We start from the raw sequence: 72,089 nt of genomic DNA, 5'->3' as shown, positions 1-72,089 counted from the left end.
GGCGACTGAAAGCTTCGTACAAAAAACAAAAACTCAGTGATGGTAAAGGGTTGGATGGGAAGGGAAGGTTAACTGACAGTGTAATTGACAAAATACAGAACTATTATGAAATGGCTATTAGGCAAAATACACAAAGTGTCGACGAAATGAAGAAGGCTGTTTGGGCTCTTTTTTTTCATACTTCTTCAACCGATGAAAATCCCCAACATAGCTTGTGTCCCAAAGAAGAAGACAGTTGGTGTAAATATAACAAAGGATTGCTAACTGGTGAAGTGTACACTCATAAGCATAGTCTGCCTCATGCAATAATGGGGGTGATAAAACCTATTTTCAGAGACTTAGCAGCACCCGAACTGTTGAAAAAGTGTATTCACGGAAAAACTCAAAACCCCAATGAAAGTGTAAATAGTGTTATATGGTCGAGAATCCCCAAGACTATATTTGTTGGAATAGAAACACTTCACTTTGGTGTGTATGATGCTGTTGCGACTTTCAATGATGGCAACATTGTAAGGTGCAAGGTATTTAGAAATATGGGAATGAAGATAGGTTCTAACATGGTACAAGCGATGCTTGCTTTAGACAAGGAACGCCTTCGGGCTGCAGACAGGGCTGTAAAGAGTCTAGAAATACAAGCAAGAGTAAACAGGAGGAGGAACAAGAGGAAGCTGGAGGAGGAGTTTGCAGAGGATGAAGATAATCCATCCTATGGACCTGGAATGCACTAAAAAGTTAATCCAATCTTTGTCGCTCGATTCCCAAAACTTTTATTTTCTCATACTAATTACATGTTTTCTAAGGATCTTCCAAACATATTTGTTTCAAACTTTCAGTAAATGTTACACAGTACCTTCTGCATAATTTAACACAGCCTTTTTCCAAAAAACTGTATATTTTTGAATATATAAATAAAAAATTGCAAAAAATGTTGTGAATTTCCATTACAATTGAAAAAAATCATCTTTAATAACTGAACTAACATTTTGTAAAATCCCTGTGTTAAGTTGTAGCCCATATTCCAATAAATAATCTGTAAAAAGTTCAACTTCCTACCTCAAATACTTTGTGAGGAAAGATGTAATTTATAAGCATTATTTTAACATTGCAAGTATAGGGCGTTCCGGAGCCCCTTAAATTCAGATTGTCTTGTTTGAAGGCTTGCATTATCCCTAACCAACTGCTTCGGGATTCTGGAATATGTTTAGCTTAGATAAAATACATAAGCACCCATATGGCGACCGAAACAGAAGTATTTTCGAATTTGCTCTATGTTCTCCACAGCAACTTAGTCAAATGTGAAGACAGTGTTCGGCGTTGCTTTCCCAGGTGGGAGGATATCACAGCTTTCACTGAATGTCATATAGGTCACACCTTGTACATCGCGCAGTATCTCCTGTAATAGCTGATACTTGGGCTAAAACAGTGTTTTTGAGAATACACAAACATGTTCGAATCGGATTCCATCTACATTTGTCAGTAGCGTCTTGAAGATAATAGTCTTGCCACAATTGGATTGACCTAAGACAATTGCTCGTATATTATCAGGAAGGAGTATTCCATTCTTCTTTTTCTTCAGGTCTTTTTTTACGTCATCACAGCACCAGTCACTGACAACAAAGTCCTTCGGATGAGGATGTTTTACCCAACCTTGCATGATACTGACTACATCAGGTACTGCCAAATAGTTGGCGTATATGGAAAGATGCACTTAAAGGATGGTAATAGTGTCTGTAGCCACCATAGCTCCACCACTTAACCAACTGAGCTATATTGGCTTCACAGAGGATACAGCTATATATTTTACCTGTGAAGAGTAACTTCAACACTCATTTTGTCAGTGACTGGTGAGGAGATGTTTGACGCAATTGTCTGCTGCTGCATGATTACAGGTGCAGCATCAAAAATAGTAACATTAATAAGTATAATACTAGAGCTATAATGAAAGAGGTATGAAATAAAACACAAAAACAGCTTGAGATTATAAATACATTATTTATTTAATTATCATACATTGGATGCAGTACTTCCAAAAAAAATCATTGACTCTTTCTTTATCTTCTTTGCACACGTACAGTATTTCCCAAACAAAGCTTTTTGATATGCAATAAATTCCGCGCACATCTCCTTCAAACCGATGGGTGCATCACAACCTGTGCATCTAACCTGTTTATCTTTTGGTTCTGCATTCATATGCAAACAAAGGTACTGCTCCAAATCATCGACATGTATACTACCCACATGTAGGAAGTTTACAACACCACTGTATGTGGGGTCTATGCTCGGCACCAACGACTCAGTCTTTCCAATGCAAGGTGTGGTTCAATATACACATCTTATACACTGAAGAGCCAAAGAAAATGGTACATCTGCCTAATGTCATGTAGGACCCCATGAGCACACAGAAGCGCCAGACTCAACTAATGTCTGAAGTAGTGCTGAAGGGAACTGATAACATGAATCCTGCAGGGGGTGGAGATCTCTTCTATTCAGCACATTGCAAGGCATCCCAGATATACTCAATAACGTTCATGTCTGGGGAGTTCGGTGGCCATTGGAAGTATTTAAACTCATAATAGTGTTCCTAGAGCCATTCTTTAGCAATTCTGGACGTATGGGGTGTCGCATTGTCCTGCTGGAATTGCCCAAGTCCGTCGGAATGCACAATGTGCATGAATGGATCAAGTGATCAGACAGGATGCCTATGTACATATCACCTGTCAGAGTCGTATCCAGATGTATCAGGGATCCCATATCACTCCAACTGCACATGATGCCCCACACCATTGCAGAGCCTCTACCAGCTTGAACAGTCCCCTGCTGACATGCAGGGACCATGGATTCATGAGGTTGTCTCCATACCCGTACACATCCATCTGCTCAATACAATTTGAAACGAGATTCGTCCGACCAGGCAACATGTTTCCAGTCATCACCAGTTCAATGTCGGTGTTGATGGGCCCAGGAGAGGTGCAAAGCTTTGTGTCGTACAGAGTACAGTAATGGGCCTTTGGCTCTGAAAGCCCATGTCGATGATATTCCTTTGAATGGTTCATGTGCTGACAGTTGTTGATGGCCCAACATTGAAATCTGCAATTTGTGGAAGGGTAGCACTTTTGTCACGTTGAACGATTCTCTTCTGTCGTCATTGGTTCCGTTCTTGCAGGATCTTTTTCTGGCTGCAGAAATGTCAGGGATTTGATGTTTTACTGGATTCCTTATAGTCACGGTACACTCGTGAAATAATTGTATGGAAAAATCCCCACTTCATCACTGCCTCGGTAATGCTGTGTCCCATTGCTTGGGCTCCGACTATAACACCACAGTCATACTCACTTAAATCTTCCTAACCTTTCACTGCAGCAGCAGTAACTGATATAACAAGTGCGCCGTATTCTGACTGTTTACATCTCTGTACATGAATACACATGTCGATACCAGTTTTTTTGGAAATCTGTGGTAAGGCCTTATGGGACCAAATTGCTGAGGTCATCGATCCCTAAGCCTACATACTACTTAAAATAACTTACACTATGGATAACACACACACACCCACGCCCGAGGGAGAACTCGAACATTGTGACAAAGCACCTCAGACTGCATGGCTATACCAGTTTCTTTGCCACTTCAGTGTCTGTTCATAACTGAGGTGTGCCGTAGACAAACACTCTTTTCACACGTAGTGCAGAGTCATCATACAGCGTTTTAGTAGTGCCACACCAGCAGGACGAATAGCCAGGGGGTTACGAGTTGGATGGTACTCTTTAGTCATTTGCTGATTGATGTAGATCTATGCACGACGTATTTCATCCCAATCGATCTCAGAAATAGGCACTTTAACATCCCTTGATGCGTTTTCAATTTCTATTCTCACATGCAAGCTCCAATCATGATGTGGTTCTGTACTCACATTTACACATATCGTTCCACTAGGAGTTAAATTGTATGTAGAACTGAAAAGTATGAGTACACTTGACACCTTCTTATCCACAGCATCTGCACTTTATGGCTGCACTAGAGTGGGCGTCATGTAATTTGGTGGGTGAGACTGGATATGCAGTAGCACGGAAGTCACGTGACCTTCCGACCAATGGGAGTCAGTCAGCCGTAGCGAGCGCCCGATTTAATGTTGTTCTATGTGGAGCAAGTTTACTGGTTTTAGCATTGTGTGCGGTGCTTTTACGGAAGTTATTGCAAGGCATTGTGGTAATATGAGTGGCAACAGCAAATCTCACCCTTTATTACACAGGCAGGCGAAGGAAATAACATTTGGCGTGTATCAGTTCTTTAGATGGGAGCTGGAAGTGGCAGCCACAACTGACAAAAAAACGTCACCCAGTGTTGCCAAATGCCAAGAACGAACAGCTGAGGCCTGTGGTATCGGTGTGAGAACTGTACAACGGATCGCCAGTGAAGCCAAAGCATCTACTGAAGAGAACGAATCATCTATTTTTAAGTCACCTGGTAAGTGCCGAAATCGAAAGAAATTCGTAAGTGAGCTCAATGATCTCAACAAGAATGTGTTATGGCGCAAAATATTCGACATGTGTAGCCAAGGTGAATATCCTAAGACAGATAAATTATGTTTCTACATGGAAGAAGCCGAAAGTATCAACGGCAGCAAATCTACCATGCTCAGAAAATTAAGAGAGATGGGATTTAAATGCAGAAAGAGCGATGATGGAAGAAAACTGCTCTTAGAGAGAAGTGACATTGTAGCAGCAAGAACTGTGTTCTTGAGAGAAATGCACCAGATAAAACAAGCCAGAAAATCATGTATTTATTATCTCAATGAAACACATATTCACCAGAATCATTCATGACCAAGGTGCTGGAAGACAAGTGATGATGTCAGTGGCCTGAAGGTTCCTGTGGGAAAAGGAAGACGCCTTATTGTGCTTCACGCTAGTTATGCAGAGACAGGCTTCATACCAGAGAGTAAATTAATATTTAAAGCATCTAAGACGAAGGAATCGGATGACCACCACTCTGAAATGACCTATGCTATCTTCAAGAGGTGGTTTGTGCAACATCTACTTCCGTCCATGGCAGAGAGTTCTGTTTTTGTCATGGACAGCATAAGCGTGCAATCTGTACAAGTGAATAAGGCTCCTGCTTCAAATACCAGGAAGGATGCAATTATTTCACGGTTGTCTAATGGAATTCCTCACACAGCGTTACAGACCAGGGCAGAGTTACTCATGCTCATAAATACATACAATCCTAAATACCACACTTACGAGATAGATGAACTAGCAGGACAGCATGGACAAACTGCATCAGACATTCGGAAACACTTCAGGGAGAAGATTTTAAAAAGGAAATCGACAGAGAGTCGGTGATGGAGCCATTCATAATTAATCTTCACGATTCGGATTCGTCTTTATCAGACACCGAGGATGAAGACGATTGTGATACCTGTGACAGTACTACAATTCTGCGGTAAGCATTTAATCATACATCGTAAATGATAATCCTATATTATGTAACTTTAGTCTAGGGAGAAGAGAAGTTTGTGGCACAACTTGACTAGAAGAAGGTATCGGTTAATAGGACATGTTCTGAGGCATCAAGGGATCAACAATTTAGTATTGGAGGGCAGTGTGGAGGGTAAAAATCGTATAGGGAGACCAAGAGATGGATACACTAAGCAGATTCAGAAGGATGTAGGTTGCGGTAGGTGCTGGGAGATGGAGAGGCTTGCACAGGATAGAGTATCATGGAGAGCTGCATCAAACCAGTCTCAGGACTGAAGACCACAACAACAACAGTCTAGGTTTGCCTGGATGGTAAAGTAATTATAAAAAGATTTTAGTTTCTTATGCAATTTCGTTGTGGACTTTGTTAAAAGCTTGTCTACAGTTATTACACTCATCGATTTTCTTATTGAATTATCCATCAAAATACGTAAAATTTCGTTTGTATTTATGCTAGTCGGACTGCTGTCTTCATTTTTCAAAAAGTAATTGTTCTTGCTTTCCCGAAAATTAGGCCCAACAAACAGCACGTGGAAACTTGTTTTGTATTATGTATGATAATAACTATGTACAATAGACACAATATCAACAACTATAAATTATTTGTTGTAAGTGAGATGTCTAGAAACAGAAAGTGCCTTTGGTTCTTTTATTAACGATTTTTAATGTATGACAGGCTGTTTTTATATTTTCTGAAATATGATTCTTTCAGATATGTGCTGAAAAGATGCTCTATATGTAGACTGCTCAGACGTTAACATATTTTTTTGAGTGGGGTCCACCTTTAGCAAAACATTATTTTGATTTTTCTTAGACATGTTTCAGTAGAGTTACAGCATCATCAGTGGTTTTTTTTTCTTATGGCTGCTAAAAATAAGCAATGTTCTTTACTGTTTAAATACATACAAATATTAGTTTCTAAATCGTAATTACAAGTTTTTGAGGAGCAAAACTGTTTACGATTGCTTCTTGTTCATTATTTCTGTTGTGTGCATGTGATAGCTGTTTTAAATACTAAAAATTACAATGCTTACATGAATAACGTAGTGTCAGAAGGGAAATTTCGGACGTCGTTCTTGAATGGGTATTTGCTTTAGTAATACAACACATTTGACCTAGTTAATGTAACTTGTTTTTTGTTGATATATATCGACTAAGTGAGAAGAGAAGGAAGTGATGGAAAAAGCATGCTTTTGTAATGCATTTAATTCCGTTTTTAATATATTTGGGGATTACCGAAGAATGGAATACAACCTGTTGGCCTTAACCAATGACGTCAGAAGTTACAAGAGATGATGTATTGCACAGAGTTAACCATAGACCATATATAACATAGACCACACATCTTCCTATCTCTACCATGTTAATGCTTCAAACCAACATCTAAGTCATGTGACTTGGGACAGAAAGCTGAGTTTCTGTCATTACGCACTTTATGAAGTGGAACTGTCAGTTACAGTTTCTCTCATTTATAGCTGAAATCAAGCATTAATTTTGACAATTCAACGAAATGTAGTACTACTCTTACACATGTAATAGTGCAGTTAACCTATTTCTCCGAAATTACTGATAATAAAGCGGTGGTTATCGTTTTTACATGTGGTCAAGTTGAAACGTATTGACAATTACTTTAACAAGCATGGAAGAGAGGAGTGGAAGACAAAATAACAATTTCGAATGCAGCATTGATTTTCTAACTATTCCACAAGAATATGTGTGAAATGTTTTAGTAAACTTTTGTAAGATAGTAAATTCGTTTATGTGCGTAATCTCAGGTATTTACACAAAATAAGCGCATATGTTTTTTGACTTTTATTTGATCCATTACAGACACCGAAACGATATCAAGATAGGAACTGTAATATATTCCAAAATGTTGATTATACTGATGTAGTGAGCTAGATATTAACGATATATCGTCTCAAAATCTTAGTCATTCAGCAAGTTTTACTTCCAAGGGCCAACATCCATCCTAACTTTCAGCTTATGGAAATACCTCTGCAAGTATGTTAAAGTAATTCACTTACACAACTGAGATTTGCGTCACTTTACCTACTCTGTAGAACACTAAACAAGACTAATCTGGGCATATGTGAAAGTCTTTACTTTTGCATCTAGTAAAAAGCACATTTGATCTGTTGCAAAAATGTCATAAATTGTGCGCTATAATTGCGTAATGACATGCACGGCTTCATGCCCTGAGTTACGTGACGTAGATGCTGGTTAAAGTAAAATAACATCATGCACAGTTTATGTTACCTATGGTCTATGGATTTAACAGCAAAGACGAATGTTGAGAATAAAAGGAATACAGGATAGAGAAAACAGATGGTAGACGTATATGGTGTACTTCCATATTTCGAACAAAATGTTAGATAGATCGCTTCTTTGAGTCCTGGTATCCTATTCTTCAGTTGACCTATGTAGCTCAGCTGACAAAACCGATATTAGAGCAAAAAAGGAATAGAAGTAACGTTAGCATGGACTACCTCAGTTGATATATGAGTTGTACCCAGAAGATGAGTTGATATGTGTAGGTTAACTGCAGTAGGGGATACAAATTTTACAGTTGTTGCTATTTTCGTCTCCACTGCTACTAACATCCTATTTTCAGCTGAAACCAGTACTAGCGAAGACGAAGAGACTGATATGCGTAAAATTTGTATCCCATATATCAGTTGACCTATATAGGTCGATTTTTCCGCCGTCGCTCCTACTACTATGATACTTTTCAATCGATACTATTACTACCATAGGAGAAAAAAATATTGTATCCCATACTCCAGTTGATCTATATAGGTAGTCTGAAGTATGGGATACAAATTTTTTCGCCTTAGATAGTAATAGTATCAACTGAAAAGAATCGTAGTAGTACTAGCGAAGGCAAAAAAACAACAGTAAAATTTGTTTCCTGTACCTCAGTTGACCTATGTAGGTCAAATGAGGAATAGGATACCAGTGCTAGCGAAGACGAAAAACTCGATATATGTAAAATTTGTACCCCATACTTTAGTTAACCTATGTAGGCAAATTGAAAAATATGATACTGCCGCTAGTGAAGACGAAAAAATCTTATGTAAAATTTGCATATTGTAGATCAGCTGAACTACAAAGGTAGTATCTTATTCTTTGGTTGGCCTATATTGGTCAACTGAAGAATAGGATACTAGAGCTAGCGAAGACGGAAAATAGCGCTATACATACCATTTGCATCATATACTTCAGCTGACCTATATAAATCAACTGAGGAACAGGATACTACTACCTTCATAGTTCAATGGAGGCAGACGATGTCAGTGTTACGTATGTCGCTTTTTTCGTGTTTGCTAGCACTAGTATCCTATTCTTCACTTGACCTATAAAGGTCAACGGAAGTACAGTATACAAGTTTTTCGTATGTCGGTCTTTTCGCCTTCGATAGTTCTAGTATCAACTGTAAAATATAGCAGTAAGTCTAGTACTAGTGAAGACGAAAAAAAGCGACAACTGTACAATTTGTACCCTGCACTGCAGTTAAGATAGATGAATCCATACCCATAAACGAACATCAAAGAGTGAAAATTATCCAGAATGAAAAATGATTCTTCCAAAATATCTTAAACCAAGAATGAAAATAAGAACTGAATGCATTGGAGTGAACAAACAAATGAAATTAATACAGGCGACAAAAATCCTACATGATGTCTAGCTCTGTCTTTTAAAAACACATTCATTTATTTCAATTTACGATGATGAGGCCTCGCCACAGTTTTTTTTTTTTTTTTGTCATCAGTCTACTGACTGGGTTGATGCGGTCCACCACGAATTCCTTTCCTGTGCTAACCTCTTCATCTCAGAGTAGCACTTGCAACCTATGTCCTCAATTATTTGCTTGACGTATTCCAATCTCTGTCTTCCTCTACAGTTTTTGCCCTCTACAGCTCCCTCTAGTACCATGGAAGTCATTCCCTCATGTCTTACCAGATGTCCTATCATCCTGTCCCTTCTCCTTATCAGTGTTTTCCACATATTCCTTTCCTCTCCGATTCTGCGTAGAACCTCCTCATTCCTTACCTTATCAGTCCACCTAATTTTCAACATTCGTCTATAGCACCACATCTCAAATGCTTCGATTCTCTTCTGTTCCGGTTTTCCCACAGTCCACGCTTCACTACCATACAATGCTGTACTCCAGACGTACATCCTCAGAAATTTCTACCTCAAATTAAGGCCGGTATTTGATATTAGTAGACTTCTCTTGGCCAGAAATGCCTTTTTTGCCATAGCGAGTCTGCTTTTGATGTCCTCCTTGCTCCGTCCGTCATTGGTTATTTTACAGCCTAGGTAGCAGAATTCCTTAACTTCATTGACTTCGTGACCATCAGTCCTGATGTTAAGTTTCTCGTTGTTCTCATTTCTACTACTTCTCATTACCTTCGTCTTTCTACGATTTACTCTCAAACCATACTGTGTACTCATTAGACTGTTCATTCCGTTCAGCAGGTCATTTAATTCTTCTTCACTTTCACTCAGGATAGCAATGTCATCAGTGAATCGTATCATTGATATCCTTTCACCTTGTATTTTAATTCCACTCCTGAACCTTTCTTTTATTTCCATAATTGCTTCCTCGATGTACAGATTGAAGAGTAGGGACGAAAGGCTACAGTCTTGTCTTACACCCTTCTATATACAAGCACTTCGTTCTTGATCGTCCACTCTTATTATTCCCTCTTGGTTGTTGTACATATTGTATATGACCCGTCTCTCCCTATAGCTTACCCCTATTTTTTTCAGAATCTCGAACAGCTTGCACCATTTTATATTGTCGAACGCTTTTTCCAGGTCGACAAATCCTATGCAAGTGTCCTGATTTTTCTTTAGCCTTGCTTCCATTATTAGCCGTAACGTCAGAATTGCCTCTCTCGTCCCTTTACTTTTCCTAAAGCCAAACTGATCGTCACCTAGCGCATTCTCAATTTTCTTTTCCATTCTTCTGTATATTATTCTTGTAAGCAGCTTCGATGCATGAGCTGTTAAGCTGATTGTGCGATAATTCTCGCACTTGTCAGCTCTTGCCATCTTCGGAATTGTGTGGATGATGCTTCTCCGAAAGTCAGATGGTATGTCACCAGACTCATATATTCTACACCCCAACGTGAATAGTCGTTTTGTTGCCACTTCCCCCAATGATTTTAGAAATTCTGATGGAATGTTATCTATCCATTCTGCCTTATTTGACCGTAAGTCCTCCAAAGCTCTCTTAAATTCCGATTCTAATACTGGATCCCCTATCTCTTCTAAATCGACTCCTGTTTCTTCTTCTATCACATCAGACAAATCTTCACCCTCATAGAGGCTTTCAATGTATCCTTTCCACCTATCTGCTCTCTCTTCTGCATTTAACAGTGGAATTCCCGTTGCACTCATAATGTTACCTCCGTTGCTTTTAATGTCATCAAAGGTTGTTTTGACTTTCCTGTATGCTGAGTCTGTCCTTCCGACAATCATATCTTTTTCGATGTCTTCACATTTTTCCCGCAGCCATTTCGTCTTAGCTTCCCCGCACTTCTTATTTATTTCATTCCTCAGCGACTTGTATTTCTGTATTCCAGATTTTCCCGGAACATGTTTGTACTTCCTCCTTTCATCAATCAAATGAAGTATTTCTTCTGTTACCCATGGTTTCTTCGCAGCTACCTTCTTTGTACCTATGTTTTCCTTCCCAACTTCTGTGATGGCGCTTTTTAGAGATGTCCATTCCTCTTCAACTGTACTGCCTACTGCGCTATTCCTTATTGTTGTATCTATAGCGTTAGAGAACTTCAAACGTACCTCGTCATTCCTTAGTACTTCCGTATCCCACTACTTTGCGTATTGAATCTTCCTGACTAATGTCTTGAACTTCAGCCTACTCTTCATCACTACTATATTGTGATCTGAGTCTATATCTGCTTCTGGGTACGCCTTACAATCCAGTATCTGATTTCGGAATCTCTGTCTGACCATGATGTAATCTAATTGAAATCTTCCCGTATCTCCCGGCCTTTTCCAAGTATACCTCCTCCTCTTGTGATTCTTGAACAGGGTATTCGCTATTACTAGCTGAAACTTGTTACAGAACTCAATTAGTCTTTCTCCTCTTTCATTCCTTGTCCCAAGCCTATATTCTCCTGTAACCTTTTCTTCTACTCCTTCCCCTACAACTGCATTCCAGTCGCCCATGACTATTAGATTTTCGTCCCCCTTTATATACTGCATTACCCTTTCAATATCCTCATACACTTTTTCTATCTGTTCATCTTCAGCTTGCGACGTCGGCATGTATACCTGAACTATCGTTGTCGGTGTTGGTCTGCTGTCGATTCTGATTAGACCAACCCTGTCACTGAACTGTTCGCAGTAACACACCCTCTGCCCTACCTTCCTATTCATAACGAATCCTACACCTGTTATACCATTTTCAGCTGCTGTTGATATTACCCGATACTCATCTGACCAGAAATCCTTGTCTTCCTTCCACTTCACTTCACTGACCCCTACTATATCTAGATTGAGCCTTTGCATTTCCCTTTTCAGATTTTCTAGTTTCCCTACCACGTTCAAGCTTCTGACATTCCACGCCCCGACTCGTAGAACGTTATCCTTTCGTAGATTATTCAATCTTTTTCTCATGGTAACCTCCCCCTTGGCAGTCCCCTCCTGGAGATCCGAATGGGGGACTATTCCGGAATCTTTTGCCAATGGAGAGATCATCATGACACAGTAGATAACCGATTTATTATCTATGACTCGAAAATAAAAGCATTAATACCTATGAGTAAACTACGACACATTGAACAATGCCGACTGTTGTATCCCATTCTTCATTTGACATTGTATTTGTAGTGATAGCAAATGAAATTGGAACTCCGAAACCAATGCTTGTTTGCTAACTGGTACTGCTTACTGTTCGTTACATTTTCAGCTTTCAACACACATCTCAACATTTTTAATATTCACATTTGAAAAACATTTTTACATTTTCTTTGCTAGCCCATAAACGTGTGACAATGGGGGAAGACGCAAGGCATGCTATCGTATCTTATGCATATCAACAAACTGAACGATTACTGAAATGTCAGAGATAGATACCTCCACATAGAATAGAGTTCTTGTTTTATTACATGGTCAGTACGTTAGTTTCACTGTAGTTTAATCATCTTCTAATTTTGAAGTCTTACTTATGATGCATCATTCAGTTCAGTGTATGACCAACAATAGCAACTTACAGGGTAAAAAAACTACATAATTTTTTAAACATGTTCCACCGTTGTGCAATACTATACACGTGATTAAGGGAACGATCTCAAACGCTTAGGCCCCATAAAATGGATACATGTATGTAACATGGATACATGCACTTGTAACATTTAGGCCTACCTTTCCAACAGTAGCATGTTTACTTTTTTCTGGAATATTTTTCGTCATTAATTCTGTCAGTTTTTCAGGGATAACCAAACATATCACAACTGGAATGTGTGAATACTTTGATCATCTGCTTCGTTTTACCTCTGAATTTCATTATGAGGTTTTCAAAGTATAGAAGTCTGTACCATGATTTGCGATATACAAATAGTTTCTTAGTTTCATGTTCCAAGTATCATTTTGACTATAAATTTTAATGATGTGGAGTGAGTAATTTTACATTATCATAAATTTTTTGTGAATATGCCTCCATGCTGATCATTTTTTAGGTTTTTTGCTTTGTTTTTTAATTAAAGCCAGACATATTTAAGTCACTAATTCATAGTCTTCACCATTTACACATTAAGATAATACATAGTCTTTTCGCCAAATTTCACGAGAGAATAACTGTATTGTGAAGTGGTTAGATTGCTACCACCCGCCGAGCAGCAGGCACGCATGACGAAAAGAGTGTTCGGCCAAAGCCATCTTCAGAAAGGAAAATAGGAAACACAGCACACACACACACACACACACACACACACACACAATCATACACACAAAACTCACGAGCACGTCTATCTCTGTTTGTTCTAGCCAGAATATTTTTTAAAGACGAAGGAAATGTGAACAATGAGTAATTATCGGCGGGAGGTATTTAGGACATGAAATGCTGCAACAACAATCTGCGCTGTTACGTAGGTGTATGTTGTGCGGGAACGAGACCGTTGATACAGAGTGGCTCCGATGTCGGAGGAATTGCGGTTTGAAAGGCAATGAAAACCACAAGAAAAAATGAAAGTAAACAGCGCAATCAAAATTCATGTGTACCAAAAACGATTGCTTGAACGGCTCCACTTACGAATGAAATGTGATTCCCTTAAACTTGACATTAAGATCGGATAGACTGGCAAATCCGCAAACGACGCAAGCTGACATTTTTGATAAAACAACTACGTCTCCACGCAATTAAAGCACGAAATGGTATTTGGGCTACGAAAATCGATAGTTATTCCCAACTGTCGAACCTGGACATGGACATATCAGAGAGTGACGTCACGGGGATATGCAGTGCAGTCAAACATAGTGCTATAAAAGCGGCGAACCTAACGTTTTGGGCTTCGGCGGTACACCGCAAGGTTGCCGCCCTTCGATAGTGCGATTTCAGCGCTCATCGAAGTGCTAGGTGTTACAGGTGCCAGCCAGCCAGCCAGCCAGCCCAGCCGCGGTCCAGCAGCAGCAGCAGCAGCAGCAGCAGTTCTCGGTCCCAGCCAGCCAGCCAGCCAGCCAGCCAGCCCGCCAGCCCGCCAGCCCGCCAGCCCTTCAGCCCTCCTGTGGCAGCAGCAGCAGCAGCAGCAGCAGCAGCAGTAGCGGTCCAGCCAGCAGCAGCAGCAGCAGCAGCAGCAGCCGCCGCCGCCGCCGCCGCCCCGGGCCCCGTCCGTGGCAGCAGCGTTCCTGCCGTCGCCGTCCCCGTCGCCGTCGCCGTCGCCGTCGCCGTCCGTCTTCGCCGTTTCCCAGTTTGTTTCCCGTCCTTTTTCGTGCTGTACATTTTCTTCCTGTCGTCATGTCCGCCCCCACCACCACCGTCACTACTACCACCACCGTCATTGTCTATACATCCCCCTCCGCCGCCTCCACCACTATAACTTGGTGTGCCCAGTCACACCCCCCTCCTTCCATCCCACCTCTCCTCACCCTCCCTTCGCCCTCGCTCTTTGTCGCCCCCTCTCCCGCTTCTTCCTCTCGTTCTGATCCTTTCCCCCCACTCCCCCAGCCTGTCACTGCAGCTCCGGCTAGGGTCGTGGCCCGTCGGGCCACTGCCCACGCCCAGCTCTCCCCGTCACCTTCGCCATCAACGCCACCACCGCCATCACCGTCATCATCGTCACCATCACCGTCACCCTCGCCTGCACCGTCACCGTTACCATCTCCGGCGCCGACTTCTGCGTCTACACCGGGACCTGTCCCTTCCCACCACCTCCCCGTCGCTCCCGTCCCTCATGTCACCACCCGCCCTTCTGCCGCCATCAAACGCCCTAGTGGCACCCCCACTTCCTCCGCCCCCAAAAAGGCCCCACCCCGACCTCCATCCCCACCCCAGGGTGCCATGGATGTCTCCCCACCAGACCCCGCTCCCCCCTCCTCCTTCTCCTCCTCCTCCTCCTCCTCCCCACCCGGTTTATACAAATATCTCCTGTCCCGCCCCGATCCTTCCTTTCTCGAGGCCCGGAATCTCTCCCTCCTCCTCCGCCAACATTTCCCTGGTGCCCCCATCTCTCTCCTTACCCCCAGACGGGACTCTGTTCTCATCTCCTCCCCCAGCCCAACCCTCCATTCTGACATCCTCTCCCGCCTCCCCATCACCTGTTTTGGTCCTAACGCCTCCCTTACCCCTGCTCCTTCTCCATCTCCTACCCGCCAACCCCAACCCCCGCGTCGCCCGCCGACCCTCACCGCCGTGATCACTCGGCTCAGCCCGTCGATCACGGAGGAGGAGGTGTTGGCGGAGCTCAAGGCCCATCCCACGCTGGAGGTGCGGGCGGTCCGCCGCATTTTCAACGCGGCCGGCCCCACCCGACTTATGCGGGTTTTCTCTGAGGACGCCCCCTCCATTGACCGACTCCTGAAGGAGGGTGCCCTCCTCTTCAATCAGCGGTACAAGGTCGACCCCTCCCGTTCCCCTCCTCAATCCCTGCGCTGCCAGAGATGTCTGCGCTATAATGCGCATCCAACAGCTGAATGCCGCGAGGCCCCCACCTGCCCGCATTGTCGGCAAGCGCACTTCCTCCGGCAGTGCCCTAACCTCCAATCCCCTCCCTCCTGCAATACCTGCAACCTCCCCCATCCCACGTACTCCCAAAAATGTAAAGCCCGACCCCCTCCCACCACTCCTGAACTCACCGTCCCTGTCCGTCCCCTGGACGCCCCCACCCCTCCTGGCAATTCCCTTCGTCCCCCCCCCCCCACTGCTGAGGACATCATCAGGTTCCTCACCATGGTCCTCCAGAATGTCCATCCCTTTCAGCGCCCCCACACCCTACAACAGATCTCCCTCGCCGCCCGTTCCATATTCCACCTTAAAATGTTCGCCACCTATTCCAATAACCAGGCCCATTTCACCTTCTCCCGCCTTGACACCCTCGTCTAAATCCTTGTCATGGCGCGACAGCATCGTATCCTTTTCAACAACATCCGCTCCCTCCCCGCCAACAAGAACCTCTTTCTCCATACCCTTGCCTCCCACCGCGTGGACGCCTTCATCCTTAATGAAACCTTCCTCCAACCCCACCACACCGTCCACACTTCGCCCTACCTCCTCCACCGCTCCGACAATCCCCTCCCAATTGCACGTGGCGGAGTTGCCATTGGGCACCATCGCCAGATCCCCGTTCGGCTCCAACCTCTCCTTCCCGACCCCACCGAACACCTGATCCTTAGTCTCTTCTTCCCTGGCCTTACCGTTACCTGCGCCACCATCTATGTCCTCCCTAACGCCCCTATTCCCTTCGACTTCCTCTCCCACATTGACCGTACCTTCTCCTCCTACGTGATCGCCGCCGACCTCAACATCCATAGTCGTTCCGCCGCCCAGTTACGGCGGTGGCATCGGTTCCTCTCCTCCCTTCAAGGCGACCTCATTCCCATCCCCCAGCACACCCGTCCCGAATCCAACTCCACTCCTGATGTTATCCTCTCCTCCCCCAACCTCCTTGGCCGCATAACGGTGGATGTCCTGGAGCCTATTGGTAGCGACCATCTCCCTGTCCTCCTCACCGTTTCAGACGGTCGTCGCCCTCGCCCCGACCCTCGTACTGACCCTCCCCCTAAGTATGTCCACGACTATTCCCGCGCCGACTGGAATGCCTACCGGGATACCCTTTCCACCCAGGTCGATAGCCACCCTCTCACCTACCACCACCCGGACGATGTCACCCGAGCCGCCTCCTTTCTCCAGCAGACCTTGTCTGAGGCCGTGGAGGCCCACGTCCCTACTGTCGCCATCCACCCCCACCGTCCTACCTTGCCCCCGCAGGCCGTTCTCCTCCTCCGTGAATCCCGTCGTCTCTACCGTGCCTTCCTCCGCACGCGTGACCCGGACACACTACGACGCCACCGGCAACTCCAGCGACACATTCGTAATTTGCTCGCGGCTAAGAAACGCCAGGACTGGCGGCAGACATGCACCCGTTTAAATGCTACCCTACCAATCAACTCGTCCAAGTTCTGGTCGGCCTTCCGTCGCCTTACCGGAACTAAACCCTCCCCCTATTATCCTCTTCTCCATGATGATCACCCTTTCCCTGACTCCCTTAGTAAGGCCAATCACTTTGCCTCCTACCTCTCCGATGTATTTTCCATCCCCGATGATCCCCAGTTCGATTACTCCCTCTTCCCGGTTATCCGCGATCGAACTGACACCTCTTCCCCTCCCCTCGCTCCTGGTTTCCAGTACTTGGACAACATTGCACACACGGAACTCAATGCCCCTATCACTACTCAGGATCTCATTGCTACACTCCGCACGAAACGCAACACCGCTCCTGGTCACGATCGTGTCACCTACCGCCACCTTCGTGAAGCTCCTGTCTCTTTCCTCTCCACCCTGGCCAGGCTCTACAATGTAGTCCTGTCCACCGGTTACTACCCCGACCTGTGGAAAACCTCCCGTATCCTCATGTTCCTTAAACCCGGCAAACCACCGTCCGCCGTCTCCTCCTACCGCCCCATCAGCCTTACCTCGGTCTTCAGCAAGGTCCTGGAATCTATCCTCACCCGCCGCATCCACCAGCATCTCCGCCAGCACCGCCTTCTTCCCGTTACCCAGTGTGGCTTTCGGCCGTCCTTCTCTTCCAACGACCTTCTCCTTCACCTCACTCATCTCCTTTCCGAACAGCTTAATTCCCGTCGCTCCGCAATCTTCCTCTCCCTGGACCTCGAACGTGCCTATGACCGCGTCTGGCATTCCGGTCTCCTCTTCAAGCTCCAAACTTTCGCCCTTCCCATTAACTACGTCCGTCTGATCGGCTCCTTTCTCTCCCGCCGTCCTTCCTATGTCACCATCCATAACGCAGATTCCTACACCTTTTTCCCCTCTGCCGGTGTGCCCCAAGGCTCCGTCCTCTCCCCCCTTCTGTACCTTTTGTACACGGCGGACATGCCGCCGCCGCCAGCCCCCGTCCACCTTCTCCAGTTTGCCGATGACACCGCCTTCCTTGCCCTTGCCCCCACCCTGCAGCGCTCCCAACACCTTCTCCAATCCCATCTTGACCGGTTCACCGCTTGGTGCAACCAGTGGTTGCTCAAGGTCAATCCCTCCAAAACCCAGGCGATCATTGTAGGCAACACCACCCCTTCCTTCCGCCTCCTTGATTTCTACATCACCATCTATGGCCGTCCTATCGCCCTCACTCCCACCCTTAAGTACCTTGGCGTCACCCTCGACCGTCGCCTCTCCTGGACTCCCCACCTCCGGACAATCCAAGCCAAGGCACGCTCCCGCCTCAGTCTCCTCAAGCTCCTCTCCGGCCGTACGTGGGGTCTGGACCCCTCCACCATCCTCCACACCTATAAATCCCTCATCCGCCCTATCCTTTGTTATGCCCATCCGGCTTGGATCTCCGCCCCCCCCTCCCTTTTATAAATCCCTCCAAATCCTTGAACGCCATGCTCTCCGCGTCGCCTATCGCATCCGTCTCCCCTCCCCCACGCGGATCCTGTATGATCTCATCCCCTTCCCCCACCTCCTCCTTTTCCTTGAAAGGATACGTATCCTGTACACCTCCCGTAAACTCGACCCTCCTCACCCGCTCGTCTCCCCGCTCCTCTCCCACCCCCGCCCGCTGCCGCGCCTGTATTCCCACGTCCCGCCCGGTCTCCATCTGTCCACCCTCCTTCCCCTCTCCCAAGGTGGCTTCCGCCAGCTCCCCCTCCCTGATGATGCCCTCCTCCCCTCCATCTACCCCTCCTACCAACTTTGATTCTCCCGCCCTCCTCCTGTGCCTGCTCCTCTGGGCACCCTCCCTCCCTTCTCTCCCTTTTTCCCTCCCTCCTCCTTTTCTCTCCCCTCCTCCCCCGGGCCTCCCCTCCCCTGTCCCTCTCCTCCTGCCCCCGTCTCCTCCGCCATTGGCATCCTTTTTCTCCCCTCTCCCCCACCTCACCCCTGTTCCCCTCTTGGCAGGTCCCCGGACTCGCACACGCTAAGTGGACTTTCGCGCGCCGGAGATCACCGCCGTCAGTGTTTCGTGTGTGCCATCATGTTTCGTGTTCCGTGTTCACCGTCGCACTCCCTCGTTCACCAGTGCCATCGTCATCTTCAGTGTTTGTGCGTCGTCTCTTCTGTTAGCAGTGTTGATTCTCGACGAGTGTGAACGGCTCCGTGTGTGTCTCTCTGTGTCTCCTGTTTTATTGCCCACCTTTTGTAACTTTTATGTTTTCTCCTGTTTCTACTGCTTGTATATTCTATGGCTGAAGAGCAGCATAGTGTGCTGCTGACAGCCTGCCTGTTGTACAGGCTTTAAAATAACAATAAAGTAAAAAAAAAAAAAAAACGTTTTGGGCTAAATAAGATGGCGGCCGTCGGCTTCCAGTTTGTGACATAATGACAACTCCCATCTTCCTTGTTACCTCCATGAATCCATGCTGCTTGGCTTGCGGAGTTGCACAGTGACTGAGGCCGTTACAGCATAATGCAGAAAATTGAGAAATTACTTTCATTTAAGACAGACTTGTTTGTTGCTCAATATTAGTTGTGAAAGAAACTGTTTTTGTTGTTCTTCGGATTCCTTTTGTTGTCTCTAATGGCATTCAAATCACTAGGCCAGTTTTCATATTCGTCTCTGCAAATCGGGGAACAGTTGCCTAACTTCTCCACTACTGCGTGGTAGAGACTTGGTTTTTATTAACCAAGGAGGTTATAACTTCTTTCTTCCAGCTAAGTTTGACGTTTCGTATGACTCTTATCTCTGAGTTACAGAGTTTTCGATACAGAAAACAGCTGGAAATGGCAGATCCAAAGTATGCTGACTTGCCCGGCATAGTAAGCTTACCATATTTTTGATCCTGCAATAATTTTAACTACTGTGTTAAAGAATTGAGCAACTGTGCGATATGTCTAACTTTTGCAGGCATATGATCAGCCGGACGTTTACGAAACAAGCGATCTACCAGAATCTGACCAGAATGCTGCGTATTACGAGGTAATTCTGATCTTGGGCCGTGGCAGCTTACACAGTGTGGAAAGCTTTACTTATGTATCTGATAGCCTACAAAGTATACGTCCACTTGCTTTATTTTTTCCTTAACTTTCATTGTAGGAAGAGAGTGATTCAATCGAACGCCTCCACATCAGTGCGAATGAAGCTTTCACGAAATTTAATAGGAGCGTGTTGGATACCAATAATGTTGATTTCTCAGATACAGTACGGAAAACTTTGAGAACTGGATATAATTCAAGGTAATACACAGTACAATGAAATTTTACACACTATATTTTCTGTAATTTCTGCCTTAAATTGTTTGTGTGGTATGGGGTGATTCAGGTGGTGACCAGTAACCTAACCCGTAATAGTTTACCCGTTTTAAAAATGAATCAGTACTTGCTCTTTTGAGTAATAATTGTTTTCTGCCAGAACTATAAAGATCCATCAGCGTAGAGGATATGAAATATCTGCATTACTTTAATTTACTGTTCAGCGGACTCGAATTAACCTTATCTCAGTCTCTCCTGAAATCCCAGTTAAATCAAGTGCAGTAAATAAATTGCCCCGAAAAAATACATTTCGGTACATAAATCACAAGGAGGTAAGGAATTCTAATTTTTCTTCAAACAGTTTCTAGGCAACGTAAGTGTTGTCCGAATGGACAAGTGTGGAAACTGCTACAGAATGAGGAACAGTTGTGAAGGCAGCTGATGCTTTTTTCATGCAAGTTGTTGTGAAACAACCATTGTTAAAGGCGGTGCAGCTTAAATTGTGCCTACTCCTGTGCAGTGGTGGAGTAATAGTATCTGATTCTGCAACTCAGAGCTAATGAGGAAGTAGCATAGACAGGACCAGATCAGTTAAGAGCTGAAGTTGGTGGCACTGAGGTTATGAGTAGGGCTGTTGACTGGGTTGTGGTCAAAAATGTCAGCTCAGTAACGAGATTAAATAAACATTGAAGGTCTATTAACTTTGCTCTATACATTTACAACTGATTCAATGTTTTGGAGATTATGAACAAAAGTGTGGAGACTACCTAAGGAGTTTGGGAACAGGATGACAAGACTGGGACAAAACTTCATGTTAAGGCTAGTAGTAGTAGTCAGAAGATTAAAAAGACCAAGAAGGTCCTCTTCCTAGGCCTTTAGTCATGTGTGGGGATTGTTGTAATACAGGTGTCCCTGTGTAATCAGTACTAAGAACTGGTATTTTGAAGTCTGTGTGGGGCTAAGCAATGTCACCTGTGATTTAGGCACGTGTGTGCAGATTTTGTTTTTCGGTCATTGCTTAGTGCTATTATAAAAACTCCCACAATCCTTATTCTTGCATTTCTTAAGTTTTATTCTGCAATTTATAACCAGTAAATTGTGGTCAGAGTTCCCACCAGCCTGCTGAAAATATTTTGCAGTCCAGAATTTGGTATCAAGATCTATCTTACCATTAATGTAGAGTTCCAGATGAAAACTTATTAAGAAATGGATATTTTCTGCATTTAGAAATTTTAACATTGCCAACTATTTTTGTAGAATAGAATAAAAAATGGAGGAAGTTGCATATATGTAAAATAAAATGACAGAATTTAGACTGTATGTGTATTCAGTTTTGAAAGAAATGTTGAAATCTCAGATATGTAATTAGTGTTAGAAGTAAAACTATTATTGCTGTATATTCATAGAGCTTTTGTCAGCAATATAAATGTCTTACTAAAACATCTTGGTCATGCTTTAGGGGAAACTCAAATTTAATGGGGAAACGGTGGTCTTCTGTGGAGATTCTCCCATTGATTTTTCTTAGAGCTCTCAGGAAGGAAAGTTCTTAAATATCATAGAAAACTGTGACTTGTATACGACAGTTCTGACATATAATGGATGCAGTGCCAGTGTCCTTGATCAGAGTGTGTAAACATTGCCAAGTGTGAATCAAAAGACTTTGATACTGGCCAGAGCAGCCACATTTCAGATTCTTTTAAATCACACATCATGCAGTTAGGAAAATGTTATTTATTACTTGTTCCTGGTGGATAGGAATTGGTAATCAAAGCTAACTCAGTGCTCTGGTACGATTGTCTGAATCTTTTGAGGATTTTTCCTGTTACGGCAATGTGTGAAGCAGTATTGGCAATAAAGTTTTGCCAGAACATGACAAGCCATGTCATTTACTTCTCCCTGTAGCTTGTAATAATTTGTTTTTCACTGTTGGACTGTTCATTGTGCCCCATTCGATATTCTGAAATGAGTCCGCTACTCTGTCACCCTCCGGCTAGCTACTCTGTCGCCCTTCCGCTCTCTTCCCTTCCCCTCACATACTCTGCCACTCCAACACTGTATCCGTCCCACTTTCTCCCACCCTCTTCATCCCCTTCGTCACTCCCCTCCCCAACCCTGGTCCATCTCCCCTGCTCTTCCACTGTCTTGCATCCTCAATTCATAAATTACACTTAATGATGCAGAGACTTAAGGATTGGGCAGAAATACAATGTGCATTCATTTTAATCATGTCTCTTACAATTTTGTTTGACCAGAAATATTGTAATAGCATAATTCTCCATTTTATGTCAGGTTCTTGGGTTTAATGTTTAGTTTCAACCATTCTTGTAACATCATAAAGCCTTAGAACTTTTTGAAGTGCATCACAAAATGACTGCACAACTACAAGGCAGAGAGAACATACACACATCACTGTACAGGTCATCTCTCCAAATATTTATTTGCAGTAAGATTACTCCAGGCTCTTGACGAATGATTCCTGTACACTCTCCACCTTCTCTGTTGGCGGTCACAGCCATCCTATTTTCTTTGCACCACATAAGTAGCCAGTCTTTTAACGTATTAGTAGATGCTGTGTTACTCCTCTTCACCTTAAGGGTCTAATTATATATTTTCTTTTGTCGGTAATATTCAGGATGCAGATGATGGAAGGTTCAGTTAATAACGATGAATCACTGACTGTGGGATTTCTTACCAAAATTACTGTCTGTCTCAAACCGTTTTAACTACATTCGGTTTTAGTGATTTCTTCTATGCCACGATACAGAATTAATCACTTGGCACTGAGAGTTGAGGAGTGTAAGAATGCAGCACAAATAATTAGCCCATATACATTAGCTATCACAGACAACTGATGACAATGACAAACTCTTTAATCAGTTATTCACTACCACAGTGCTACGCCAAGAGCATCCACAAAACAATAATCACAGTTTCAAAAGTCATTGTTGTGACCTTGACACATACTCTCTGGTAACACTAATCAATAAACTCATAAAAAGTCCCTAAATTTGACAGGCATTCTGACAAGGGAAGATATAAGGTCCTCAGACATCACTCCACCTCAAAAAATAAATTTCACTTGGAAATTTGTGACAACATAGTTTGTTTGAAATTAACAAGCAAAGAAGGGCACCAGCAAGTAGGAAAGAGATAGTAGCTAAATATTAGATGATGATAAATTATGTTACCTAGGTTATATACACTTAAGAAATGTCACTACATGAAAATATAACTTCAAATAAGAAGTAAAAATGTTATCAGAGAATAATGTATGGAATATGGTACTCAGGAAAATATAAGTGAAAAAAATGCATTTAAATGTAGCAATTACATGTGAAGGTAACTATGAATCAATAGGCACATTTTAATGGGAAAAGAATTAACTGTCTTTCCTCCCATAGGGGTAATCATGACTCATTTCATGAGTACGTGCGTACAAGTATGGGGCCCCAAGCTGTTGCAGAACCTGCATACTTTCCTGTCCCGCAGTCTCGTATCTCTCTTTCCTTCTCTTGCTCTCTTTCTCATGGTGGCTGCCTTTGATGTCAACCCAGCTATTCCCTAGGTTCTGCTTTTATTACTTGGCGTATTCACTCACTACCTTTTGCCTGAAGTAATATTGTGGCCCCTGTCTGGGTTTGATCCTCATTTTCAAAATTTTTCTGTAGTGTGGATCGAATGAGAAAGAATACCTCAAATAGCAACTACTGCATGCAGTGTTAGAGATCACCTGCATACAATACCTTTTGAGCTCTTACTTGGTCTTCAGAGCCAACACAGTAATCAGTCCGATGTAGTGAGCTCATTATGTACCCTGTCAGCCCCCTGACAGCACAGGGATCACACTGTTGGTTTCAGTCCCCTGACAACTCAGGGATGCTGGTGCCTGAGCTGCTAGCTCCCCACATGTGCCAAGGAGTAGATGCCTGTCTTCGTGGAGTAGCAGGACTCCTGGCAACAGCCATTGTGGCAGATTGCCTTTGCTGCGAATGGGTGGCACCCATGGGGAGAGCCCTTGATTGGAGTAGGTGGCATCAGGGCAGATGTTTTACATATGAAATATATTAAACGGTATCAAAACAGTGGCTGCTCTTATCCAGCCATGTCATCACACAAGAATAGAAATTTCAATGTGCATTGTTATAACCCTACTACTTTAACAATCCTAGGTTATCCTGTGGGAAGAGGGACAAGCCTGACATGTAGGAGCGAAACATTTTCCCCAATATTTAGTGGATGTTGTAACTGATGGAGGTACTTTCACTGCGACAAACCCATTATTTTTTGTGCAACATACTGCAGATAAATCTGGAGAAGTGGCATTTTTAGGAAAAATGTGAAATGGATTGCTGTTGATTCCAGCCTCTTCTGCTGCACAGTCAACAGCTTGTCAGGCATGAGAACATCTGGGTGATGATGTACTAGTGACCATTGCTCCACACAAGACTTTGAATATTGTCCAAGGAATCCCAGTGAGACCTAGGACTACAAACAGACAAGGAGCTATGGCTAATCTTGAGCAATGAGCTTTTGGTGCTTGCACTTTGGTCATAAGTAACTGCAGATAATCACCCCATGAAGGTAGTCCTTGTCAGCAACCACCTTTCTGTGTAAATTGCATGGATCATCATCCTCCACATTCACTAATTTGTGCAGTCTTCAAGAAAGAAAATACAGAAATATAAATCTGTTGACTGCTTGTCACACACTGAGGCATGTAAAAAGTATGGATGCATACATCCTGTTGATAATATATCCAATTATGTGAAAGTCACAACCGTCACTCCCACTACATCAATTTTTTCGAAACCAGTTCTCCCACTACCCTCCTCTCTCCTGCAGCGCTGTCTTCAGAAACCACTTTCTGCACCCTCCTGGAGGGACACTTTCCTCCTCTGACGCCTACTGGTGACAGGAGTCCCTCACGGGAAATCTCTCCAGAACACCACAGATCAAAGGCATGATACCAGCCAATGGTTAAGTATACTGTGACCTTTGGACCAGAGCTGCCTGCTATTTGTCTGTCCCGACGCTCATTGCGGATAGGCCCTCCCTAGAATCCCTGCCATCAATGGCTGCGAAGAAGAAGAAGAAGAAGAAGAAGAAGAAGAAGAAGAAGAAGAACTGGTACAAGCTACTCCATTGTGTCTAGAGGTGTCAGATCCCGCCATACCATTGGATTATGAACGAGTGCTCTTAGGTGGGAGTCCACCTCAGTCTGTGACAGGTAGTGATCCTGGGGCATGACTAGTCCTCCGGACACCTTCATGCCTATCCTGGACACCCATAATGTGTTCATTCAGTGGCATTCTAGTGGATATTACTGTCACCTGCTGGAACTAAAACAGTTTATTTCCTTCTCTTCTGCAATTTGTGTTGCTCTACAAGAAATGCACTTCACTGGTGACCATCGCACAACTCTCTGTGGTGATCATCCATCCTGTCAGAACCATGTTGGTTCTGAGAGGGCATTTGCAGGGGTCATACATTATTTTGCACAGGTGTTGTCAGTGAGTGGATTCACCTTTGTGCCACAGTGGAAGCAATAGTGGTGTGAGTGCAAAAGACATCAGTGTTCACCATTTGCAATATTTATGTACCTCCAGACAGCCCACAGCCCACTTACTTACCTTGAGTTGAGTACCTTAATCCAACAACTCTCTGCCCCTCCCCCTACTTTCCTCCTACTTGCAGATTTCAATCTGCACTGCGCCTCTGTGGAGGAATACAACTTTGTCTGGTAGAAGCCTTCTACTTGACCAGCTTCTTACCAACCAAGATTTCTCTCTCCTCAGTAGTTGTACTCGTACCCATTTCAGTGTCTCCCAAGGCACCTTTTCAGCCACTGATTTGATGATTTCTTTCCACCACTCTTGTGGCTTCACTGCACCATCTTTGTCACAGCAACCACTTTCCAGTAATCCTGTTTCCTCACCACCACCAAATGGACCAATTACCACATTGGGTTCTTTGAAGAGACTTATGGCAGTTGTACGCCTCAGCTGTTACCTTCACCCCATTTCTGCCAGACTGCATTGATGAGATTGTGCAAGATGTCTCCAACATGATCACCCATGCTGCTGAAACTGCTATTCCACTTTCTACAGATTTCCCCCCCCCCCCTCCCCCTGCCCTCTCCCCCTCCCACCAACCAGTGTCATGGTGGGCAAGACACATTGTAATAATAACTGTTTAGGATCACCAAAGAGCCCTGCAGTGTTTCAGGTGACATCCCTTGCACCAACCTTGTGACTTTTAAGAGACTTTGTGCCAAGTCTTACAATCTAATTGAATGAAGGAAGGAGGAGTGCTGGGGGTGCTACATCTCCTCCCTGGGAATGTATGCCTCTTCATCCCATATGTCGGCAGAGCTCTGTGGTCTTGTGGGCTGCCCATGGTCAATAGTTTTTTCGGGTCTTATCCTTCAGGGTGGTCTTTGTAACACTGTAGGTTCTTGCTGAACACCTTATGACCCTCTTCATGGCAGCATTGGTATCTTCTTTTCCAGCTATCTTCCTGCTGCAAAAATGACAAATTGAAGACATCCCCCTGTTTCACTCCCCTCCAAGCCAAATCATGCAATGAAACATTCACTCACTGGGAATTGCTTCAGGCTCTTTTGTTGTTTCATGATATAACCTCAAGCCTTGATTCAATTCATAATCATATGATCCAACACCTGAATATTACTCAGAGATTACAGCTGTTCAGGGTCTTAAAATATTTGGCTCGAAGGAGTCTTCCCTTCGCAATGGTGAGATAGTATCGTCATCCCAATCCTTAAGCCAGGCAAAAACCAAATGTCTCATGACAGCTACCAACCAGTTAGTTCCACCCATGGGCTCTGTAAACTACTTGAAAGGATTGTTGTCCATAGATTATGCTTGTGTTCTTGAGTCTAGGGGCCTTTTGCCCCAGTCCATCATGCTTTCCAGGAAGGATGATCCTCAACTGATGATCTGGTCCAGTTGGAAACAGCAATCTGTCGGGCTTTTTCTAAACCCCATCACCTCATCAGTTTTTTTTACATACATAAAGCATATGACACTGCTTGGTGCCGTCATATTTTACTTACCCTCCGCAACTGGGGCTTTCGAAACTCCTAGCTAGCAAGTGTTTACTCATCAGTTTGTATGCCACTGGTTGTTGGTTTGAGTTGTTACTTCATTCAGCTCTCCACACATCCAAGAGAATGGCATCTCACAGGGCTCAGTCCTGAGTGTCACACTTTTCTTAATTGTTGTCAGTGGGCTGATGACCTCTGTTGGGCCACTGATCAACCCTTCACTGTATGTTGACGATTTCTGCATTTAGTACAGCTCCCACTTAGTAGCCTTGACTGAATAGCAGCTCCAAAGCACCATCCAAAGGGCCTCTCCATGCACTCTTTCCCATGGTTTCCAATTATCTCCTGCAAAAATGCAGGTCATGCAACTATCATTATTCATGGCACATCCTTACTCAGAACTCTACAAGGGTACTCGTCTCTTGGATGTTGTTGCATAATCCAGTTTTTTGAGTCTCCTTTTTGTTTTAATGTCTTGGCTGCCTCCTATTTGTCAGGTAAAGTCTAATTGCATGCAGAAACGACACACTCTGTTCCTTGCCCACATCTATTGGGGTGCTGACTGGCTACTCTTCTCCATATTTATTGGGCCCTGGTCTCATCCCAACTGACCTGTTGTTGCCAGGGAGCTCGTCTCCCCCACAGACTCCTCATACTATGCCAGGCAGCCATGTCTGGCAGCCATCTAGTCCTTGCAGATTCCGTTGGGCAGCACCGCCTTCTCTTTCCACCACCTGTACCTTGCTATTTGTCCTCCTTCCCCTCCCCAATCTAGATTGCTGCTTTTGCTTGACATGACACCATTGCATTCTGGCCGGAGAGTGGTCAAGTATGTGTGAGGTGTGCTTGCTTGTGTGAATGAGTGTGTGTTTCCTTTTCTGAAGAAGGCTTTTGCCAAAAACTCAGAATGTAACAGTCTTTTCATTGTGCCTGTCTGTAACTCAACAGGTCATCTTTGCAGTGAGTAGCAATCTATCCTCTTCATAATATTTGCACAATATTTGTGATATTCCAGTCTGGACTTTCCAGTGTTTGTGAAATGTTAGCCAAGTTACTATTCTTTACACAAACCGGATGGCTCTCAAACAGAAGAGGTGTGCCCATATAAAGACATCCCTCATCTGTTCTCACTTGATGAGTCCTCTGCAATCCCGAGACCTAGCAGAATACCCTGTTTTCTCTGCAGAATCAGGATAAATAGATGTCATTTTGTTGGGCACTAGAGCATGTTGGAATCCCTGGTAATGAGATTGTAAATGTAGCAGCCAGATAGGTTTGTGATGAAAATTGAATGACTTCATGTGAGGTCCCTCTGCAGTCTGTGTCACTGATAAATACGTTCATTGGTGTGTGTAAAAGTGGCTGCAAATGAGTGAAAATAGTCTGGGTAGTTGTACTGGACCATGTCTGAATGTCAGCCAAAAGACATTTTAGCTGACCTCCATGTCTGACACTGTCCTTATCTTCCTTCTGCGTCATGGAAAAGCTTCTGGAATACCCTGCACCTGGCATAATTTTAGTAGTTGCCATATTTTGACTGAATGTTGTTTGGACCCTGACAAGAAGTCATTAAGTAGGCTGTCAGTTGTGTGTACTACATGTTTCAAAGTTTTGTTAGGAACCAGAGCTATTCTCTCCTGTTAGACAGTGGTAGCTACTTCCTGAGGTATTGTTTTTGTCCAACTGATCTACATAAGCAGTATCTTATGTTAAGTTCATCATAATTGCATTTAACTGTGATACTTACATTAGTGTATTTTGTGAGAGGCACATAATTGTACAGATTTTTGTTGCTTAGTGGTCTATAAATAATTTTGATTATCTAAAAAATATCTATGTTTAAGATTTCATTATAATTTTTTACCTTAGACAAGTGTTGGACGGGACTGACATTGGTTTCGTTTTTGGGCAGGGGGAGTGTGGGATTGCAGCTGTGGCTCTCGCTCAAGGTCCTAACATATCAGAAACTGTTATGGTAGCTTTATTAGAAACTATTATTAAACACTATAGCATACAAAAATTATTTGTAAAAGGAATTGTAAATAAAATTCAGGATGTGACATGCTGAACAGTCAATATTCATTTGTTAAGGCTCTTGTGGACCAAGCTGAAGTCAGTGTTTGCTGTTGGAATGGATTGGTGAGGTGAATAGCAATTTCGTTTGGTGATGAAATCAAAATGTTACTCAGAGGATTAAAAATATGTAGCAAATGGATTACAGTGTTAAAAGGTGCTAGTCTATATCCTGGCATGTAAAAGTACCAAAATATATGGGATTGTTTCCGCAGGTGCTTAGCAAAATTCTGTTGACTACAAATATGGCCAGCCTCACATATGCCAGGTGAGAGAGAGAGAGAGAGAGAGAGAGAGAGAGAGAGAGAGAGAGAGAGAGAGAGAGAGAGGAGGGGGGGGGGGGAGGTTGCTGAGGACTCATAACCACATAAACTGAACTCGTGCATGCCCTGTAAGCATTAAAGTTGGAAAGTGCTAGTGATTAGATTTGTTGTCATTAACAATGGTGCTAAAAATTTTAGCTATGGAATCCAAAACCACTTGTTCGTATTTTGCTTAGTGATAAATATTCTTTAAAATGAATAGTCAAATGAAAAAATGAGTGTGTGTGATAAATTGAAGTTGTTTGATGCAAGAATAACTGGTTTATGTTGCCTCACTATCAGTTTTGCTATAACTATTTGTTTTGCTCTCGGGCACAGGCACAGGAATGCATAAGGTCTGTGTTCGGGGGTGGGGGTTGGCATTACCAGAATACAATTTTAATCTCACTACATGCTTAATAAAAAAAAGCCATGAGAGTGCATGTGGTATGCTTTTTTTACAATGAAAATATTTAACCCTGTATAGTTTTCTGATAGACTGTTCTCAGCATGTTTTCTGGTCTTTCTTTCATGCAATTGGTGAACAGCTGAATATGAAGTGCATTTTAGTTTTCTTTGTTGAAAAAAGAATCGGTCCAGAAATAATTTAATCCCCGGCCCTCCTTCCCCTCCCCCCCCCCCCTCCCAAAAATTCTGTATTAGGATCTCCTCACATGTCTAGTCATGTAATTAATTTATTAGTTAAACTTTATAGGATTATTTTAGTAAGTTATTAATAGTTCTAACAATCTGTTCAACTTAATCCTTGTTTATGAAGTAATGAACTGTTAGTGAGGGGCAACAGCGGCTACACACTGAACTCTTAAATCAGTGACTCCTTGTGTTCCTGAATGACTTTGTGAATTCTGGAATAAATCCTTTCAATACGCCTTGACCTGTTCTCAGTACCAAACTTGTCCAGTCCTTGCTTGAGTTTAGCATCCATTGACATCATTATTGTGGGATACCTTAATCCCGCCATGCCATAATCTTTTTTTTTTTTTTTTTTTAAATGCGGTTATAATCAACACCTTGAGAAAAGTGCTTGACTCTCTTCAAGTTAGCAAATGCTTTACCAAAATATTTAAGTTTTGCAGATGATACAAGTATTTACTTTATTCTAGTCTGAAATAGTTAGCAGATTAGCGTTGTGAGGTAATCAGTTCTGAAAAGCTAGTGTAAAATCCTGTACATTTTCAGGTTAGCCATTAGTGACAACTACTTCATTGGTATATTTCACTGATGACAGTGAGCTAGTAAGCCGATCGCTTACTGACATTACAATATGAAAATGTCTGCAATATGAATAAAAGTGAGCAAGTTAATATAATTTGCTAAAAATTAGTATACATGAAGGGATCTCTTTAAGAGCAAAGTGGATAAGATAACACTGCAACAGCTTTATTATTACAGAGTTCAGTTATGGATTATATACACCCTTTAAAGTGAATAACTTAGTTCTGCAATCACAATTGCTTTCATTGTAGTTTATTCATTTTGTGCTTTGTGAATTTTTGTTGAGCATTTCATGTTAATACATTACATATCATGTTTTCAATTGTTTCTTGTGCAAGGGCTTGCAGAAAAGTAATGCCTCCAATTATTTTTTTTTTTTTTATTCTGTGCTCAATATCAGTTGAGGTATTACACATCATGCATCTTCGCTGATGCAAGTTGCAACCCTCTGCCGCTAGAGGATTCCGAACTGTATCATGTAATATGGCGATTTTTAATGTAACTATGTCGGCACATGGGAAACAGTGCAATAGTGTTTCTAACCACAGAAAACATGCCTACAATTGAAATCCATAGAAGAATGAAAGCTGTGTATGGTGACGATTATAATGACATCAGTATTGCACAACTGTGTTTTGTTTGTACTCGTAATGAAGGAAACAGTGGTTCTAACCTCAGTGTGTGTGACAGAGCTCAAAGTGGATGACCAAGTACATCAATCAAAGTGTCTCTTCAGAATTGCGTTGATGAACTCATCATAGAAAATTGTCGGATAACAGATACAACTATAATGTAAGTGTGGCTAATCAAAAGAGGGTATAGAGGTTATCACTGCAAAACTGTGGAACAGGAAACTGTGTGCGTGGTGGATGCCTGGAATGCTCACTCCTGACATGAAACAAGGGAGATTGGACATGTCAACAATTTCTTTTGCGTTTTTGAAGGTGATGGGTTGCTTAACAACATTGTGACTGGTTATGAAAGCTGGGTTCACCATTTTGACCCAGAAATTGAGAGCATCAGTGGTTTTCTGCCACAAAGGATCACTAGTGCCAAAAAAGTTAAAGATCATGCCATCAGCAGGCAAAGTCATGCTCACAGCGTTCTGGGATCTTCACGATGTGAATTGTGAATTCATGCCTAAAGGCACTACCAATAACTCTGAAAGGTACTCTGTCACTGTTATAAAACTAAAATTATGAGTTTGAAGAGTTTGTTCACACATGGAACACCCTCTCCTTCAGCATGACCCCCCCCCCCCCCCTTCCTGCGGGCACAAGGGTTACAACAGGCCTGATGTATTACTGCCTGTCGTAAGAGGCAACTAAAAGGAGTCTCACACATTTCAGCCTTTGTGATGGTCCCCTGTAGGATTTGACCTCCATTTTTCAAAATTTTCCCGAAGAGCAAGCCAGTTGGTGAAGGGCGCCTTACATGGTGCATTGTGTCCATTGTGCATTGAGATCTTTAGCCCACTTTCTTGTCATCACATTGCAGTCCCGTCCATTCTCTATCTCTTGGGCGAGGACACCTTCCTGGGTGCACTTTCCACCATGCCTATGCAGTGTAACTTTCTGTGCCGATGATGACCATGTACTTCTTTGCACCTCATATGCTGCACTGTAGCCAGTCCATTGTGGTGGGGCCACCATGTAACCTGTTGATTGTAGCCCCCTGACAACACAGGCATCGCTCTGCTGATTCCCATGCCATGAACTCCCCACATATGCCAAGGAGTAGATGCCCGTCACCCTGGGGCATCGGGACTCCCGGCAATGGCCATCCGGTGGCCTTTGCTGTGGCTGGGTGGCACCCAAGGGGAGGGCCCCTGATCAGAGTGGGTGGCATCAGAGCGGATGACATGCCATGAAGCATAGTATGTCATCTCTTGGGGATGGTCTGCTGCCAGCAGTCTCTTAAGTTGGCGAATTCTAACTTCAGTGCCAAGAAATATGACCTCAAGTTGTTCCCCTCCCTGCTCATTCCATGGGAGGAATGCCAGGCTAAGGATGGCAGTGAAGCTTATTCACCCCGGTATATTGTATGTATGAGAGGTGATCGGGAATCTTTCATGTCCATGAAGCCTCAGTTTTTCGTGAAGCACTTGGATGACAAGTTTGGGGAGGTGGAGGGTTTGTCCAAAATGCACTCTGGGTCAGTTTTGATAAAAACAGCACCCTCTGCCCAGTCACGGGTATTACTTGCTTGTGACAAGCTGGGGGATGTTTATCACGCCTCATAAGAGCTTAAATATGGTCCAGGGTATTATATTCCACAGTGACATTCTTTTTCCAGTCTGACGACGAGCTGCCTGCCAATTTAGAGTGGCGAGGTGTTCATTTCGTCCGGCGTGTCCATCGGGGTCCGAGGGATAACCAGGTTACCACTGTTGCCTTCATCTTGGCCTTCGCAGGTGACACATTGCCTGAGAAGGACAAGGTGATGGTCTACCACTGTGACATCAAGCCATATGTCCCTCCCCTGATGTGGTGCTTTAAGTGCTGGAAGTTCGGCTATATGTCTCCCGCTATAGTTCCAGCTCAAACTGTCGAGCTTGTGGACGCCCATCACATCCCAATACTCCACGTGCCCCACCTCCCATCTGTGTCAACTGTGGAGAGCATCAGTCGCCTTGCTTCCCAGACTGCAGGATTTTACAGAAAGAGAGAAAAATCATGGAATATAAGACCCTGGACCGACTGACCTACACTGTGGCTAAGAGGAAATTTGAGCACCTACATCCTGTGGCTATGACCTCCTCATATGCCGCCGCTACGAGAACAGTTGTTGCCCTATGAGTTCCTCAAATTCCTGTCGCCTCTCAGAATTGGGAGACTACACCTGCTCCCTTGATGGTGGAGGGCACTTCCCTCCCTGTTGCCCCTGCACCACCTACTTCAGGAGCAACCCCCAACCATCGGGGATTTCAGTCCCCACTTCTGAGCCAGAGAATTGTAAGGCTGTTTGGGCTCCTCTCGCTAGGAAGGGATCACTTGGGTTACTCCCTTTCCAGGTTTCTGCTAGTGGGAAAGATGACACCCACCAGTGGCTTAAGAGCTAAAAAACAGCTGGTCGTAGGGCTTCATGCTCATCCTCGGTCCCAGAGACTGATTGATTGAAGTCCTCCCAGCATGGGGAAACCCAAGGAACAGCACAAGAAATCGGAAAAGAAGATCTCCAAGAACAAAGACCTTTCTGTGGCACCCACACCACCGCTACCTACAAGCTGTGCGTCTTGAGGATGGGGTGGAGATTCTGGCGTACGCTGTGGACCTGGATCTTGCTGGACCCTCAGAAGCTATGGATATAGACTGCTCAGGCAAACCCGGGTTCCCGGGTTCGATTCCCGGCGGGGTCAGGGATTTTCTCTGCCTCGTGATGGCTGGGTGTTGTGTGATGTCCTTAGGTTAGTTAGGTTTAAGTAGTTCTAAGTTCTAGGGGACTGATGACCATAGCTGTTAAGTCCCATAGTGCTCAGAGCCATTTGAACCATTTTGCTCAGGCAAAACGTTGGTGGCAGCAGGTGACCCTGAGGCGTAAACTGCCTCAGTGAATGTTCAGTGCCTTCCCAGTCTCACGACGATGCCATCCTCCAGTGGAATTGCAGCGGTTTTTTCCACTGCCTGGCTGAGCTACAGCAACTGTTAAGTTTTACACTTGCTTTCTGCATTGCCCTCCAGGAAAGCTGGTTCCCAGCAATGCAGACCCCTGCCCTCTGCGGGTAAAGGATATTACAGGAACCGTAGCAACTGTAATCAGGTGTCAGGTGAAGTTTGCGTTTATGTCCTAAACTCAATCTGTAATGAAACTGTGCCCCTTCAAACCTATCTTGAAGCTGTGTCTGTCAGAATATGGAAACACAGGATATAACTGTCTGAAATGTATATCTTCCTCCAGTTGGTGCAGTACCCCTGAATCTATGAGCTGCACTGATTGGTCAACTCCTTAAACCTTTCCTACTTTTGGTAGATTTTAATCCCCATAACCCCTTGTGGGATGGAAATGTGCACATTAGCAGAGGCAGAAATGTCAAGAAAATGTACTATCACAACTCGACCTCTGCTTCTTAAATACGGGGACCCCAGGACACGTTGGCATCTTAGGCAACTAACTTGCCGACAGGCTGGTCAAACAGGCTACGCGGAAACCACTTTTGGAGATGGGCATCTCTGAACTTGACCTGTGTTCTGATTTACACCATAGGGTTTTTCGCCTTTGGGAAATGGAATGGCAAAACAGTACACACAACAAACTGCATGTCGTTAAGGAGACTATGAATATGTGGAAGACTTCTATGCAGGCCTCTCACAGGGTATCAGTTGTTCTCTGCTGGCTCTGCATTGGCCGTGCTTGGGCGACCCATGGTTACCTCCTGCTCTGTGCAGACCCCCTGAGTGTCGGTGCGGCACATGGTTGACAGTGGCCCATATTCTGGTGCACTGTCCCACTTTTACTGCCCAGTGATGAAATATTGGGTTACCGGACTCGTTGCTGCTAATTTTATCTGACAACTCCTCATCGGCTGTTTTAGTTTTAAGTTCTATTCATGAGGGTGGGTTTTATCATTTGATCTAAGTTTTAGTGCATGTCCTTTGTGCCTCTATGTCCTCCACCATAGTGCTTCTAGGGTGGAGGTTTTAATGTGTTGCAGAGTGGCTGGCTTCTCCATTTTTATTCTCGTGGTCAGCCAGCCATGGTAATCTGCTGTGTTGTTTTAATCTCTTCATCCTGTTTCTTGCATTTCAGTGGTTTTCTTGCCCCTTTTGTCCATTTACATATATGTTGCCCTTCAGCATGACAATACCAGACCATACAAAATTGTCACTGTCATCAGTCATCCTTCATGCAGTCTTGACTTGGCCTCATCCAATTTTTCATCTCATTTGTTTCCAAAACCTAAGAACACCTTTGAAGACTTCACTTTGATTGTGATGAAGTGATCCAAGCAGAGGTGAGGTTGTGGCACCATCAACAAAGTCAAACATTCTACAGTTATGGTATCTGCAAACTGGTCTCTTGTTGGGAGAAATGTGTTTGTTCATGAGGGTGACTTATTTATGAAGTATGTAGACATGATGAATAATGATGTAAAATGTTAATTAAGTTTGTCTTATTGAAAAAGCTATGTTTTCACATAAATTCAGAGGCATTACTTTTCAGCATGCTCTCATAAATTATCTGTCAGGATAATGATTTATGATTAACTACTATTTAATGTGTTGTGAATTCCGCAGTGAACTTTGTTTTTAGGATATTTTACTGTTATAAACAGTAAAATTCTTAAATATCTATATGACAGTCCTGCACACCAATACAGCTTTAGTCTGTACAGTATAATGTGGTAAATTTATAATCAGTCATTTTTTGAAAACCAGTATAATTCAAATCAGTTGTCACTCTTGTTGCTCGTAATTTACTTGATGTTGATGTTTGATGTTTGTGAAAATAAATTTGGACAATATAAGATGGATAAAAAGGATGAATACCATACAATATATATCCATGATTTGTTTTCATTACCTTTGTTAGTATATAGCTTGACAAATGTGAATCACTGACTTCAAATTTTCTAATGGAGTATTTTTTTCATTTATGCAAAAATTTGTTATGCCATGTGATCAGTGTTAGGCAGTTCCATTAGAAAGCATTTGAATTTGTAAAACAGATGTCATAACTTATAACAGTACTGTAATACTTCATAATATGCTTGATCTGAATATTGATACATAAAGTGCATTATATCGGCTTGTGTGTTCTTGTTTTGAAATAAATAATAGAATAAAGCATTTAGGATTTTCATTAATAGAATACAATTTGTAAGCCACAATGATTCCAGTGAATGTAGTTGGAGGGCTATGCTGAAGATACATATGTTTTCAGATTGAATGAATTGGAGCTAGCTGGCATGGGTGAGAAAGAAACTCCATTCCAAAAATACGAACGTCTTCAGTGTGAAATGAAAGAACTGCTGGAAGAAATATCACAAATTCAGGTTAGAAATACTGTATGGCCTTCATTTCCAAATCCAGTAATAAAAATTCTCTCTCCCATACTGCGTAATAGGTATTAAAAACTGAAGTGTTATTCAAGAACACTTTTGTATTATTGTAATAAAGCTTAGAGTAAATAGTTACATCCTTCATCATGAAATTACTTGCAAATTTGTTTTTGTAAATTCATTTACTGTTGATAGGGACTGCAGTGTGATGATACTATAGATTTTCTGTGTTCTGTGAATAATTTCATGGAATGTAGATAGGGATATTTTATTCTATTGTGTTGGTGTTTCTTGCCAGTCCATTAAATTGAGCTTGAGAAGAAAGATTGCCTGTATTTCTTTGCACAAGCTGTTAGTTTCCACTTATCTTCATGCTTTGGGGGGGGGGGGGGGGGCAGCGATCAAATAGTATAAGCTTAAGAATATTCATGGTTCCACCCCAAAAATCCATAACCCATTCCTTGAAAATTTTGTAGAAGGATTGTGCAAGATATCTGCTTGAGGGTTTGTTTTTTTTCCCTCCCACACATACTTTGAAGAGCAATAAAGTTCATAATGTTCAGGTGCAGAGTGGAGCCTGTCCAGGATAGGCAAGAATGTAGGCATCTGAAGGGAGATTCTTTAATAAGAGTTAATTAAAATTTGACTCAGTATGTTGTTTGGGTGGAATGCATTTGAGTTCACCCAAGTTGGTCCATTCAGGCCATCAGCCAGTCAAGGTGGTCATAGAGAAGATTCTACTTTTAGCGTCTGAACAAAGCCTGAGAATTAAGGAGAGTAAGAGTAAGATCACATGCTGGTACCAAAGTGTGCATCCAATCTAGAATCGACACTACTGACAAAAAGCTAGAAGCCAACACGATTCTTATCCAAAGCTCATTACTGGCTATCCACAGCCGCGCACAGGAACAAACTGTGCTGAACAACCCTACTCGGCATGTATACCATAGCGAACTGCACTTGAACATAACATGACAATGCATACCAAGTGGGACCGGCTGAATTCGCCAGATGAGCTTAAAAGCTCAAGTAACAATTACAGTTAGTTATTTGCAACACTTGTATGATTAATGTTAGAGGACGACTTGGAGAAAATGTTACAAATTAATGTGGCCTTTGGATACTGGGACTAAACTCTGCAGGCAGTATTTTGTTTTGATTCTCTCAGTTGACTTTAATCAAAAGTTCTAAGCATTGAAGGACATAAAAAAAATGAATTGAATTGAAACAAATATTAAAGCTTTCAACGTGAACTCATTTTAAACTTTACTGTGTTGTTAGAAGTGGGTTGAATTTTTGAGATCACTTACGGTACTCAATGTTAAATCTGTAACATATATACATAAAAAAGAATTGAGTGAAACAGTACTAACATTGTGAATATCGCTAAATCATTAAAATTCTTGAGGATTATGGCACTGATAACATAATCTTTACTTGAACAGTCTTTATGAAAATGTGAAAAGAGTATAAATATTAATCTGTTTTCTCAGAACATTAACAGACAATAGAAAACTAGGGTCAGTTCTTAAAAACTGCTATTGTAGAACCTAACACTCAAAATTATATTAGCACAATTATTTTGTAGCAATTCCATGGAAATAATTGTTAAATGAAAATTCAGCTTGGAATCTGTGCACCAATTAAGCTAATAAGTTCCCCACAGGTAAGACCCTAACTTGAGTGGGAAAATACTACAGCAGTGATTTAAATCTCATGGTAAGTTGGTTAAATTTGAATTACAGATGACAACTAACTGAACTCATTAGATGCTGAGAGTTACAATACAATGGGATCTCAATCTGACAAAAGTGAGTTCCTTTTTAATCACCGTTAATAAGTACAAAAGACAAGATTATTTAGAAAGCATATGACCCTACTCATAGCGACATAGTTCTGGATATAAACAAACATAGGTGTTAAAATATGCCTGTGTACAAATCAAAATTCAGTGTCTGAAATTAAACTGTCATGAAGTTAAACTAAAGTACATTGAGGTGTTAAAGTTGAACAGTATGTAAAACACACAAATGCAGTGTAATAGGAATCATAACATCAGGAGTAGTGAGAAAATTATGCATAAACATAAGTGTTGGTGCTATTTGAAAAATAAGTTATTAGGAGGTATCAACTGAAGATAAATTGTTCTGTGAAAATGAGTGAAGGTGATTATGATAGCCAAGCAAATTTTAAAATGTATGCGGCATATACATGGTGAGGATCATTGTTTTTCAATGAAAGTACGAAAGTTACACTAGCAAGAGGATGGATACAAAACAGCCATAACTGTTAGTGACACTTACATTGTTATCACACACATATATGTTAAAGTTGTGTGACTGATGAAAGGAGACATAGTTATCTTTTATTACTGAAAACTTGTTCGCTAAAAGCAGCACACTTAAATTCATGCGATGATTCAATTGTAATAACGGTGTGAAGTCCAAAGGAGTGAACTATTAGTGCTGCCACAATAAAATAGGTAGGTTAACATAAAAATAATTCAGTATCATAGAACAAATTTAAAAGTAAACAGGTGTTCATAGCCTGAAATTATTTTAAATACGAAGGAAAAGTGTAACACTACAGATTTAGCATTGAGACAAATTTTATTCATTGTAACTACCAGAAGGGTGAATTTCAGAGAGGAGAGGGATGCAAGGTAGGTTTACAGTACCATCCTACAGTTGCTCCTAATAATTGTGGTTAGTAATTGGGAAAGGAGAGGGGGATGGACAGAGAGCGAGAGTGATATCAACTGTTGGATAAAGGCTGCCTCTCTGCCTCTACACCAGACAGAAATGTCATTTCAGTATCGGTTTGGAGAAGGCCAGAACATACAATGGTTATTAACTAGTAGGAAGTGTACCCAGAGCCATGTCATGAAATTTCAAAACTATTTCAACATTCGCTGGTGATGGTGATTTGTAAGAGTGGTTGCTTAATAAGTCATTTCTTGTGAAACTGGGATCCATTTTTGTCTAAAATTAAAAGTATAGAATTTTAATTATCAAAATGACATGGATTCTAAACCTTCCATTTCATTCACAGTGGAAGCTAGGTTTTGAAAACACACTTTATATTAGTGAAAGCACTTCATGCCATAGTACTCATCTGTTTGTTTCTTGTCAATCCTATCCTTGTTTTAAATTACCCTACATAGAAAAAGCTTGTTATATTATTCTATTATGAAAAAGATAGATTGCTCACGTGTAGTGGAGATGTTGAATTGCAGACAGGCACAACAAAAAGACTGTAAGTAAATTCAGTGGAAAGACCTCCTTCTGACACACACACACACACACACACACACACACACACACACACACACACACACAGTGTCTGTGGTTTCCAAGACAGCGGTCATGTGTGAGAGTTGTTTGCATGAATGTGAATGTATGTGGTGTCTTTCAGAAAAAGGCCTTTTGTCCGAAAGCTTACTTGTTTAGCAGTCTCTTCGTTGTGCCTGTCTGCAACACAATGTCTCTACTATATGGTGAGTAGCAGTCTATCCTTTTCATAATTTTGTCTTTATTCCATACTGGGTTTTCCATTGTTTGTTAGATGGTTCTATTCCATTATTAATTTATACTATTTCCTTTTATGATTTGATGGTTATACATTATTTTAATCTCTTTATAATGGTTTTTCAAGTGTACTTCATACTTTTGTGAAATTATTCCTTTGTTGATGAAGCCTAGCTATGCTTGAACAAACAATAGAATATCATCATTAAAATGTAGGTAGTTACACTAGGTTCCATTTTTGCATGTTGCTTCTTCACTTTCCCAGTTTAGAGATTTGGAAACCACCTCTAGAGCTGCTGAGAGTATTTTTGATGATGTAAAAGCTGTAGCATTCATGTATATAATCTCCAGTATGCTAACATAGGTTGAATCCTTGCCTCGTTTCTCAGAAACTACGAATCTTGGGCAAAGCCGTAATCCATACTTATTGCTCTATTGTATAATTTCATTCAAAACTTTAAAATGGCCCATTGTGTAATATTCACATCTAAAGCCATCTTGTTCCTTTGCTTGATTGAAACCTATGTTTTTACTATGAGACTGGTGATGATTTTAGTGAGTATCTGGTACTTTGGGGGAAGGAAGCGTAGAGGTTTTTGTCTCCTTTCTTGTAAAGAAAACAAATTGTGATAATATACTGACTAGCATTGATGTTTACAGCTGTTGTATTCAGCAGTTCTAGGTTGTTTGTAAAATCAAAGTTTCACACATATTCTCCGTATCAACTGTTCATCTAACTCCTTTTCTCAGTGTGATATATAAACTGTACTTAATTTTTTGAACTCTTCCAAATTGTTCTTCATCAAACTTTTACTTAAGTATTTATCCATACACATTGTTCTCTGACAACTCTGCACTGCGCATTTGTTAAATACAATACATTGTTTGTTGCATGATGACAGCATATGAAGTCATTAGACCGGTTACACAATAAAAAAAGTTTTAAAAAGAAAAATATCTTTGTGAATATGCAAACTGTGGAGTAGAGCTAAACATATATCCATCAGTTTACTACCAAGAAGAGATCTGTAGTGGACAGATTGTGGAAGAAGACCAATTGGAAGGTTACAAACGAGATGGAAAGACGAGGATGTTGTGAATTGGAGAGTATTGTAATAGGAGGAAATGCTGAACAATAAATTGTGGAGAAAACAGGAGATTGGAAGAGACTTTGTGAATAATCTGCACAAGTATAAATATTTCAGGAACAAAGAGAACAAGAAATATTTTTTATAGATAACAAAATGTTACTGTGTTTCAGGAATCGCTGAAGGATGCCCCAGAGCAGCAGCAGCCATATTCCCAGTTAGCAGGTCGTATGGAGCATGTCTGCTCTCAAATGGCTGAAGTTCATTTGGAGGAGGCTCTTGGATCTCAGCTTGTATCAAATCTTTCTGACCCACATAATATGCAACATAAGTTAGTATCTTTCTGAACTGGTGGTAAATATCTAAATGTTTAATATTTTATGCTGGGAGCTGTTAAGACACTGACAGAACTGCTTTCCAGTACTCATGTTTGGGAGAAGTGTCAGTGCTGCCAACACACATGTATAAGAGTACATAAATTATGGTATCTTTCAGGGGACTTCCCCGATGGGGGTGGGGTTGAATTGGGGAAAGACAGATAGCAGACCCCAGGATGAGAGGGACCCCTCCTGTTGCAAGAATGATCTTTGTCTCCTCTCATCTTCATAACAGATGGGTGCTTGTATCAGTTGACAGTTCTAATATTGTCCATATGAAGGACCAGAGAAACCAGCTTTTAAGATAATCATTATAAAGATTTTAGCATACAACCACTGATATTTGGAAGATAATCCTCAGCAATGCTTTTCAGGAGTAAAGCTCCATCCTCTGGCTGTCAAAGTTGATCCTACATTGCACTTCAAACGCACACAAGGTCAAAATTTAAAAACAGATAACATTATTTGAACAGGAAGTCTTAGTTTTACGTAAAAAATGGCGTGATCAGATTCTCTGCTGTGGTTATTCATGTCACTGCCAATCTACCAAAGCATTCCTTATGTAAAGTCGCATCAGCTGCCTCTTGGTGAACTTCTAGTTCGTAAATGTGTGTACAGCTCTGACAGGTTGCACCGAGGCACCAGCCTTTCCCTAACATTCCAAAGTTGTTACAAGGCCCAGGGAGAGACACTATACCAATGCTTATCTATACAAAATCATTTACATTTATTGTACTAACTCCCTGAAAAAATAAAAAAAATCATTCAAAAAGGCATTACCAATCTTACCAGTTCGTACATTAAGTACATCAGACTTAACCTAGTAGATTGCTATTTAAGCTTCCTCAGGCTGCTTCTTTATAAATTTAGTGTATAGAAGCTTAGTGAATGGTGCCAATAATGTTTCAGTGAGTGCAGCAGATAGGTTAAAAAGATAGATTGCTCACGTGCAGTGGAGATGTTGAATTGCAGGCAGGCACAACAAAAAGACTGTAAGTAAATTCAGTGGAAAGACCTCCTCCTGAAACACACACACACACACACACACAGTGTCTGTGGTTTCATTATTAAACAGATAGCACTAAATAACTGGTATGATGTGAAGACTGTAAATTATCTTATCTGTATTGGCAAGAAGAAACAGGAAGAAGAAATAGCAAGAGATAAGATGATGATCAATATTCCATATTTTGGAAAAAAAATCACAGAAACTGGTGAAGGTGTTTGGCCATACATCTTCCAGTTGACTTTTACAGCAAAAATTTAATCAGATATAGTTTATAGCATGAAGTCGCCAAAAGGCTGAGGTTTACAAAATACAGTGGGCATCATGTGAAGTGAAATATATAGGACAAACAAATAGGAAATTTTCAACAAGATATAGGGAGCATACAGATGCTCCCAGTCTGGGCAACTACAGCAGATTGGTGGCTGCCAGACATATTTATGAAACTAGGCATCTCCTTAAAGACACGTGTGTGTGTGTGTGTGTGTGTGTGTGTGTGTGTGTGTGTATTTTCGATGAAAATGTTGAATGAGATTTTCACTCTGCAGCGGAGTGTGCGCTGATACGAAACGTCCTGGCAGATTAAAACTGTGTGCAGACCGAGGTCCTGAGTTTGAGTCTTGGTCCACACACAGTTTTAATCTGCCAGGAAGTATGATGAAAGCCTTGTTTGCTGAAAGCTCACCTTCTGACAGTCTCTTGTGCCTATCCATGATTCAGGATTGCCTCTATATGGTGAGTAGTAATTCAGAGATTATATACATCATAAAATTGATACAATTATAATAGAGGGAAACATTCCACGTAGGAAAAATATATCCAAAAACAAAGATGATGTGACTTAACAAATGAAAGTGCTGGCAGGTCGACAGACACGCAAACATACACACAAAATTCAAGCTTTCGCAACAAACTGTTGCCTCATCAGGAAAGAGGGAAAGACGAAAGGATGTGGGTTTTAAGGGAGAGGGTAAGGAGTCATTCCAATCCCGGGAGCGGAAAGACTTACCTTAGGGGGAAAAAAGGACGGGTATACACTCGCTCGCTCGCGCGCGCTCGCGCACACACACACACACACACACACACACACACACACAAGCAGACATATTTAAAGACCAATATAAATATGTCTGCTTGTGTCTGTATATGTGTGGATGGATATGTGTTTGTGTGCGAGTGTATACCCGTCCTTCTTTCCCCCTAAGGTAAGTCTTTCTGCTCCCGGGATTGGAATGACTCCTTACCCTCTCCCTTAAAACCCACATCCTTTCGTCTTTCCCTCTCCTTCCCTCTTTCCTGATGAGGCAACAGTTTGTTGCGAAAGCTTGAATTTTGTGTGTATGTTTGTGTTTGTTTGTGTGTCTGACGACCTGCCAGCACTTTCATTTGGTAAGTCACATCATCTTTGTTTTTAGATATATAAAATTGATACAAGTAGATAAGAAAGAAAAGAAACTTGGTGTGCTTGATGAACTTAAAATATCAGCCTAACAGCTTAAGTTTGATACTGTGCTTAATATACAGTCTGGCAAGAATAATGATCCCTCTTTCGATGTTTTTTTGGAACTCTCTGTAGAGCATGATTTTGCATGGATAACCATAGGTATGTCGTCTCTCCATGTACTCTGCAGCATCTTTGTAATGTTATGCAATAGCTGGTGGCTCAGTGCAGCCTCTCAGAGCCTTACACGTGTTTACTAGCTAGTGATGCACGGAGATGAAGCTGACATAACCAGTGTTTACCTCTTTACAGAAGGAACCCACTGGCGGATGGGTGATAACATAGATAAGTGGTTCACAGAATTTGGTGTTGCAATTTTTAAAATAAGATGAGGACTGTATATACGAATAGTTTTATTTCCTTATTTCAACCTTGCGTGCTTTTAAAATTGCATGCTTATATAGGGTTGCCTGAGACAACCAGATGATGAGCTTGACTCCAGAACCGCATTGCTGAGGATTATGTTCCTAATATTAGTGGTTCTATGCTAAAGTGTTTATAATGGCAGTTAACTGTTGTCTCTTATTGCCTTTAAAACTCTCAACAGCTCCTGATTATTCAAATTTATCCAGCTCCTTAATTTCCTACCTGTCTGAGATTTATCCAGTTTTAATATGCAGTCCACAACCAAAGGCCAGTTTCAATATCTGCTGTTGGAAATGTTTTTTAGTTTAAAATCTCATTTTGAAATACATCTTAACAGTGTATAACCATCTTTCATGTTTCTTAAGCTAGTGTTAGCAGAGATTAAATTAAATTAAATCAGGTGGACTTCCCTATCAGACCTCTCATGCAGTCTGTGGTTCTTGTTTTTTACTTCTTCTCTTTTTTTTATTATTGAATTCCAGACCCCATCACAGTTAAATTTTCTTTTGTCTCATCATACATTATTTCAGCCCCTTCATCTGTGGAGCTAATAGTCATATAAAGATGGTGTCTTCGTGTCCATCTCGGTTATGGTAATGATGTCAGTTTGCTATTCATAATAGTGTACAAGCATTCTGTTTTGTTCACTGTTGGGTGTGTGCCTGCATTATCCCTGTTTATTTTGTGTTAGTAACCCTATATTCACCTTACCATAACTTCTGTTCTTCTTACCACTGCACTTCACAAATTCTCACAATATCCAACTTCAACCTCTCCACTACATATACTAAATAGCCAATTCAGTTTTGTTAGTTAAGTCATGCTACACTCACTGTAACTCATCTTGCTGAACACTGTCCATTGAACTGGAACACCAGATCATCATGAAGATACGTACTGGAGGCTACATCAATTATGTAAGAAGAAATTGAAGAGTAATATGACATGGCTTAAACCTCAGAGTTGTTTAATTTCATTTTATATTTTGAAGGTTGTCACTCCACATCGCTATTGTTATTTACCATTTTTCTTTGTGCAGATTCTGAACACACATCAGAGGCATCACAGATGTTCCTTCTTTTGACGCTGTTTTATGTTTTTGGGGAAATACCCTTCTTGTAGTTTGTACTGACCTAAAGGTCATTCATATTTTGTAAATTTTTGGTGCATTTTAAAGCAAACTTGTCGACTATCCATGTAAGAAGCTCTGCTGATATGCGTTTTTTCGCTTTCAGCTTGGCTACTTGTTTCCTGAAACTGGAAAAAACTTCTTTGTGGCATTAGTGATGAAACTTGGTTTTAAAACTCCAACTGCTTTGCTTAAAATGGATAGCGTGCTATTGCCTAGACAGATCTGTCGGCATATATTGTAAGGTTTAGCCTAAGATAGCATTAGATTAGTTTTTGTAACAGACTCTGCTGAAGTCTATACACCTACATCAGTTGTGGAATACGTGTGCCTCGTTTGCAGTACAGGCTATTTTGGCAGGATGAAATTATTTCACCCCTTTTTTAATGTGCTTTGCGACAGTAATAACAAACCACAGGTGAAGTGTATTACTGGTTCATATAAGCTGTAAAGCCTTTTTCTTAAGGGAACCTCTTCAGGATAGCTGTAACGTGTGATTGTTCTGCCCCCTTCTCATAATACTCTAATTTGGACAGTGTAGCTACATACATGGAAGAGGATGATGACGACAACGTCGATGCCAGACAAGTAAATTTCATGTCGTTGATCACATTGTTTCCAACTTTCTCCAGATACTATTTGGCTTCATTGTATTTTGTCTTTACATTTTTGTAATATTGCTACCCAGTGAGTGATTTGTCTCAGGTTTTATGATTTTGAATATTTCAGATGTCATGAATGATGAAAACCAATAGCTATTGAGAGATGCTGTTACACAAGTAGTTACTTGGACACATGAAGTTTTGGCACTGTATTCCATCAAAGTTCAGCATCTGAGGGAATCTTTATTGTGTATTCACTTTTTCTGTGCTGCAGGTGCTCAAGCAAAGCCACTACCATACAGCTGTTGAAAATACTATCTTATGTAAACTATGTTGATAGTGAGAAAAGTAGGAGAATTAAAATTACCAATATCTCCGAAGTCTGCAAACTCTGAGTCCAAATTGGGCTTGTTAAAGTCTCCTCCTGAACCAGATACAGTGATTACATGCATGTAATATTCTCAGTTGTGCCTTCTGAAACATGAATAAAACAATCAGACAGTCAGCTGTAACAAATGCAGTGGTCAGAAAAAGGTAAAGAAATGGTTGATGTTCTTTTTTTATGTTCTGGAGACAGAAACAATTGTGTATAAAATGTGCTCCAAGACATTTGTGTGTTTTGACAGCCCTGATTTCAGTTTGTTTAGTAGAAGCTTTACAGTTGCAAATGGTCTAAAATTTGCTTATGCGGGCTAGTTTCAGTAACCCATTCTTTTCCCTTTCATCATCAATTACAATAGATGCACCTATCCTCATTGTGGCTTAACTTTTTATCATTCTCAGTTGTGTGTAATGTTATGTTGTTAATAGTGATGTTAGTTTCATCTGTGTGTTACAGAAGGAAACTAGTTTTATCATTTCATGAATGTTACACCTTTAATTTTGAAAGACATCATCAATTGTGTGTACTGGTTTGTTTCATGTGCTAGGCACTGGACTTTCAGGTTAGAAATGCCTCTGACATTATTTGACTTACTGTAACATAAAAACAGTCCAAACTCTTCTTTACGAGGTTTGTAGTGCTGCTCTATATAAGTGCTTATTTTGCTGGTAATGCATCCATTTTGAATCATCACTAGAACATAAAAACACTGTTTCTTTGTAAGGATGAAACACACGACATATAATTGGTTGCTTACAGTTACTGAAAATTGCAACATTAAGATGGAGACAGTTGTTTACAATAAAATGTACTTCACAGATTGAGGAAGTTACAGTACACAAATGATGAGAATTACAGAACTGTACATACATTTCTACTGAGAGATTCAGTACAGTGAGAAGCCACCACACATTGCAAGTGGAGCCTCTAGACAGCATGGTATGGAATCGGAGAAAGCGTAGAGTGCTGTTGGAGAAACACTGCCACATGATTTGTACGCATGTCAGCAAGCTTAACAGTGGTTGTGGGAGGACCACAACGAATAAATTGCCAACCGAACATATCCAGACATGTTCAATTGAGCTACCTGCAGGAGGGGTAGTGCCTCAGATTCAAAAACCTATCTGGTGTAGAGGTTGCTGTTCAGATTCACCTCAACACATAGTAGGTGAGACTGCACACTATAGCTGCCCTGTTCAGATTTACTCACATGCTGAAATTGGATCGTCTAATCTCAAGGAGGCATACCAGCACCTGCACATATTCAATTCATTTGATGTCTCTGCACCAACTGAGTATGGTGTAACACTGTACTATCCAGTCTGTCAAGAGATCACTGCTTGGCCTACATGCCCATCATCTCTCTGCAGTCTTTGACTTATTATGGTTCTACTGTTCTACACATCCTCAAATTTTGGATTGATTCAAACCATTCTTTCTGGGTGTTACAATTTTCACAAACAGTAGTGTAGAGAGAATTAACATGACAATTATGAACCATATATGATTTATAAATAGTGGAAAACTTCAATCTGTCAACACTTCATCAGATGATGATAGAGAGAACAATGATATTGTGATTTTTCAGCTTTTACCAGAGCACTTTATGTCGAAATAGTAGACAAATGAACTGACTGACTGGGGGCCAGCACTGAGCTCTCCTGCTCTTCTCCCTCTGATCAGCTGTTCTATTGGCTGTCTGTGCCCAGAATCCCTTCCCGCCAACGCAGTGCTCTGCCCTAGGTTCGCGCCGAGATGCACATACTGGTGGTACCGCTGCTTTTCCTACACCTGCCCCAACATCAGTTTGATGTCTTATATCTCATTCTCTTCTTGACCATTCTAAAAGCAAGGTCTCATGCCGTACTCAGGGGGTGTACTCATTATCACGATTTATTGAAAGTTCCCTTACATGCTTATTGACACAGCCACAGTAGCTAGATGTCTGTTTCAAAACTTTGGTGTGACATAGTCCATTCCATGTAATTCCCTCAGTCAATGTTCTGCAACTGCAGATGTAATCTGCTGCAATCTTGTGTGCCACTAGTGTTCCTGGCAACAATGTTCAACAGTATGCATGGTCTTACCTATGTATGTCTTAAACGCATTGGCTAGGTATCTGGTAGACCCCAGATTTCTGTAGTGTAAGGTTGTCTGTCACAGTGCCAAACCGTGCCCATGTTTTGGCTGGTGTGCAGAAGACCCTCGTCACTTGGTGCTTCTGCAGTATTCGTCCTATCTTCCCTGGTAATGCACCACAAAAAGGAATAAATGCAATGGCAGTGTCCTCATGAGAACTGTCTTCTGGTTCCACCAGTTGCACAGTGTGTGTAGGACGTAGGGCTCTCGCAATTTGCCACTCCTTGTAGCTATTCTTCTGGAAAACCACTCCCAGATGTTCAAGTTCTTTGTTGATACTTTCGTTATCAGAGAGGGTATGAGCACCTGTGTACCAACATTTTGAGCATGCTGTTCCACTGAGCCAGCTGGTGACAGCTGACCGCATGTAAGTGTGTCGTCTTCTGGTTCACGCTGTGGCCCAAAGTGCTGTCTGCTCTTCTTTTAACCAAGGCATCCAGAAAGGAGAGCACTGAACCCACCTCAACTTTCAAAGTAAAACTGATGTTCTGTTGTATGGAATTGAGATGTATAAGGAAGTCGTTCAGCTTCTCTCTTCCGTGTGGCTATATGACAAAGGTTTCATCTACATACCAGAAGAAACAAGTAAGTTTTCGTTGGGCTAATTCCGGGGCTTCCTCCTTGAAATATTCCTTATACATATTGGTGACAACTGGTGAAAATGGACTCCACATGACTACTCCTTCAGTTTCCTTGTAGTAGCCACAATCAAAAAGAAAGTATGTCAACATCAAAATGTAAAAAGATTGGTCACCTCTGCCTCAAATTTCTTTCCAATAAGTTCTGAAGATTCCTGTAAAGGCACTAGTTGTTGCCAATATGTACATGGATTATTTCAAGGAGGAAGCCCTGGAATTAACCCAGTTGAAACTTACTGTTTGTTCCGGTATGTAGATGGCACCTTTGTCATATGGCGTCATGGAAGAGACAAGCTGAATGTGTTACTTATACATCTCATTTCTGTACACTAGAACATCCATTTTACCATGGAAGTCGAAGTGGATGGAGTACTCCACTTTCTGGTTAAAAGACAAGCAGACGGCCCCAATGTGTACCAGAAGAAGATGCACACTGAACTATGCTTACATGCAGACAGCTGCCATCACCCAGCTCAAAGGAACGGCGTGCTCAAAACATTGGTACATAGGGCTCGCATCCTCTCTGATAACAGGTGTATCAACAAAGAACTTGAACACTGCAGAGCAGTTTCCCAGAAGAATGGCTACAAGGAGTGGCAAATGCTGAGAGCCGTACATCCTACTCTCTCTTTACAACTGGCAGAACCAGAAAAGATTCTCAGGACAACATGGCCATTGCATTTATTCCTTTTTGCGGCACGTTATCTGGAATATAGGACCTCTGGAAACACCAAGTGAAGAAAGTCTTCCGTCCGCCATCCAAAACTCGGACACTGCTTGGCTGTGTGAAAGATGACCTTGGACTTATCAGATACCTTGCCAGTGTGCTAAGACATACATAGGTCAGATGGTGCATACTGTTGAAAATCATTGCCGAGAGCATCAACAGCATTGCAGTTTCCAGGAGCCTAACAAGTCAACAGTTGCAGAACATTAGCTGACGGAATTACATGGAATGGACTATAATGATACCAAAGTTCTGAAACAGACATCCAACATCTGGGACTGCATAATTAAGGAGCCTGTTGAGATTCTAGTAAGGGTACTTTCAATAAATCGTGGTAGCAGGTACATCCTGAGTAAGGCATAGTACCTTTCTATTTGAATGGTCAAGAAGAGAAATAAGATATCAGACACCAAGCTGACTTCAGGGTGGAGGAACAGCAGAGGTGCTACAAGCACATGCATTTTGGCACGAACCTAAGGCAGAGAACTGTGTCGGTGGGAGGAGTGGGATAGTGATTCTAGGCATGGATGGCGAATAGAGCAGCTGATTAGGGGGAGAGGGGCAGGAGATAAGACTGGCTCTGGCCTCCCATTAGTCAGTTCATCAGTGCATGTTTGTTTGCCGACATAGTGCTTATCGGACACTGACATCCAGCAGTTCACCCGTGAGCTATTTTGACAATGAGTACTGTGTTCCATATTCATCATCGTTTCTTATCCATAATTCTGGAAATATTCTAGAATGGATCTGAGAACATATGTGTGGTTCATGACAGAACATATATATTTAACAAAATAATGTATTGAAAACATCCTTTTTGCCCACATGACTAAAGTAACACTAATATTCCTTTTTTTCTTTTTTCTGAAACTAGAAAGCTGCTTGCAAAACTAGAAGGCTTGTGTCAGACAAATGCAGATGCCACAAAAGTTAAAACAAACAAGGAAGATCAAAGTATTTCTGAAAATGACAGCAATGGGTTGTTGTATCAACTTACCTATCAGCCTGAGCAGGCCCGCCTAGCCCACACTTCTCGTATTGCTGATCTGGATCAGCGGTTGCATCGTTTGGAAACAGTACTTGGCCCAGAACCAGTAAAAGCGGTTTGTTTTTTCATTTGCTATAAAACTCAGAAATTGCAGAAAAAGTTAATGTGCTTAGTCTGTATTGTGATGGGATATTAAAAATGTGAATACTTATCTTTAACAGTCAAAATTTGAGACATTGATTTTTCGCTAGCTTTATGTGCTAATGAATAAATATTTGTAAACTGTTTTGATGTATTCTATACCATTATGACTTTGTATGAGTGCTTCATCAGCAGATAGATCAGTGTAGACTGACACAGGGTAAGGAATACATAATTTTGTCCTTTTTTTTCCACTATGGTTCTTCTGGAACTTCAAGAATTACCTAGTTATACTTACTAAAAGGAAATGTAGCATGACATTCATTAAAATGACAATGTTTAGACTCAACAAGCTGGTCTTTGATGGAGCAACAGCATTCTCTTGTAATCTCTTAAGAATTTCTCAATTATCACTTTCTGAAAACAATGACTGCACAAAAACTAAATTATTGTGAAGTAAATGCTGAATTTTGAAAAGTTTGTTCCAGAATTAAGAACTTCGCGTTGTACTCACAATGGATTTCCTACCAGGTGTTTTATACTAATCTGCACTGTTTATTTTTACATGAAAGAGCATTTCTTAAACTATTTTTTGTACATAGTTGTCATAATTGTTCAGACATTTGTCATAGTGGAAAACCAACTTTTCTATGCCCTCATTATAGAAAGATGCCGCCATCGAAGACAGCCATGCCTGAACACCATTTTTTCTTAGTTTTCTGTCTGTTTAGTTCCTTCCAGAGGTGAAAAAGTCAGTGTGATACACAGTTGAAAACAAAAGGCATGGAATACTTGATTCATCACAATGCATGTTGTCATTATGTTGGTGTCACTCAAAACTTTATTCAACAATTCGGTAGGTAGCAGTTAGATCACCCACTGTACAGCCCTGATCTCCTACCGTCTATCACTTTTTCTTGAACCTGAAGTGTGATTTCGGAGGAAGGTGCTTTGACAGTGGTGGTGACACAAAAATCAGCATTCAGCAGTTAGTGTCTTCGCTGATGGCATCTTCCTCTCATGAGGGATAGAAAAATTGGCTTCCCATTGTGCCAAATGTTTGAGCAAGGATGGCAACTATGTAGAACACTAATTTAAGAAATGCTCTTTCTTGTAAAAATAAATTTTGGCTCCAAATAAAGTTTTTTGAGTTTTTTTCCGAAGCAGTACTTACTTTCTGGACGTGTCTTGCTTGATGGCATACAAAATGTAGGTTATTGATCACACTCTTGGGACTCTGGAGTGGAATAAAGTCTTTTACTTTTCATCCATTTTTCAGTGATAGTTTTCAGTTTATTTATTGGCACTGTGTAGGCACTTTTGGGATAGTTTATTGAAGTTGACGAGGCCAAGATATTAGTAGCAGTTATGGGTCTTTGCAAGCATAGCTTAGTGCATGTTAATTGTATGTGCGCTTCTTGTGTTATACTTATGGATTAACGTTCTTATGTCATACTTGTGTTGGTTTCCTTTAAAAATGGAAGGCAGATACAGACATTTGTTGGAAATAATCTTTACATGATTCATGTGGGCTGAGTCATGCAGTGAACCTGATAACTTTCCTTTTACATTTAAACAGTAACTTTGAATGCACAGAACTACTTCATAGTAGTATTCCTTGATTCAGATGAAAGTGGAAGACTGCAGAATAGCATACTATTAGACTTTTCAACAACATTGCTCCACAGCATGTACTAGTCTGCCATATACCTTCCCTATGCGAAATCCTAATAGCTTTACCGTACAGAGCATTCAGATGAAATATGTCTTCAGTTTTATTGTTATTTTTCTGTTGTACTGAATTTGCTTGAAACCTGACAGCACTTAGCTCCATTGCTATCCCCATACCGTGTTGCACATTTTCGCGATTGGTATAAAGTGAGGAGTGTTATCTGCATATTGCACTGTATCATGATACAATTGTAGGTAACCCATTTATGTAAATAATGGATCGGGAAGGTCCAAAAACAGATCATGCGATTAAACCTGTTGTAACTGAAAGACACTCTGATTTTTGATTACTCATCCCCATTCACTGTTTCCTATTATCCAAGTAAGACTGCATTAGACATAGAGCATTTTCTCCTACTCCTTAGTGGTGTTTTGTTGATCAGAAATCGTAATCAGATGCTTTTCTTATGCCCAACAGTGCTGCACAGCTTATGTCTTATTTTTCAAAGCAGTTATATACTTTTGTTATCACACTCTTGTAATATTATCTCATCTTCTTGTGTGTACAGCTTTCTGTTGTTTTTGTACAAATGAGGCTGGTAAATAGTTATCCAGAAATGCCACAGCATTACAATTAAGCATATGCTATGCATGCTACAATTACTACACTGCATGAATACCTTGCTCCAGGTGGGTCTTACAACACAAGACATCGGTGGGCAGAGAGATGCTCCTAATGGTCTGTTAGAAATAACTCAGCAGCTGAGTGCTCGTGTTGCACTTCTGGATAATTCTCGTCTTGATCTGGCTGAATCCCGGCTTGCAGCTCTCTCTGCCAAAATGGATGCACTAGCTGAAAAGGGGCAGACTGCAACTCAATCTGCTGACAGGGATGCTAAGGTAATACCATTGATTTGCTGATGCCTTTTTAAATGGTAAGCCATTCTAGTGCCACAGAGCATACCTTGCACTAGGAAGTAAGCTCTGGTTTTAGTGCAAGTGACTTTCACCCTACGATAAAGTTTCTGTATTAGCACTTAGAGTTGCTGAAAAAGTCTACAGCAGATCTGCAAACATCTATGGCTAGGTGTTTTAACATGCCACAACTCAACACATAGTATATCATAGTATTACAGGTGTATAATGTAACTGGATAGATGATAAATCAACTCACCACGTGGTGGCAGGAGAACACACATAAAAGGAGGTTATACTTATGCAAGCTTGCAGAGCCAGTGGCTCCTCCTTCAGCAGAAGGGCTGAAGGGGAAGGGAGAGGGGTGAAGGAAAAGGACTGAAATGTTTTAGGAAAAGAAGTAGATTTTGGATAAATCACCAGAACCCCAGGTCAGGGGAGACTTGCCAGACAGGATGAGAAGGAAAGACTGACTGTTGGGAATGCACTGGACGAGATTTGAAGACTTGAAAGCTTAAAGGTGGCAGACAGGGTAGTATGCAAGGCAAAGATTGCTGCTAAAACATTGTGCACAAGTTAATATGAGTGAAAAGCTTAGTGAATGGTACGTAACAGAGATGGGAGGGGTAAAACAAAAAATAGATACATCAGAAAATGAAAGATGTCCTCACTGAAGGTCAACACACCTCTGGCCACATTAAATCTACAAACAAGCAACAGTACTTAAATTTTGACAGTTGCCATTCTTTCCATGTCAGACATTCCCTACCATACAGCCGTGGCATTCTAGGCAAACGTATTTGTTCGGATGCAGACTCTTTACAGCAATACACTACCATTCTCATCTGGGCCTTCACTGGATTTAATTACCCCACCATCCTAATTCAAGAGCAGATTTCCCAGGCCATCACATCCAATCCTGGTACTACTGATCCTTCCAAAAAACTTCAGAGCACACCACTTCTCACTAAGTATTATCCTGGTCTTGAATGTATTAATCAGCTACTTAGACAAGGCCTTGGCTTCCTAAAATCATGACCTGAAATGAGATCCATTCTGTCTGAGATTGTGCACACAGCACCTGGAATAGCTGTTTGTTGCCCTCCCAGTCTCCAAAATATCCTTGTCAGATCGTATGCTCCTTCTGCACCATCTCCTTACCCTATGGCTCCAACCCCTGTGATTGTCGCTGCTGCAAGACTTGACCTATGCATCCTCCTACCATCACCTCTATCCGCCCTGTAATTGGAAAGACATACTATCAAAGGGAGAGCCACCTGTGAAATAACATGTCATATACCAGCTGTCATGTAAACATTGTTTGGTCTTTGATATCAGCATGACTGCCACAGTTATCAGTTAGGATGAATGGCCATAGGCAGAGGGTGTATATTAGAAACCCACACTATCCTGTTGCAGAGCACACTCTACAACATTACAATCTTGACCTCAGTACCTGTTTCGTCGCCTGTGCCATGTGGATTCTTCCTTCAGACACTCCACCGGTGGGAACTAATGCTACAACATGTCCTTGGTTCTTGCCATCCACGTGGGCTTAATTTATGTTAACTTCTTGTGTCTCCGCTTTTCTTCTCAGTAACTATTTCTTTCTTTACTCCATTTAATTTTCTACATCTTTAATTTTCTGACCTGTCTCTTTTTCGCCATCCCCTTCCCACCTTTGTTACATACAGCGCACTTAGCTTTTCACTCATAGTAACTCGTGCATGATGTTTTAGCAGTTCTTTCTGTCTTGCATATTACCCTGTCTTCCACCTTTAAGCTCTTAGGTTTTCAAATCTTGTCCGGTGCAGTCCTCAACAATCAGTCTTTCCTTCTCATTCCATCTGGTAAGTCTCCCCAGACCCGCGGTTCTGGTTGACTTTTCCAAAATTTACCCCTTTTCCTAAACCTCTCCCCTTTCCTCCTTTTGCGGGAAGGAGGAGCCACTGGCTCTGAAAGCTTTCGTAAGTATAACTTTCTTTTAAGTGCGTTTTCTCCTGCTGCCACTTGGAGGGTAGATTTTTTATCTACTCAGTTACATCATTTTTGTTGTTATAGAAATTTGTTGCATTAATCCATAGAGATTGTATCTTGCATCACATATGCCTAATACAGAATTTGATTTGTGTACAGATTTTTTAAAATTGTTTAATTTTTCCCAGATTATGGAATTGTATGATTTGGTTAAGAAAAGTGGTGACATGTCTCAAATGCTACCACAAATTGTTGACCGCATGTTAGCTCTGGAAACGCTTCATCATCAAGGTAATTTCACTGTTTCAGAAGTTTATAATTTAATGTGGCAGTAAAAGTAGGCTATATCACATCTGGATTATGACTGGATTTAATTGTGCTTTTTGATCTACACCGTCATGTGTGTGTCCTTATTTTCAGCCGTTGATTTCAGCAAGTCATTAGGTCAGTTAGAACTAATACAGCAGCAGATAACAACAACACTGCAAAATAATGAAGACTTAATAAAGCAAGTACAGCAGACCTTTAGCCAGAATTTGGAATCTATCAAGAAGAATCTAGGTAACTTAGATGCGAGAGTGGATGCTTTAAAAAAGAAATGAAATTTAATTCTGTAAGATGGATGTACTTTTCTTTACTGTTGTAAAGGTGCACCATAAGTTTCCAGTCTATTTATTACATTAAAAGTACTTATGCAAGAAATGAAATAATTTTGTGAAAAGCTTCAACCACATTTAATTTTTCCAGGCGGCAATTACTGAGTCAATAATGGAACAGTATTGTGAAAGATAATATTTTTCTTGCTTGTAAATGCAAAACAAGATAAAAAGCTTAACTTTCATGTTTGTAATATTTCCACTAATAAACTATTATTTAAGAAAAGACCAGAAAAAAATTCTTGTGTATCATTTGCTGTTTCCCTGTTGTTCATATTTAAAGTTCCTTATTTACTACTTTTGTTACATTTCTTATGTAGGGCACACGCCCATCTACCCGCCTGAGGTTCAGGAAGAAGTACTTGGTTGCTTGACCATTTCAGAAAAATATTTGATACCTGGTGGGTGAATTCCCTAATGTTTAGTGGGCTCAAAAACATTTTTAAAAATTTTTGTTTATCGTTTAGAAACAGTGACAATATTGTTTTCAGGACACACACACACACACACACACACACACACACACACGATTTATTATTTGTATTGTCTATACAAGACATCCGCATGTAATGAAACTTTGCAGTCATTTAAGTTACTCAAAACAAATTTGGGGAAACAGATCTTGTTTTCCACTGTGTTCTGTTTTGGTTTCCTTTTACATATCCGTTTACACATAATCTTCGTCAGGCATCTCAATGGAATGCTGCAAGAGAATCGATGACTAACAGCAGAAGATAATGACAGAGAAAAATAAAATGGCTACATTGTGACCCAGTTAAATCACGTACTGAACGTAAGTTAGCTTGTAACTGCGTGCCAGTAAACTGAATCCATTTTTCAGAAATTGTTATCAAAAAGCAATTCCTGCACTATTTACACAAAATTTTATGATGATAAATGTCAAGAATGAAGAATTTCTTTGTAATGGAGTCCTCTAACTCTAGACTTAGGAATAACAAAAGTAAATTGTCGGTATCAGTACTGCGCAATAAAAATCAGAAAAAAAAGAAGTTTGAGGAAAGTGTGAAAATTTCCATTCCCAACTTCCCTGTAGCCCTTTGTCGGAGTTTGTGCCTAGTGAATGTCTACATTCTGAGTGTGGGGCTGGTGAGTACCATACACATTTAATAACAACAAAAATAATCAATTTTTGAAAATTTAATGTAATTGGATAGATAAAAAGATCTAGTCACCAAGCTGCAGCAGGAGAACACATACATAAAAAATGTTTTACTTATGCAAGCTTTTGGAGCCGGTGGCTTCTTCTTATAGAAGTTTTGAAGGGGAAGGAAGATGGGTGAAGGGAAAGGAACTGGAGAGGTTTAGGACAAGGGGTAGAGTTCAGAAAAGACACCCAGAACCCCAGGTCAGGGGAAAATTACCAGGTGGTAACTCTCACCTGACCTGGGGTTCTGGGTGACTTTTCTGAACTTTACCCCCTCTTCTAAACCTCTCCAGTTCCTTTCCCTTCACTCCTCTTCCTTCCCCTTTAAGCCCTTCAGCCGGAAGAGGGAGCCACTGGCTACAAAAGCTTGCATGAGTGAAATCTTTTTTTATGTATGTGTTCTCCTACTGCCACTAGATGAATAGACTTTTTATCTGTCCAGTTGCATTGCATTAACCTCTAATATCAAAAACTGGGGCACCACCACTCAAGGTTTGTAATGCTTGCCCAGATAGTGCAGAGTTCACTACTTTCTCATGGATCCATAAATAATACCTTAGATTTCAAATTCACAGACTTATTTAATGCATTTAATTCTGTTGGAAATCAATACCAAATGTAAAGCAGTCGCCTAGTAAAGTCAGGGGAACTCAAATGACAGAACACTGTTGTGGTATATTAAGAAAAGAGTGACACTTCCAGAGATTTCTCTCTTTACATCTGGGTCATTCCATACCAAGAGATTCAGGAAAAAATACTTGGTTGCTTGACTATTTCAGAAAAAAATTTGATACCTGATGGGTGTATTCCCTAATGTTTAGTGGGCTCAATAACATTTTTAAAAAATTTTATCATTTATAAACAGTGACGCTTTTTCGGGTCACAAGTGGTTTTTTGCATTTATAAGCACCTGCAGTTTTTTAATGTTGAATAATGGATTACCCCCAGACAATTTAAATAATAAGCATTTAGTTCAGCACACACTGGACTATAAATTAAAACCATCATCACCTAGCTGAATGTATTCATTAATATACTTTCAATGGCTTAAAGTTACTGGTCACAAATTAAAAAAAATTAACAGTATTTTTCCAAAGTAGTAGTAATTTCTCAGCCTTAATATTTTTTGTTCTGTTGCACTACACAGAATAGTTGCTTTTTAGAGTGTATCAGTAATGAGAAGCTTACACTTAAAAAATACACTTTTTTAAAAAATGGATCTTTTGAATTTTTTCATTCTTTGGCCTGCAATATCTTTGTTAGGGGACTAGATAACATCTGAAAATTACGTGCTGAATAGACTTTTGATATCAAACTTCAGTATAAATGTCAAATGCTTGATAGACTTTTATGATATCAAACTTCAGTATAAATTTCAAATTTGAGGTTCAATGGGAAGTTGCGAAGAAGAAAATTATGAATAAGAGTCAAAAATACATTTCTTAATACCTGCAATATCTGGACTAATGGAATAAAGTATATCAATTATATCATTCAAACACAAAAAAAAACACTGAAATTAAAGTAACGAATGATTTTTTTGTGAAACAATCCTCTGCAAGTCTGTACAGGCTCACAGATTCGTCTGTGTGTTGTCTTCCCCCTTTCACCACCGTCTGTTCACGCTCACTCAGTTAACAATGGGCTCTTGAAGTGTGCAGTTTAACAATGGAGTCTGTGTTCTGTTGGTGTTTTTATTAATGCAGCTTGCAATAAGAGTATGTATGGAGTGTTTCATAAAGAAATTACTTTAACCGAAGATTATAGTGAGGAAGAAAGTGTTATTTTACTTAAGAGTTGGCTCATAGGTTAACTCAACTTGTAAGTACCATGAAATTAAACACTAAGAAATTTCATCTCCTTTTTGGCCAGTCTTGCTTGCATCCTTTTAAACATAAAAAGCCTATAATAAAAGACATGAGAGAAATAATGTTTGATCATTATTCTAAAAATAAAAGCCCTTGTATCAATATAATTCCAGAAAACCTGTGATGTCCAACATGGTATTCTAAGATATTTGTCATTGACAAAAAAAGGTTTGGTGTTAATTCACACAAATAATTTTTTGACATCAGAAAGTATAAAAAAAAAGTTGATTTGGTTCGTGAAATCCTACGTCTATTGCCCGCTTGTAAAATTAGAAACCTAATTGAAGAAAGAAGACCTTTTGCATTGAATGCAAAAATTGAGAAAGTGGCAACTACTGTCAAAAAGAATTTGGAAGTTTCGTTTCAAAAGAAAAGTTGGCCTAAACCAGATGGAAGTTCTAACAATTCTCCAACTGAATATGATGATTTCATAGAAAACCTAAAAATTGAATGTTATATTTGAAACAAAGAGGATAAAGTTAAGATTATCGATTTACTACCAAATTTTTGGAGTCGAGCAAAAGTGCTGAATATAATGTGTCCAAATTTGGTTAAATTAACAAGGCAGTTAATAAAAGAGCCGGGAATTTTATGTGCACTATGAAAGAAAAATGCATCTAATTTCTTAAATCAAAACACAATTGAAAACGTTATTAGGCTTTAACAATATTATAAAAAGGAAAGTTGCTACTCACCATATAGTGGAGATGCTGAGGAACAGATAGGCACAACAGAGAGACTATCACAAATAAAGCTTTCAGCCAGTAAAGCTTCATCAGAAATAGCCCCCCCCCCCCCACACACACACACGCGCGGTCGGGGGAGGGGGGGGGGTGCTATTTTTGACGAAGACCTTACTGGCCGAAAGCTTTGTGTGACAGTCTTTTTGTTGTGCCTATCTGTGACTTCAGCATCTCCTCTGCATGATGTGTAGCAACTTTCCTTTTCATAATATTGTTACAGTCCATCCTGGATTTTCCACTGTTTGATTATTAAGTTTTATGAAGCCAACAATAACAGCTGTTTGATGGCTGGCAAGAGAGATTGTGTTTTTGTGAAAGAAAATGGTACTAAGGTTCAGAGACAAAAAAAGGTTGATATTGTGCAGTTTAGATGAACTATTCACTGAATTCAAAAAAGAAAATCCTGTCATTAAAACTGGAAGATTGAAATTTTGTGAGTGGAGACTGAAACAGTGTATTGTTTCAGGGGCATCTGGCACCTATAATGTTTGTTTTAGTATCACCATAATGTAAAGTTCATGATGGATGGGACCAATCTTAAAATTGACTGTAAAGACCTTTTTTTAACTTCTGGTTTGCAATATTGACAGTTACAGTTGTATGATCATGGGAAAATGTCAGAACTGTCCAGGCAAACAAGTTTTACTTGACATGTTTAAGGAATAGGAAGAAGACGATTTGATGCCTGACAATATAGAATACAAACAGTGGGTGACACTAGACAGAACAGAAATAATGATAATTACAGTCCATGAGAAGAGTTTTTTGAAGTGTTGGTAGCTAACCTTGAAAACCTGAAAATGCATCATTTTATTGCCGAAGATCAGGGTAAATTTTTGAAAGACAAAAAGCAAACCTTGGCAGTTGATGAATGCTTAGTTCTTGTCGACTTTTCTGAAAATAATTCCTTTGTTGTTAAAGATGAAGTATAAGTCCACCGCGGGTTAAATAAACAGGCCACAGTCCGTCCATATGTGTTCTATTATAAAGAGCAAGATGAACTAGAGTTGCAATTTTTGTGGCATAAATGACTACCTTGAACACAACGATACAGTAGTGGAAGCTTTTCAACTGAAATTAGCAAACTATGAAAACAGCCCGCTCCATGAACCATGGACCTTGCCGTTGGTGGGGAGGCTTGCGTGCCTCAGCGATACAGATGGCCGTACCGTAGGTGCAACCACAACGGAGGGGTATCTGTTGAGAGGCCAGACAAACATGTGGTTCCTGAAGAGGGGCAGCAGCCTTCAGGGGCAACAGTCTGGATGATTGACTGATCTGGCCTTGTAACATTAACCAAAACGGCCTTGCTGTGCTGGTACTGCGAACGGCTGAAAGCAAGGGGAAACTACAGCCGTAATTTTTCCCGAGGACATGCAGCTTTACTGTATGATTAAATTATGATGGCGTCCTCTTGGGTAAAATATTCCGGAGGTAAAATAGTCCCCCATTCGGATCTCCGGGCGGGGACTACTCAAGAGGACGTCGTTATCAGGAGAAATAAAACTGGCGTTCTACGGATCGGAGCATGGAATGTCATATCCCTTAATCGGGCAGGAAAATTTAAAAAGGGAAGTGGATAGGTTAAAGTTAGATATAGTGGGAATTAGTGAAGTTTGGTGGCAGGAGGAACAAGACTTTTGGTCAGGTGATTACAGGGTTATAAATACATAATCAAATAGAGGTAATGCAGGAGTAGGTTTAATAATGAATAAAAAAATAGGAGTGCGGGTTAGCTACTACAAACAGCATAGTGAACACCTTATTGTGGCCAAGATAGACACAAGGCGATGCCTACTACAGTAGTACAAGTTTATATGCCAACTAGCTCTGCAGATGATGAAGAAATTGATGAAATGTATGACGAGATAAAAGAAATTATTCAGGTAGTGAAGGGAGACGAAAATTTAATAGTCATGGGTGACTGGAATTCGTCAGTAGGAAAAGGGAGAGAAGGAAACATAGTAGGTGAATATGGATTGGGGGGAAGAAATGAAAGAGGAAGCCGCCTTGTAGAATTTTGCACAGAGCACAACTTAATCATAGATAACACTTGGTTCAAGAATCATAAAAGAAGGTTGTATACCTGGAAGAATCCTGGAGATACTAAAAGGTATCAGATAGATTATATAATGGTAAGACAGAGGTTTAGGAACCAGGTTTTAAATTGTAAGACATTTCCAGGGGCAGATATGGATTCTGACCACAATCTCTTGGTTATGAACTGCAAATTGAAACTGAAGAAACTGCAAAAAGGTGGGAATTTAAGGAGATGGGACCTGGATAAACTGAAAGAACGAGAGGTTGTAGAGAGTTTCAGGGAGAGCATAAGCGAACAATTGACAGGAATGGGGGAAAGAAATACAGTAGAAGAAGAATGGGTAGCTCTGAGGGATGAAGTAGCGAAGGCAGCAGAGGATCAAGTAGGTAAAAAGATGAGGGCTAGTAGAAATCCTTGGGTAACAGAAGAAATATTGAATTTAATTGATGAAAGGAGAAAATATAAAAATGCAGTAAATGAAGCAGGCAAAAAGGAATACAAACGTCTCAAAAATGAGATCGACAGGAAGTGCAAAATGGCTAAGCAGGGATGGCTAGAGGACAAATTTAAGGATGTAGAGGCTTGTCTCACTAGGGGTAAGATAGATACTGTCTATAGGAAAATTAAAGAGACCTTTGGAGAGAAGAGAACCACTTGTATGAATATCAAGAGCTCAGATGGCAACCCAGTTCTAAGCAAAGAAGGGGAGGCAGAAAGGTGGAACGAGTATATAGAGGGTTTATACAAGGGCGATGTACTTGAGGACAATATTATGGAAATGGAAGAGGATGTAGATGTAGATGAAATGGGAGATACGATACTGCGTGAAGAGTTTGACAGAGCACTGAAAGACCTGAGTCGAAACAAGGCCCCGGGAGTAGACAACATTCCATTAGAACTACTGACGGCCTTGGGAGAGCCAGTCCTGACAAAACTCTACCATCTGGTGAGCAAGATGTATGAGACAGGTGAAATACCCTCAGACTTATAGAAGAATATAATAATTCCAATCCCAAAGAAAGCAGGTGTTGACAGATGTGAAAATTACCGAACTATTAGTTTAATAAGTCACAGCTGCAAAATACTAACACGAATTCTTTAGAGACGAATGGAAAAACTGGTAGAAGCGGACCTCGGGGAAGATTAGTTTGGATTCCGTAGAAATGTTGGAACACGTGAGGCAATACTAACCTTACGACTTATCTTAGAAGAAAGATTAAGAAAAGGCAAACCTATGTTTCTAGCATTTGTAGACTTAGAGAAAGCTTTTGACAATGTTGACTGGAATACTCTCTTTCACATTCTAAAGGTGGCAGGGGTAAAATACAGGGAGCGAAAGGCTATTTACAATTTGTACAGAAACCAGATGGCAGTTATAAGAGTCGAGGGGCATGAAAGGGAAGCAGTGGTTGGGAAAGGAGTGAGACAGGGTTGTAGCCTCTCCCCGATGTTATTTAATCTGTATATTGAGCAAGCAGTTAAGGAAACAAAAGAAAAATTTGGAGTAGGTATTAAAATTCATGGAGAAGTAGTAAAAACTTTGAGGTTCACAGATGACATTGTAATTCTGTCAGAGACAGCAAAGGAGTTGGAAGAGCAGTTGAACGGAATGGACAGTGTCTTGAAAGGAGGATATAAGATGAACATCAACAAAAGCAAAACGAAGATAATGGAATGTAGTCAAATTAAATCGGGTGATGCTGAGGGGATTAGATTAGGAAATGAGACACTTAAAGTAGTAAAGGAGTTTTGCTGTTTAGGGAGTAAAATAACTGATGATGGTCGAAGTAGAAAGGATATAAAATGTAGATTGGCAATGGCAAGGAAATCGATTCTGAAGAAGAGAAATTTGTTAACATCGAGTATAGATTTAAGTGTCAGGAAGTCATTTCTGAAAGTATTTGTATGGAGTGTAGCCATGTATGGAAGTGAAACATGGACGATAACTAGTATGGACAAGAAGAGAATAGAAGCTTTTGAAATGTGGTGCTACAGAAGAATGCTGAAGATAAGGTGGGTAGATCACGTAACTAATGAGGAGGTATTGAATAGGATTGGGGAGAAGAGAAGTTTGTGGCACAACTTGACTAGAAGAAGGGATCGGTTGGTAGGACATGTTTTGAGGCATCAAGGGACCACAAATTTAGCATTGGAGGGCAGCGTGGAGGGTAAAAATCATAGAGGGAGACCAAGAGATGAATACACTAAGCAGATTCAGAAGGATGTAGGTTGCAGTACGTACTGGGAGATGAAGAAGCTTGCACAGGATAGAGTAGCATGGAGAGCTGCATCAAACCAGTCTCAGGACTGAAGACCACAACAACAACAACAACATGAAAACAGCACCACCATAAGCAAACTGATCTACTTCTCTGATGGTGCTGCAAAAAAATAAATAAATAAATAAATAAATAAATAATAAATAAATAAATAAATAAAATAAAAGAAAAAAAAATATTACCATCTCGCAAAGAAGACCATGGACTTAATGCAGAATGGTACTTTTTTCACATGACACTAGAGGAAGAAAGCATCTGATGGCATTGGGGGTACAACAGAGTGAGCTGTCACAGAAGCTAGTCTGCAGTGGACCTATGAGAACCAGATCTTGACACCTCAAGAAATGTTTAAATTCTGTAAAGAACAGGTAAAAGGGATTATCTATGTTTCTGGAAAATGTGAGGAAATAAAAGAACTCTACACCAGTGTCTTGGAGGAAATACTCAACACTTGTCACATGATTAAAGGTAGCCAACTGCTCAAGTACAAGTTCACATCAATGTCCCCTGATAGTGAAAAAAAGGACTTAGTGGCTTGTGTGTATGGTGTACAGTAGTGGATTGTCAAAGTTGATAATACTGATTGTCAAAACCAAGATGTGCATGTTACATTGTACCATCTGCCAGGACCAAGACCCTTGTTGAAAAAAGTTGAAAAGGATCAAGTCTGGATGCCTGTTAAAAATGTACTGAAGAAGCTGCCTCCCTTGGAATTTAAAAATGCGAGTGGGTGACCTTTTAACATAATGCCCAAACTGAGTGAAGAAATTTCTATTTTGGTCACTGAACTATATCAGTTAGTCCAGATATTAAGAAATGTATTTTTGACTCATATTTGTAATTTTTTCATAAAAACACTACTTCAATTGAAGTAATGTCTTACAAAACACACCATACATGTTTTTACAGCAAGCTTCATTAATAAGAACACCAACAGAACATTGAGACTCCATTGTTAAAATGCACACGTCAAGAGCTCATTATTACCTGAGTGTGAATGAACAGCTGTTGGTGCAAGGGTGAACACAACACAGACTTTTACAGGCTTGTCTGTTATCCTGTACAGACTTGCATATGCTGTCTACTAGCCTATTGAAACTTTCTGCAGAGGAATGCTTCACCAAATAAATATTCATTATTTTAATTTCATGTGTTTTATGTGTGTTTAAATGATATAATAGATATAATTTATTCCATTAGTCCAGATATTGCAGGTGTTCTTATTAATGAAGCTTGCTATAAAAGCATCTATGTAGTTTTATATCTTTAAGGTCTATTAAGGATTTAATTTTCAGATTTTTATCTGGTCCCCTAACAAGGATGCTGCAGGATAAAGAATGAAAAAAATTCAAAAAATCCATTTTTTTATAATAGTGTATTTTTAAGGGCAAGCTTATCACCACTGATACACTCTTAAAAGTAGCTGCACTGTTTAGTGTAATAGAATAAAAACTATTAAGGCTGAGAAATTACTCCTTCTTTGGAAAAATACTGTTCAAAAATTTAGATTTTTTAAAAATTTTTGACCAATAACTTTGAGCCATTAAAAATACATTAAAGAATACGTTCAGCTAGGTGGTCATGGTTTTAATTCATAGTCCAGTGTGTGCTGAACCAATAAAAATTTTAAAAAAAATTTTAATCCACCAGACATGAGGGAATTCACTCAGCAAATACCAATTTCCTCTGAGATGGTCAATCAACTAGTTCTAGACCACTTGGTATTTGGCCCATCTGTAAAGGGACGGAAAATAGCAAGTGACCACAGATCCACACAAAAACTCAAAAGAAAGTTTATGATGATACATATAAAATCTGTTATGATGCTTTGTAATATAAAAACAAACATATTACTCTTCTCCCCACAAGTGTAAGACAATTACCTGGTGCAACGTTCTGCTTGAAGCAGAGGATATCAAACTAATGTTGTCAAGAAAAAAATATGAGACATGGAAGACTTCAGGGATTACTTTGCATTGAGGACAAAAATATTTTAAAGCTAACCCAAATTCCAAAGTTACTAAAATTATTTGTGGAATTAGTGATGAAACTGTGTTTCTCAGAACAGTAAGACACCTGTAATTGACATGTAATAGCACAGGTTGTGGGAGATACCACTGTAAAGCTAGCCTTTACAGTATACCTGTACTGGCCACTGAGCTGACTTGCCTTCTGTATAGTGAATGGTTTAGACAGCACCTGAAGACCAACGAAAGCTCCACAGCGTAAAACGTTAAAAGCAGAGTTCAGTATAAGTTGGCTATTTGATGAAAACCATAAGAATATGCAAGAAAAGGGGGACCAAAAAGTTAGCTGTTAATTTTTTTTTCATTCAATGAAGGCATGTTTGGTTGTGATGTGGGTAGGCCTAGGATGTCCTGTGCATGACTCTGCATTTCAGGGACATATTAGCAAAAACGAAATATATACAGAAAAAAATGTAAAGCAATAATTGAATGGGGTTTCTGTGCATGAGCATTGGACAGTCCTGTTTACTTAAGACAGACCTTTTGATGCTCCCATGGTACAAACTTACAGCAATGACTTCTGACAGGGAAAAATCTGCAAACTCTTTTCCTGTCTTAACAGAGAAACCTCTTCCTCGGCTTGTCTGTCTCTCTCCACACCAGTGTTAAGGAATTTGCCATCACTGCATACTACCCTAGCCTGCCCCACCTTAAAACAGAGTATAGGACTGTTAGGCCTTTGCACCTAATTTTGACACCTTGGCTTGAAGACAGAAGTCATCTTTATACCCCTTCTACAATCAGGACAGGGTAGCATCTTGAAAAACATTTCCCCCATTGTCATAATTAACTGCACTAGAAAACCCTTGAAAGAACAGCAGACCACCCCATGGTATGCATTCTTAAATCATGGAAATCCATCAACTGTATCCATTGTGAATTTAGGAGAGACTCCTTCTCTCTTGATAATGTAATCTTAGAGCGTTTCTGTTTCACACTGAAAAGACATATGAAACATTAATGTACAATTTTCAGTACTGACTTAATACATGAGCCTCTGTGACCACCTGCACATTGCAACCCTTTAACAGTGTGTTAAAGTAATATGACAGTCTTTCACACAAGAAAATGCTGGTTCATAGGGTAGTATGCTCCAAGTCACTCTTTGTTTTTCTTATAAACAACTGTGCCCAGCACAGCAAGACCAATGACATGCTTACTTTTTGCTACTGGTTTTATGATCTGTTGTTCTTTCTCAAACATTGCAATGACAGTGTGGCAATTGCAATTAGTGCTGTTGGGATTGAAGTCTGGTTCAAGGACAGTGCTTTCTACAGAGAATACAGCATGTGAGATTTCAGCTATGATATATGATTATTTTCTTTTTTTATTCACATTATGGATACTAGTCTCAATGTTTACAATCTGGGTTTCATTCATTTATTATGAAATTTGTTTGGCCACTGCAACAGAGGAGTCTTAATGTAAGAGGATTGAAAGCTACAAATACTTGAGGTGCTTCAATTGGAGAAACTAGACAAGACAGGTTGTATCTATTATGATTTATAAAACATGATTATGTAAGCTGTTAGTTTTAGATTTATTGCATGGTGGTTTTAAAATATGAATCTTTAATAGGGTATACTAAAATTACCCTGTACATCTGACCTAATTAAATCACTGACCAAGCAGAACAAAGATCGAAAAATTTGTTATCTACAAAATTATACAAGTATCTCAATTAAATAAGTTTATTACATGGAAATGCAAAAGAAATGGTTTATCAATCGTTGACAATAATAAGCTAATGCCATAGCAAAACTTGATGCGGGATTTGGGGTGTTATTCCAATGAATGCAGTTGTGGGTAAAACATTTACATTTGTGGAACAATATTAGAGAAGCCACTCATATAGCAGAGATGCTCACACACACACACACACACACACACACACACACACACACACACAAATGCAACTTGCACACACGTCTGCAGTCTCAGACAACTGAAATCACACTATGAGCAGCATCACCAGTGCATGATGGGAGTGGCAACTGGGTGGGGGTAAGGAGGAGGCTGGGATGGGGAGGGGGAGGGACAGAGACAGTATGCTGGGGGTGGCGGACAGTGAAGTGCTGCAGTTTAGACGGAGGGGAGGAGAGAAAGTGGGGAGGGGTAGGGGGTAATTAGCAGAAAGGTGAGAAACAAAAAGCAGAAATTAAAAGACTGGGTGTGGTGGTGAAATGACAGCTGTGTAGTGCTGGAAGGGGAACAGGGAGAGGGCTGGATGGGTGAGGACAGTGACTAACAAAGGTTAAGGCCAGAAGGGTTATGGGAACATAGGATGTATTGCAGGGAAAGTTCCCACCTGTGTAATTCAGAAAAGCTAGTGTTGGTGGGAAGGATCTATATGGCACAGGCTGTGAAGCAGACATTGAGATGAAGATATCATGTTTGTCAGCATGTTCAGCAATAGGGTGCTCCACTTGTTTTTTGGCCACAGTTTGTCGGTGGCCATTCATGCAGACAGACAGCTTGTTGGTTGCCACGCCTACATAAAATGCAGCACAGTAGTTGCAGCTTAGCTCGTAAATCACATGACTGGTTTCACATGTGAATCTGATTATTGTATTCATCTATCTATCTCCCTCTATAACAGCCCCCCCTCCCACCAGCCACCACTTCTCTTCAATACTAAATTGGTGATCTTATGAAGCCTCAGAATGTATCATATCAACTGATCCCCTATTTTTACTCAAGTTGTCACAAATTTCCTTTCTCCCCAATTCTGTCCATTACCTCCTCATTAGCTATATGATCTACTCATCTAATCTCCAGTCTTCTTGTGTAGCACCACATTTCAAAAGCCTCTACTTTCTTCTTGTACAAACTATTTATCATCTGTGTTTCACTTCCATACATGGCTACACTCTTTACAAATATCTTCTGAAGAGACTTCCTAGCACTTAAATCTATATTTGATGTTAACAAATTTCTCTTCTTCAGAAACGCTTTTCTTGCCATTGCAAATCTGCATTTTATGTCCTTTTTACTTCTTCACTTATTTCTCTTCCAGAATAGTACAACTCGTCTACCACTTTAAGTGTCTTGTTTCGTTCTCTAATTCCCTCTTGACCTGATTCAATTATACTACATTCTATTATCCTTGCTTTGGTTTTCTTGTTATTCGTCTTATATCCTGACAAGGATACATTGCTGTGCACCATATAGAGAAGATATTGAATCACAGGCAGACGCAACACAAGACTGCCATAGATGTGGAGCTTTCAGCTGAAAGGCCTGTTTCTACATCTACATCTATGTGATTACTCTGCTATTCTCAATTAAGTGCCTGGAAGAGGGTTCAATGAACCACCTCCAAGCTGTCTCTCTACCGTTTCACTCTCGAACGGCATGCGGGAAAAACAAGCACTTAAATTTACACACACATTCACACAATCACAGCTCAAACACACATGACCATTATCTCTGGCCACTGAGGCCGGACTGCGAGCAACTAAAGTGCTGTTTGAGGGAATATGCAGGAAAGTGATGGAAACAAGGGAGGGCAGGTAGATGCAGTCAGAGGTTTGTGGCGTGTAAGTAAATGCAAATAAAAAATGAAGATGCTCCATTTGCATGTAAAGTTCAAATGATTCAACCATTGCGGGAGGGGGGGAGTGAAAAAGAAGAAAAGTAAAGGAGGGGAAAAAAGATTATTGGGTGTGCTGGAGTTATAGAAAGCCGTGTAGTACTTGAGCGGAATCAGGGAAGGGGATAAGTGGGTGAAGGACAGGGTTGAACAACGGCTGAGGCCAGGGGAGTTACAGGAATATAGGATATACTGCAGGGAGAATTCCCACCTGTGCAGTTCAGAAGAGCTGGTGTTGGTGAGAAGGATCCAGATAGTGCAGGCTGTGAAGTAGTCATTGAAGTGAAGAATGTTGTGTTGCGCAGCATGCTCAGCAACTGGGTTGTCCATCTGTCTCTTGGCCACAGTTTGTCAGTGGTCATTCATGTGGACAGACATCTTGTTGGTTGTCATGCCCACATAGAACACAGAACAGTGGTTGCACCTTAGTTTGTAAATCATGTAACTGCTTTTACAGGTAGCCCTGTCTTTGATGGAAAAGGTGATGCTTGTGATGGGACGAGTAGGTGGTGGTTGGAGGATGTATGGGACAGGTCTTATGTCTAGGTCATATTGCAGGGATATGAGCCATGAGGCAAGGGATAGGGAGCAGGGATGGAGTAGTGATGAATGAGGAGGATATATTGTGTAGGTTGGTGTGTGTTGAAATACCACTGTGCAAGGGGTGGGGAGGAAAGTGGATGAGATATTCCTCATTTCAGGGTATGATAAGAGGTGGCAGAAACCCTGGCAGAGAATGTGATTCAGTTGCTCCAGTACTGAGTGTTACTGAGTCATGAGAGACTACTCATTTGTGGCCAGACAGTGGGACTTTGGGAGGTGGTAGGTGACTGAAGAGACGAGGCATGGGAGATGGGTTTCTGTATGAGGTTGGGAAGGTAATTTTTGTTTGTGAAGACCTCAGCGAAAGCCTTGGTATATTTGGAGGAGGACTGCTAGTCACTACAGGTGTGACAGCTATGGGTGGCTAGGTTGTATGGAAGGGACTTCTTGGTACTGTATGTGTGGCAGCTGTCAAAGCAGATGTATTGCTGGTGATTGGTAGGTTTTATATGGATTGAAGTACTGATGTAACCATCTTTGAGGTGGATGTCATCATCGAGGATGTGGCTTCTTGGGTTGAGGAGGGCTAGGTGAAGCAAATGGGGGAGAAGGTGTTGAGATTCTAGAGGAATGTGGTTAGAGTGTCCTCACCCCCAGTTCAGATCACAAAGATATCATCAATGGATCTGAACCAGATGAGGTAGTTAGAAATGATTCCACTTGAAGACCCATGACTAGGATGGTGCCATGTGGTTCCCCATTGCTGCCCCATGGATTTATTTGTAGGTAATGCCTTCAAAGGTGAAGTAATTGTGGGTGAGGATATAGTTGGTCATGGTGACCAGGTCGAGGTTGAAGGTTCTGAATCAGTCGGGCATTGGGAAAGGTAGTGTTCAATGGCAACAAAGCCATGGGCCTTATGGATTTTTAGTGTAAAGGGAGATGGCATTGATCATGAC

General features: G+C 41.0%; 1 protein-coding gene across 1 annotated transcript; it reads left to right on the top strand.

The window, feature by feature from the left end:
* The first annotated feature begins 19,461 nt into the window (after positions 1-19,461).
* On the top strand, positions 19,462-57,111 carry LOC126251916 (dynactin subunit 2). The gene is made up of 9 exons (XM_049952648.1): positions 19,462-19,935; positions 20,024-20,095; positions 20,213-20,352; positions 36,925-37,036; positions 41,831-41,988; positions 51,399-51,627; positions 54,015-54,224; positions 56,405-56,507; positions 56,637-57,111. The coding sequence occupies exons 1-9, from the start codon at positions 19,849-19,851 to the stop codon at positions 56,816-56,818; spliced, it is 1,293 nt and encodes a 430-aa protein (XP_049808605.1). The 5' UTR covers positions 19,462-19,848; the 3' UTR covers positions 56,819-57,111.
* Positions 57,112-72,089: the final 14,978 nt, after the last annotated feature.

The sequence above is a fragment of the Schistocerca nitens genome, chromosome 4, assembly GCF_023898315.1.
Source record: "Schistocerca nitens isolate TAMUIC-IGC-003100 chromosome 4, iqSchNite1.1, whole genome shotgun sequence".
Classification (NCBI taxonomy): Eukaryota; Metazoa; Arthropoda; class Insecta; order Orthoptera; family Acrididae; genus Schistocerca; species Schistocerca nitens.
Note: the sequence above shows the minus strand (reverse complement) of the source record. Positions and strands in the feature narration are given on the sequence as shown.

What these genes read in the sequence shown, in the direction of transcription:
- LOC126251916 (XM_049952648.1), top strand. Translation starts at nt 19,849, where the DNA reads ATGACTCTTATCTCTGAGTTACAGAGTTTTCGATACAGAAAACAGCTG. An exon ending in AGAACTGGATATAATTCAAG is followed by an intron (nt 20,353 to 36,924) that starts GTAATACACAGT and finishes ATATGTTTTCAG; the next exon opens with ATTGAATGAATTGGAGCTAG. An exon ending in CTGCTGACAGGGATGCTAAG is followed by an intron (nt 54,225 to 56,404) that starts GTAATACCATTG and finishes AATTTTTCCCAG; the next exon opens with ATTATGGAATTGTATGATTT.